Source organism: Bos mutus, chromosome 21 (genome assembly GCF_027580195.1).
Source record: "Bos mutus isolate GX-2022 chromosome 21, NWIPB_WYAK_1.1, whole genome shotgun sequence".
NCBI classification, from domain to species: Eukaryota; Metazoa; Chordata; class Mammalia; order Artiodactyla; family Bovidae; genus Bos; species Bos mutus.
The window spans coordinates 52629084-52701172 of NC_091637.1; positions in this window are offsets into that span (position 1 = coordinate 52629084).

The following is a 72089-nucleotide window of genomic DNA, read 5'->3' on the forward strand; positions in this document are numbered from 1 at the left end:
TAAATAGTTGTCATGAGGATAAAGAGATCTCTTTTGGATTTTCTTACACATATTAGTGGTTTATTGTTATTTTTAGTATTGAATTAAATATGACCATAAGATTGCATGATAAACTTTCCTATAGTTGAAAACTTTTGAAATGTTAAAACTTTTTCCTGTTTATTTATTTATGTATTTATCTCCAGGACTTTGTGCAGCTTAGAGAGTTATAGAATGTACTAATTTTTTACATGAACTGTGCCTAAAATGGTAAACGTACTACTAAAAATAGTAAGTGTTCTTTAATTTCGATTTCTTCCTGTATTATATAGTTTTAAGTTTCCTAAAGCACACAAGGGTTACTTTTTAAGAGAAAACAGTAAAATTCAATTTAAATTTCTGTGTCTTACGCTGCCCAGTTATCAACATTTCACAAATACTCAACTTTGGAATCTTTACATATGGATGTGACGAAGTGACAAAGGGCAAGAAGGTTTAAGACATTGGCAAAAGTCCTGTTAAATGGGGAACAACAGTGAATACTGTAGTTGCTTACTTAACTGCATTTTCCTCTCATTTTCTTACTAACAAAACCTCTCTTAGTTTGAAGCAGCAACAGAAGATGAATAAGATGGTGGTAGGGGAGAGGAATCTTCAGGAATCTTTTTTCTTTCTTACAATAGGAAAACCCTTTGTCTGTCCTTTTTCTTCCTTCTCAAATGAAATGTTAGTGAGACGACAGTGTTTGGGGTTGCAGGATTCATCTCGTCACCGTTAAAGAAATAATGGAAAAACTGCACAGACATGAACTTAGAACCCTGCTATTATTGTACTACTGGGAGGACTTCAGTCCACCTCCAGAAGTTTTGTTATATGAGGGGGGAAAATGTACTTTTATAACCCATTCAAAATCATGTTTATGTTTTATTTTAGTCAAAATTAATCCTGATTTTAGAATCAAAGCTAATTAAGTAGGGAAATTTCAAAGGAAATAGATATGGTGGACAGATTGGAAGCCAACAGACTAGGTAGGAGAGAATTAGGGAAAACTCTATTGAGAGCTGGGTTCACAAAATGCAGCCAACTGCTTCTAGAATTAATTTCTAAATGAATAAATGGCTGTCAACTTCAAATAGACCAGAAATATTTCCCAAAATCCCTGCTCCATTTTTCTGTTCAACTCAGTCTCACTTTTCCACAGTGAAATCTCCACCCTCCTCAGATTTCCACTTTCTGTTGCTTCTGACTCCTTGCTTTCACGAGAAGATTTTCCCTCTTTATAAAGAAAAGAGAAACTCCTCAATAAGATCTTTCTGAAGATCATCTGCGGGTCAGTCTCAGAAACGGTTTCATCTCCTTCTGTTTTACAATCCAGAGGCTCTGCTTCCTCTTATCTAAGCTACTGTTCCACCATTTCCTAAGGCCAATATTCCTTCTCCTCTAAGAATCAGTTTTCATTTATCCTTTCTATCTCCTTTGAAATTACCACTCAAGTGTCTTTTTAAAAAGCTGTAAACTTTTTCAAGATGTATTTGACCAAGTCAGTTTTCTTTTTTTCTGTTTCTCCACCTTTTGTTTATTATAGTTCTTTGCAAATTCTTAACACGTGTTAGATATTTTTGAGAAATGTTAGCTATCTCAGTAGTAAACATTTTTCTCACCCTGCCCTATGTATTTGTATGTTTTTTTTTAATTGAAATATAGTTGACTTACAATGTTGTGTTATTTTCGGTATATAGCAAAGTGATTCAGTGTTATAAATAAATATTCTTCCAGATTATTTCCCATTAGAGGACATAGTTCCCCGTGCTATACAATAATTCCTTGTTGCTTATCGATTTTATGCACAGTACTTTGTATGTGTTAATTCCATGCTCTTAATCTATCCCTCCCCCTTCCCTTTCCCCTTTGGTAACCATAAGTTTGCTTTCTGTGTCTGAGTCTGTTCCTATTTTGTGTATAAATTCATTTGTATCATTTTTTAGGTTCATATATAAGTGATATCATATAATATTTGTCTTTTTCTGACTTCACTTAACGTGATATTCACTAGGTCTATCCATATAGCTGCAAATGACAATATTTAATTATTCTGAATGACTGAGTAATATACCATTGCATATAACATATACCACATCTTATTAAGCCAATTGTCTGTTGATAGGCCCTTGAGTTGTTTCAATGTCTTGCCTATTATAAATGGTGCTGATATGAACATTGGGGTGAGGGGTATATAACTTCTAGAATCAGTATTGTCTTTTCTCAGGAATGGAATTGCTGGATCATATGATAGCTGTAGTTTTAGTTTTCTGAAGACCTCCATAGTGTTTTCTATAGTGGCTGCCAATTTACATTCCCACCAACACTGTAGAAGGGTTCCTTTTTCTCCACACCCTCTCTGTCTTTTGTTACTTGTAGACATTTTGATGATAGCCATTCTGAGTAGTGTGAAGTGATACCTTATTGTGGTTTTGATTTGCATTTCTCTAATAATGAATGATGTTGAACAGTTTTCTTTTTCTTTTTTTATGTGCCTGTTGGCCATCTGTATGTCATCTTTGGAGAAATGTCTATTTAGGTCTACTGCCCATATTTGATGGGATTGCCTTTTGATATTGAGTTGTATGAGATGTTTGTGTATTTTAGATATTAGCCTTTCATTTATATAATTTGTAATTTTTTGGATGGTTTCTTTTGCTATGCAAAAGTTTTAAAATTGTATTAGGTCCCATTTCTTTATTTTCACTTTTATTTCTTTAGTCTTAGGAGACTGATTAAGAAAATATAGCTATAATTTATACCTGAGAATGTTTTGAGTATGTTCTCTTAAAGGAATTTTATGGTTTTGTGTTTTATATTTATGTTTTTAAAGCACTTTGAGTTGATTTTTGTATATGACTGGAAGAAATGTTCTATTTTTTTTTTATTTACATATAACTTTCCAGCTTTCCTAACAGCACTTGTTGAAGATACTGTCTTTGCTCCACTGTATATTCCTGCCTCCTTTGTCATAAATTAATTGACAATAGATGTGTGGGTATATTTCTGGGTTCTCTATTCTGTTCCTTTTATTTATATATCTGGTTTTGTACTGATATCACACTGTTTTGATTACTGTAGCTTTTCAGTACTGTTTAAGTCTGGAAAATTTATGCCTCCAGCTTTTTTCTTTTTCCTTAGGATGGCTTTGACAATCCTGGGTCTTTTGTATTTCATATAAATTTTAGGATTATTTATTCTAGTTCTGTGAAAAATATCATGGGTATTTTAATAAAGATTGCATTAAAACTATAGATTGCTTTGGTAGCTTGGTCATTTTAACAATATTAATTATTCTAATCCAGATCTTGGAATATCTTTCCATTTCTTTAAATCATCTTCAGTTTCCTTTATCAGTGTTTTATAGTTTTCAGTGTAGAGGTCTTTTACCTCCTTGGTTAAGTTTATATTTAGGTACCTTTTTGACATTATTTTATATGGAAGTTTTTGTTTTCTTTTGCTTTTTTTACTTTCTCTTTCTGATATTCCATTGTTAGTGTAAATAAATGCAGCAGATTCCTAGTACATTAACCTTGTCTCCTGTGCTGTGCTAAGTCACCTCAGTTGTGTCCAACTCTATGACCCTAGGGACTATAGCCCACCAGGCTCCTCTGTCAATGGGATCCTCCAGGAAAGAGTACTGGAGTGGGTTGCCATACCCTCCTCCTCGAGATTTTTCTGACCCAGGGATTGAACCCATGTGTCTTACATCTTCTTCATTGGTAGGTGTGTTCTTTACCACTAATGCCACCTGGGAAGCCCCGCATATCTGTGTTAGTAAATCTAATTCCTATTTCACAATGACAACACAAATCCAAGGATAGCCTGTAAGGAAACTTTCTTCCCTCAAAAATCTAGATACATAATTCGGTAATCTGAATGTAATTGTTATACTGGGCACATTTCTTACCCATTAGTCTGCCAGACCAATAATAAAAATGACCACAATTTGTAACTGAGGACACTGAGTAACTGGAATTGTTCCAAGAGTGGGAAACTGACCATAATGACTGCAAAAGCAAATGCAGACTTCCTGACCCCAGCCTGACACTATTTCTGGGGTTATTAGTAAGCAGCTTCCTTAATACTTGCTGAATTCACTAATTACTTCGTGTGGATACTGCAGGGTTCTTTTTGTGGATTATCATGTCATCCTGCATATGGTGACAGTTTTACCTTTCCCTTTCCAATTTGGATACCTTTAATTTCTTTTTCATGTCTTATTGTTGTGACTGGTGCTTTCAATACAGTGTTGAGTAGAAGTGGTGAGAGTGGGCATACTTGTCTCGTTTCTGAATTTAGTGGGAAGTCTTCCAGTTTTTGTTTTTTTTTAAACTTTATATAATTTAGCATTAAGTTGGTTGTGGGTTTGTCATACATGCCTTTTATAATGTTGAGATATATTCCCTGTATACCCACTTTGGTGAGAGTTTTTATAATGAATGGAAGTTAATTTCATCCAATGTTTTTTATGTAACTATTGAGGAAAGTTTGTGTTTTTTGTCTTTCCTTTTGTTAATGTGGTGTATCACATTGATTGGTTTCTGTGTGTTGAACTATCCTTTTGACCCTGGAATCAATCCAACTTGATCACAGTGTACAAATTTTTATGTATTGTTGGATTTGGTTTGCTAATATTTTATTGAGGATTTTTGTATCTGTATCCATCAAAGATACTGGCCTTTAATATCCTTTCTTTTTTGTAGTATCTTTGCCTGGAGTTTTACTATCAGAATGATGATGGATTCATAGAATTAATTTAGGCATGTTCCCTCCTCTTCAATATTTTGGAATAGTTTGAGAAGGATAGGTGTAAGTATTTCTTGTTAAGTTTGGTAGAATTCCTCAGTGAAACTGTCCAGTTCTGGAATTTTGTTTACAGAGAAGTTTCTTTTTTTTAAAATTACAGATTGTATTTCACTTCTAGTGATTGTTATGTTCAAATCGTTTCTGTTCTTGACTCAATTTTGGCATGCTGATATTTCTAGACAATAGTTCATTTCTTCTGGGTTGTCTAGTTTGTTGGCATGTAGATATTATTTACATGTTAATGTTATTTCTTATGACTTTTTGTAGCTTTATGGTAGCAGCTGTTAATTTCTCCTTTCATTTCTTATTTTGTTTATTTATCTTCTATCTCTTATCTCTTATTTTCTTGTTGAACCTGACTAGAGTTTTGTTTTGTTTTTTGTTTGTTTGTTTTCCTGTATCAGTCAGTTCAGTTCAGTCACTCAGTTCTGTTCGACTCTTTGCAACACCAGGGACTTCAGCATGCCAGGCTTCCGTGTCCATCAACAACTGCCAGAGCTGGCTCAAACTCATTGTCCATCAAGTTGGTGATGCCATCCAACCAGCTTATCCTCTATTATCCCCTTATCCTCCTGCCTTCAATCTTTCCCATCATCAAGGTCTTTTCCAAGGAGTCAGTTCTTCCCATCAGGTGCCCAAAGTATTGGAGCTTCAGCATCAGTCCTTCCAATGAATATTCAGGACTGATTTCCTTTAGGATTGACTGGTTGGATCTCCTTGCAGTCTGAGGGACTGTCAAGAGTCTTCTCTAACACCACAGTTCAAAGGCATCTATTCTTCATTGCTCAGCTTTCTTTATGGTCCAGCTCTCAACATCCATACATGACTACTGGAAAAATCGTAGCTTTGACTAGATGGATCTTTGTTAGCAAAATAATGCCTCTGCTTTTCAATATACTATCTAGTTTTGTCAGAGCTTTCTTTCCAAGCAGCAAGCATCTTTTAATTTCATGGCCATGACATTATTCCTATATTTTTCCCCCCAAAAATCCTGTTCTTGATTGTACTGCTCTTTTCTACTCATTTTAGAGCTCTGTTCTAATGAAAAGCTCTCTGATCTTTATTATTTCCTTTCTTCTACTGACCTTTTTTTTCCTGTTTCTAATTCCTTTAGATAGTAGGTTATTTTGTTTATTTTTTATTTTTCTGATTTTTCAAGGATGTCTTATATAAATGAACTTACTTCTTAGAATGCTTTTGCTGCATCCAATAAATATTGTGAGGTTATATTTTCATTATTGTTTGGAGGTATTTTCTGATTTCTTTCTTGATTTCATTGTTGACCCACTGTTTTTTTTCTTTTAAGTAGTATGTTGTTTAATTTCTATGAGTTGATTATTTTCTTTTTTTTTTTTTTCCTGTAATTGATTTCTGGCTTCATAACATTGTTGTCAGAAAAGATGCTTGGAATTTCTATCTTCTTCAATTTGTTGAGGTTTGTTATGTGACTTAGTATGTTTTCTATCCTAGAGAATGTGCCATGTGCACTTCTAGAGAATGTGTATTCTGCTGTTTTTGGATGTAGTGTTCTATACATATCTCTCATGTCCAATTGATCCTTTGTGTCATTTAGGACCTCTGTTGCCTTACTGATGTTCTGTCTGTAAGATCTGTCCATTGAGGTCAGTGGGTTGTTCCAGTCTCCTACTATTCTTGTATTCCCATCAGTTTCTCCCTTTATGCTTATTAGTATTTGTTTTAAATTTCTAAGTGCTCCTATATTGGTGTATATATGTTAATGAGTATAATATCCCTTTCTTGTATTAATCTCTTTATATAACATCCTTCTTTGTCTCTCTTTATGGACTTTGTTTTTAATTGTATTTTGTCTGATACAAGTACTGCTCACCACCCCCACCCCAATATCCTAATAATATCTGTTTGCCTAAAATATCTTTTCTGTCCCATCATTTTCAGGATCTTTGTGTCTTTCACCCTAAATTGAGTTTCTTGAAGTGAAGTGAAGTGAAGTCGCTCAGTCATGTCCGACTCTTTGCGACCCCATGGCTCCTCCCTCCATGGGATTCTCCGGACAAGAGTGGGTTGCCATTTCCTTCTCCAGGGGATCTTCCCGACCCGGGATCGAACCCTGGTCTCGCGTGTTCCAGGCAGACACTTTAACCTCTGAGCCACCAGGGAAGCCCTAATTGAGTTTCTTGTAGGCAGCATATTGTAGGGTTTTGACTTTTTATCTTGTCACTCTTTTAATTTGAACACTTAATCCATTGACTTTTAAAGTGTTTCTTGATAGCTATGTCAATATTCCCATTTTAAAACTTTGTTTTCCAGTTGATATTGTAGTTCTTTATTCCTTTATTCATTCCCCCCCCCCTTTTGTTGTTTGAAGGTTTTCTTCTGGGTTATTTAGTCTGATATTCACTGCTTCTAGATTAGTTGATGTTGGGGGCCAGAGTGAGGTACTCCGCCCATGACAAAGGTCATGAGGAAGGAGGCTCGACATACGCAAAGGCGGGATCGAGCCTCAGGAGTCCCCCTGGAACTCCTTGAGCATCTACCCCCATAACCAGAGCCTGCCTACTTTACTACTTTGTGCTCTTACCTACACCTCTGACTTTACGGGGGGCTGTCCCCCACCACCTCTTTCGGAGAAGGAGTTAACCTAGAGCTCCAGTCAATAAAAACTCTTGGGTGTGACAAGAATGTTTTGACCCTCAAACTCCTCTGAAGGTTCTCTAGCCTGCCACAGGGGCCACATGTGATTGCTCACAGCCTCCCAACCATGAGAGGCACGAGATGCTTTAAACCTTTAAAAACAGGTTCTTAGAAAAGTTAGAAAACTATTAGTATAAGTATAGTGGGCTAATTAGAAATTGTGTTGGTGAAGGGTTTTTCATTTGTTGAGCCAATGTTTGTTGCTAAGTCTCCACATCCCTGCCCTTACACACATTAATGAATATATAGAAGAAATAAGTATTAACCTTAACGTTAGACCTTAGGCTAAGTAAATTCTTTCCTTAACTAAAACCCACTACACCCTCACCCTGTAGGAATGTAACTTTACTTGGGTGGCATCTGTTTTGAGAATAATCAGCCCTGGAGAAGTAAGTGTTGATTGACTGACCGCTGTCACAAGGAGAGAGGGTAGAATTGTCAGCAGGCCCCCTGGCCAGAAGATGATGTAACACCCCTAAGACCTCTGTATACATTTATGAAGCACCTGACTTTGATAAAAGTCCCACGTGACTTTTTAACATCTCAGTGTATAAAAGTAGACCATGGAAAATAAAGAATTGGGATCAGTTTCTGAAATACTGGTCTCCCCATGTCGCTCTCTCTCTCACTCTGGTTGAGTCTTAGCTTGGAACCCACCATGCTTTAATTTCATTTCTAAGATCCGACCGGGAGGCCTCAGTGTCTCCTCCTTTTGTTGTTTAAGTGGTGCAAACTTCTTGTCTTGAAGTTTTATTGGTCTGTAAACCAAGCTACTCAGCCTCTTTTTCTCCACTGAATTTTCCTACTGAGCTATCCTCATCCTATTACTCTTTATATCTTTGATAAAATATTTAAATAAATAGGTCGCCGACGCCGTCCCCGCTTCGAATACCCTGGATCAGCCGGGGCAGGTCCTCGGCAAGTTTTTATCTCAGCAATTGAGTTGTCTAATTTTGATGAGTTTACTTTTATTCTTTCTAGTTCCTTGTAATAGTGATCTGAATTTCTATTGATACTCTTTCTTAGTTCTTTTAATATTTTTATTATCTCCTTTTTTAATTCAGGGTTGAGTAGACTGGTGTGGTCTGTTTCATTATTTGTTCTTTCAGGGGATTTGTCTTGTTCTTTTAATTGGGAGTACTTCCTTTGCTTTTTCATTTTACTTAATTTTCTCTATCTTTATGAATTTAGGAGAAACAGTTGTCTTCCATGGTCTCATAGGGGCTATTTTATGTGGGAGTATATAGACAGTGTGAGTCCAATACTTTTGTGCAAGAGCTGTTTTCAGTATGGCTTTCCATGTCCTTCCTCAGAGCGTGCTGGCTATTATCCCTGTGATAGAGGGTCTGATTCATATTTTTATATCCAGAGCCTGTACTGGATGTTGGGTGGGACTTGCTCTGTTGCTATCTCAGCCCTATCAGGGTCAGGGTCTGCTTCCGAGTTTATTGGAATTTAAGCTCCGAGGGTCAGATTTGATCAGGCGTCTCACCTTTTGAGTGCATACCCTACACCAAAGGTGATGACTAGTGAGGCAAGTGATAATCTGTGTGATTATAGAAAGCATACATGCCACCTTTGCCAGCTTCCACAGTTCTGCCCAGAATCAGCCCAAAGTTACATCCTTTTTCCCCTTGTGTTCATCCCTAGACTGTGCTGTGGAGTTGGCTAGTGTACGGAGCTGAGGTACTGTATTTGCAGGATTCAGAGTGGTTGTGCTGCTGTCTGGGGCCTGGGCTGCCCTGTGGCAGATCTCTCCTGGAACACAGATGTGCTCCAAGCTGTTCCCTTGAAGAAGCAAACTGCTGTGTACTCCTCCCCAGGGTCTGTCTGCCTGAGACATGAGTTTCTGTGGTATCTCCCAGTGTGAACACGCACTAGTGAGCTGGGATGCCCCCGTCATGTGATCTTTGAGAATTAGCTCTGGCCAGCCTCTGTTATGAGAGTGCTAACAATGGGCTCCTTGGTTCCTTCCAGACCACACCCCAAGTCTTCTCCCAGGACTCATCTGCCTGAGATCCAGTGCTTAGTCACTGCCTCTATCTGTACCCCTACTCAATCTGTATTTTGCATTGGGAAGTGCAGGTAGGTGGCAGCTGCCAGCCCCAGCCTCTCTCTGCTCTAATTATTAGCAAGTCACCATGTGCTCACTACTTGTGAGTAGAGACTAGGCTTCTCCAGCCCCTCTATCTAACCCAGCAAATTTCCCATGATGAGGATCTGCCCCTATGGACTTTTTCTCCTTCACAGATTTCTCCCCGGTGCATTGGTCCCATCCTGATTCTTTTTTTTTTCCCCTTTTCTACCTGGTTACTGGTTACGTGGAGATATTTCTTGCAGCTTTGTTTATATAGGAGATCATCTGCAAGATCTGTGACAGTTATTATTATTTCTTTTGTGTGTGTGTGTGTGTGAGAACTGTTGGTTGATTTTCTGTGAGAACTGTTCCACATGTAAATGTACTTCTGATGTTTGTTCTTGGGGGGTAAATGGACTCCACATCCTCCAACTCTACATCTTGATTCTCCTCGCTGTATGCTTTTTGTATCTTTGGATAATGTGAACTTTTTAATTTAATGTAATCAAAATTATATTTTTTATGGTTACTTCTTTGTTTTATAAAATATTTTGTCCACTCCAGGTTCACAAAGCCATTTTTTCCCCAAATTTAGCCATCCACATTTAGAAATACAATTCATTGGTATGAATCATATTAGTATGTTTTAAAGGAAGAGTTAAAATTTATTTTTATGTGGATATCCATTTTATCTTATACTATTTAATGAAATAATTTCTTGACTGTATCTTGATGTCATCTTGCCATATATCAAGGTACAGTATGAGTATGTCTCGCTGTGAATTCTGTATTTTGTTTCATTTGTTTATTTATCTTTCTGCCAATAACTCACAGTTTGATTTATCCTTATAATAAGTCCAGACATCTGGTAGCTGAAATCCTTCAACTATTGTTCTTCAAAATTATCTTGAAAGTTTTCATTTCTTTACATCTCCAACACCAAATAAATGTTATAATCTATTTGTTAATTTCCATGAAGCAACACAATTTAAAAAAACAAAACTGTTATCATTCTTTTGATCATATGGATGAATTCAAAGAAAGTCGTCATATTTACTAAATTAATCTTATAATCTGTGAATATGGTATATTTTTCTATTTACTTAGAACTTCTAAAATTACACCTTTCATTGAAAGATATGTATCATCCTAGATTGATATAATCTTAGGCTTTTGAAATTTTAATGCTGTTGTAATTGAAAAAAAATTACTTTTGTTAGTAGTATATAGAAACAAATTTAGTTTTGTATGTCTAACTTCTAATTAGGACTGTTGTAAATATCCCTTGTACCTTTTCATAGCCTGTCTATAGATTTTTTGGATGTTCTGAGTACATATTACTGCCATCTGTGAATAATGACAGTGGTATTTCTTCTTTTTCATTTATATTCATTTTACGTATTCTTCTCATCTTATTGAACTGGTTAGGACCACAACAATGTTAAACATAGGGCATGCTTATCACATTTTCTCAACAGGAAAATCTACAGTATTTCATACTTAAATCATATGTAAGTCATTAAGTATGATGGGTGTTTTGTAAAAATTCATTTTCACATTGAAAAGGTCAATTCTATTTCTAACTTCTTAAGAATTATTTTATCATAAACTTTTGCTAGTTTTGTCAAATTTTTTCTCTTCATTTATCTAGGTGATCATAAAATGTTTTATTTTTCTATTAGTGTGAAATGGCTTACATTGATGAACCTGAAAATTCAAGATGTCTTTTACTTTCCTAGTATAATGCCTGTGCTATTTTCCTTTTATTGTACATGACTGCATTCCATCTGCTAATATTTTCTTTAAAATGTTTGTATGTCCATTTGTAATACAGTAATGTATTACACAATAATGAAAGAAATACTAAGGCACCCAAAATGAACTTAAGTGGTAATACAGTGAAACGTAGCAATTTTTCATACATCAGCACTATTATAATATGGTAGATTACTTTTAAAAATATTTTTTAAGTATAACAATCTAACATTTTTTAAACAAACCAGTATGTAACAGAAAAATGCTTTGGTTAAATTAAGAGTATAATCTGTAAAATATATCTAATAAATTATTTTAAGAGATTGTGGTAAATTATTGATCTAGTGACCAGTTTTTTTTTTTTAATGTATCAAATAGATTTTCATATTTGTAATCACATATCTATGTTTTTCATAGAAAATTCTAGCTTTTACTTCTATAACATCTTAAAGTATGGAAATATCTTATATTATTCTCTTAAAAAGTTATTTAATTTTGGCTGAATTCAACTTTTCAAAATTTTAACTGTTTAAAAACATTATTTTCTATAAATAATAATGATAATAATTTCACACATATTTTTGTCTGTGTGTAACCTAAGAGCCAGTATTGTAGGACTTTTTTGAGACTCTAAAAGAGATGGAAAATAACAGAAAGGAAAATATTATTCCATATATTTGCATGTCTTACATGTTCTTCATGAAATCAAACTATCATGAATTCATAGCAAAATTATTACATGTTTTTGTTTTTTTAATAAAAAAGGGGAAATTCTACTATTTCTCCATGCTTACAAAGATATGGTAGCATACAAGGGTTCGCACAAGAAGAAACAAATCATCTGTAAGTATGGAATACTGTCAGAAAAGTTTAGATATTACTGACTTGTAAGACTGGTTAGTTGTACTGATAGTTTCTCTAAAACATTTCCAACCTGAGTGAAAATGAATCAATATTTACTGATGAAAGATGATACAATTTGAAAGAGGCAGACAAACTCTGAAATAGGTTTCTTACTACTGGAAAGAAACTCCTGTTAGTGTACAGTCTGCAGGATGAAAAGCAAAATAGCGTTACCTTTGACTTGTAACTGATTTTAGTTGTTAGAAGATACTAAACTAATCAATAACAGTAATGATGGCAGAAACTAGGGTCTCACATTTGGAAGTTCACTAAAAAATAGTATCTGTATTCAAAGCAATGTGAAGGTAACAGGTACAAGCTCTCAGCCATAAAATACCTCTCCAAAGAGCTACAGTGATGTGCAAATCAACATATGTCTGAAGCAATGGATGATATGTGGAATCCTCCAATTGTGTACAGTTGTATAAAGTGGTAGTAAAATCGAAACTCTGAATTTCAGTGAGACCGCTTTTGGCTGTTAGTATAGCAAAGCCAACTATAATGGATAAAGTAAGCAAGTATATTTGCTCACACAACCAGAAGTCCAGAGGTGTGACTGATTCAATGTAGCTAAATCCATTGGAACTGATCTGTATCTCTGCAATTTCCCTTACAAAGAATTCATCTGTCTTCATTCCTAAGGTAGCCTCCGTCATGAGAACAGCATAACTATGGAATGTCAAATCTTCACAGTCGCATAACACAAAACCTACAGAATGAAAAGTTATTTCTTCTGGTGATTTATTTTAGGAAATAGAAAACTTCTCTATCTTTAGCTCCCAGCAAACCCCTATTTCACTTTTTTGTCTTGGAGTCAGTCATATGCCAATCCTGGAGCCAAAGGGATTTCTGTAGTTAATTGATTTAGGGATTACCATTGGATTTATCAGGCTCATCCCTGGACCTGTAGATGAAGGAAGCTTTCCATTTTGTATGAAAGAAATATGATAACCTGAAAAAAAAAAATCAGAGTACTCCCACAAGTAGAAATAAAATAGAGTTTCATATATTGGCAAATAAAAATATTATGAAGCTCTATTTTTCAGCTATACTGAAGCAACAAAAAATATATATTCAAAAGGAAAGTATAAATTTTATCTATAAAAATAATTGTCAAAAAAAGACAATATTTGGGTAAAATCTGCTGTTTATTCACACATTCCTTCTTTAATGAGTTCTTCTCCTCATTGAGATTATATTCTAATTAGAAAAAGTCAATAATTAGGTGAACAAAATAACTACATATTGCTAAAGATCTATGAAAGAAAGAAATGGGGAAATATGAAAGATAAATAGATGAAAAGTCAGACTACTTTTTGTAGAATGTTCAGAAAAAGATTACCTAAGAAGACATTTAAAGTTGAATATGAATGTTGAAAAACAGATAAAGAACAATGGAGTAGAGAAGATTGCTTGAGAGAGAGGAAATAGACCCGGTGAAAGCTCCGGGATATACACACACATTCTGGCCTGTAGAATCAGGATTCATTCTATTAAGGGTGGAAGTGGGATGCATGGTAAGTCGCTTCAGTCGTGTCTGACTCTGCAACCCTATGGACTATAGCTCACCAGGCTCCTCTGTGCACAGGATTCTCCAGGCAAGAATACTGGAGTGGGTTGCCATATCCGCCTCCAGGGCATCTTCCTGACCCAGGGATCGAACCCACATCTCTTACATCTTCAGCATTGATAGGCAGGTTCTTTACCACTAATGCTACCTGGGAAAGTGGGGTAGAACATATTTAAAACAATTAAATGAATGCAAAATAAGGATGTATAGTTGATCAGTGCTTTCAACTCAGGAAAGAGTTGAATAAGATGGAAATGATGGGAATAGGGAAAGGGTGGAAATTTTTAAAATTGTCAGGAAAGAGCTTCAAAGAAAAGGTGAAATTTGAACAAATACAAAAAGGAAATGAAAGAATAAATCATTCATAGTTCTGGGGGAAAGTGGGTTAGGTAAAGGGAAATGCAAATACAAAGATGCAAGATGAGAGCTTGGCTGATTATTTTTGATAAAATCAGAAGATGAAGTAACTGAAGCAAAATGAGCAAGTTGGGAGAGAAGAAGGAGCTGAAGATTTGTAGGAATTTGTAGGTCTTGGTAAGAACTTTGACTTTTAGTCTAATTAAAGTCATTGCAGGATGAGTTGAGTAACAGCAATTATGATCTACATGATCTGACAGATTTTAAAAGATCACTCAGGCTGCTGTGTTGTAAATTAGAATGCAAGAAGGCAAAGGCCAAACAGGGGTCCTTATTAGGATGCTGTTGAAAAATCTAAGTAGGAGATAACAGTAGATTGGGACAAAGAAACAGTAGAGGTGGTTAGGAATTTTTGAATTCTGGATATGTGTTAAAGCAAAATAGGAAAGGAAAGGATTTGATGATAGATTAAATGTGGGTTTGAGAAAGAATGCCTAATCTATTAGGAATAAGATGACAAGTTTTAAATTCTAGGGGAAATGGCTATTTCCAAGTATATATAAATATAAATAAGGTACAAGATAAGTTACTGCATGTATTTTAATTGTTCATGTCTTTTTCAATAAATTTTATTATTTTTAACAAAGAGATGCTCATAGTGGTGAGTCTAATTTTACTTCTAGAAATAAATTATTCTGTATTAAGTAAACAATGAGTAACTAGACCAACATTATATTTACAAGTATTTCCAACAGAGTAGCATGCTTCTTTGTGTAAGTTCTGTACAGATGTATAATTACTTAGAAAATGAAGAAACTACCAAGAAATGAGTGGAGAAAAATAAGAAAAAAATTAAATGATCTTAAAATATTCACAATTATATATCACAGAAATATATACTAAAAGTAGGTAAATCCAAAGGGGTTTTTTTTTGTCTTTTTAGTTTAACTTTTTATGGATGTATAATACATGCACAGGGAAAAATTCTTGTATCATAAGCAAACAATTAATGATTGCTCACTTGCTAATTCCAGCCTTGTAACTCATATTTACCATTTTGTTGCTCTTTCAAACCTTATAACTCCTGTAACATTTTTGTTGCTCTTTCCCTGTGCTCTTTTGTATCTGGTTCCTTTAGATCAGCATAACATTGGAGAGATTTATCTATATTGATGTGCAAAATTCTGGATTTCATCAGTGTATTTGTGGTAGAATGTGCTTCCAAAGATGGAGAGTGCAGTACATCACAGTCCACATAGTCTTCTGTAAAACGGCCTTTCCACTTTCAAAGGATGGAGTCTACTTCTCCTCCCCTTGAATTATGGTGACCTTATTCTCTTCCTTGTAATCAATACTATGGTACTTAAGGGACAGTCCATGATTTGTGGCTAAGACAGAAGAAATTTTTTAACCTTCACAAAGAAACTCTACCTATTTGAATACTCCCTCTAAGGATTCTACCTTCTTAGAATAAAGCAGAAATGCTCAGAGAAGTACAAGCCACATATATATGTTGTAATTGAGGATAGCCTTCTAGTAATTCCAGTTAGACATTAAACTTGTGAGTAAAGAAGGCTTCAGAACTTTCTGATTCCCAGACATTGAAATTATCCCTAGTCATGCAAAGTCTTTCAAGCTGAAGACATATATACTGTAGAGCAGAGAAACTTCATCCCCACTGTAACCAATTCCAATTCTTGATTCATAGTATCTATGATCATGTTTGTTATTTTAATCTACTAAGTTCGAAGTGCTTTTGTATGCAGCAATAGACAATTGGAACATGTAGTATCCATTCTTTGAATCCCACAGTTTATTGTCAACTATTGATGAGAATCTGGATTGTACCCAGTTTGTGGCTCATGTGAAAGTGCTTCTGTGAGTATTATAGTGTCTATTAGTTGAACCTATGTGTATATTTTGGAGAAGGCAATGGCACCCCACTCCAGTACTCTTGCCTGGAAAATCCCATGGATGGAGGAGCCTGGTGGGCTGCAGTCCATGAGGTCGCAAAGAGTCGGACACGACTGAGAGACTTCACTTTCACTTTTCACTTTCATGCACTGGAGAAGGAAATGGCAACCCACTCCAGTGTTCTTGCCTGGAGAATCCCAGGGACGGGGGAGCCTGGTGGGCTGCCATCCATTGGGTCTCACAGAGTCGGACACGACTGAAGCAACTTAGCAGCAGCAGTAGCATGTGTATATTAGGTTGTGTGTATAAACAGGTATAGAATTAATAGGGTATTTATATATTCAATTTAGGAGATGAATCCAAATAATTTTCCAAAATAGATGTAAAAATTTGCCTGCCTACAAGCAGTGTATGAATTTGGGTTATTCAAAATCCTTTCCACATTTGATTTTTTTGATGATTCTACTTTTATTATTTTGCTTACATAAAGCAAAGACAAACCTATGTCCTGGACTTAACATACCCCTAAACAGGACTTAACATACCCCTAAACAGGACTTAACATACCCCTAAACAGGACTTAACATACCCCTAAACACAGGACTTAACATACCCCTAAACACAGAGAAAGACTTAAGAGAATAGGCTGGGTTTTTTCTTAATTTTTAAATCAAAGTATAGTTGATTTACAAAGTTGTATTAGTTTCTGGTATAAAACAAAGTGATTTTATATATATATATATATATTCTTTTTCATATTTTTCCCATTATGATTTATTACAGGATATAATTATAGTTCCCTGTGCCGTATAGTGAGACTTTGTTGTTTGCCTATTTTATATGTAGTATTTTTGTGTCACAATCCAAACTTATAATTTACCCCTCCTCCACCACCATCCCCCTTTGGGAATCATAAAAATGCTTTCTATGTCTCTAAGTTTGTTTCTGTTTTGTAAATAAGTTGATTTGTGTGGTACTTAGGTTCCATAAATCAGTGATATCATATACTATTTGTTTTTTTCTGACTTACTTAGTACGATAATATCTAGGTCCATCCATCTTGCTGAAAATGGGACTATTTCATTCTTTTTATGGTTGAATAGTATTTCATTGTGTATATTTACCATATCTTCTTTATTCACTCATCTGTTGAACATTTACGTTGAATCCATGTCTTGGCTGTAGTAAATAGTGCTGCTATGAGCATTGAGGTTCGTGTATCTTTCTTAAATTAATTTTTATTGGAGTATTTTTGGAGTATTTTTTTATTGGAGTAATTTTTATTGGAGTTACTTTACACTTTTGTGTTAGTTTCTACTGTACAGTAAAATGAATCAGCTATATATATATATATATATATATATATATATATCCCCTGCTTTTGGATTTCCTCTCCATTCAGGTCACCATAGTGCACTAAGTAAAGTTCCCTGTGCTGTACAGTGTGTTCTTATGTTCTCATTTGTTATCTATTTTATACATAGATAACATCAATAGTGTATATATGTCAATCCCAATCTCCCAATTTATCCCAAACCTCCCCACCCCCACATTCCTCCTTGGTATTCATACATTTGTTCTGTATGTCTGTCTCCATTTCTACTTTGCAAATAGGATAATTCCACCATTTTTCTAGATTTCACATATAAATGTCAATATACACTGTTTTTCTCTCTCTGATTTAGGATAATCTATACCATTTTTCTAGATTTCACATATATATGTCAAAATACAATATTTGTTTTTCTCTTTTTGACTTACTTCACTCTGTATGACACTCTCTAGGTCCATCCACATCTCTACAAATGTTTCAGTTCCATTCCTTTTTATGGCTGAGTAATACTCCCCTTATGTATGTATGTATGTACTACATCTTCTTTATCCATCCATCTGGCAATGGGCATTTAGTTTGCTTCCCCTTCCTGAGTCCATGCTCCTAACCCTGCTTTCCATTAGCTAGCATCCCTTCAAAATAGGTGACCCATGACTCAGGCTAGAAAGTATGAAGTTATGATGTAGACCATAGGTGCAGTTCTTACTTTGTCCCACCTTCCACACCCTGTCTGCTTCATTCTCCTTTTATCCTCCATATGTCTGGTTTTGTCCCAGTTGATTTCCCCACCATGCAGGGTGTTTTTTAGGCATGTGGTACCTCCCTTCACCTTCAGCTTCCCACCAAGGTTGCTAGTCCTCTTTCTGTTCTTCTTTTCTTTTTTTCCTTCTTTCTTACATCCTTCCTGGTTGTGAGGAGATTTTTCTCATCTTTTTAAGTGTCTGAAGACTTCTGCAAATATTAAGCAGGTGCTCTATAAGAATGGTTCCATTTGTAGATGTATTCTTGATGTACTTGTGAGGAGGGATGAATTCTACATCCTTCTGTTCTACCATCTTGACTCCTCTCCTCACATTTAATTTTTTAAATCATTTTGAATTTTATCTATTCTGCTGGATGGGGCTTCCTTGGTGTCTCAGTGGTAAAGAATCCACCTGCCAATGCAGGAGATGAAGGTTCAATCACTGGATTGGGAAGATCCCCTGAAGAAGAAAATGGCAAAGCACTCCAGTATTCTTGCCTGGGAAATCCCATGGACAGAAGGAGCCTGGTGGGCTATGGTCTATGGGGTTGCAAAGAGTCAGACATGACTTAGTGATTAAATAACAACTACAACAACTAAAATTCTACTGGGTATAGAGTGGTATCTTGTTGTGGTTTTTATTTGCATTTTTCTGTTATCTTACCTTATGAGTAACTTTTCACATGTTAATTGGCCATTTGGATATCTACTTTTCAAAGTTAGCCTTTAACCCGTATTTCAACTGATTTTTTTCTTATTATTTTAAAGAAATATTTATATATCCTGGGTATATGTATTAAAAATAGCTTTTTCTACTCTTTGGGTCACCCTGTCACCCTCTTAATGATGTCTTGAAATAATAAGAGATACTACCATGGATATGGCCCATTTTATCATTGTTTTCATTTGAAGTCTTTTATATACAATTTTTAAAATTGATGATTAAGCCAAAGAATAAAATTATTCTCTAAGAAATCTTGTTCTACCTCTCAAATTTAGGATTTTCAATGCAAGTGAAATTTTTGTGTTTGATTTGAAATAGAAATTCTGTGCATGTAGGAGTCAGAAAATAAGAGGTCTACTTTGCTTATTGATAGCTATTTACTAAACATACCATCATTTCCCAAATACACTGCATTTCTACCCTTTGTCGTAAATTACTGTTATATTTCAAAACTTCATCATTGCTCACGGTCTATTAGCCTCCTAACCAGTCAGCCCCGACTCACTGCTCTCAAATTATTCCTAAAACTTAGAAATATGACAACATCAGTCTTCTACGTAGTAGTTCTCAATGTTTTTCAGTGCCTAAAATAGTATTTATTGCAGTGAAAAACCTTAAAAGTGCTAATTCTATGAGTCCTCTGTCTACCTAAGTAAAAAGATGGGAGAAGAATTGATGGTAGCAAGGTTCTTTAACTCTGCATTTTTTAAGGCAGTATGAGGAAGTTTTGTGCACTTAGAAATATTAAAAACGCTGGTTTAGCAAATTAAGACCAAATTCCAGAGTATAGCTAGAAATATGCAAGGACTTTTATGTTTAGTTCCTGTTCACTTCACCTATTTTATGTTCTGCTCACGTATATGTCTGTTTGCTCTTAATGTTCCAAAAGACGCCAACCATTTTAGTTCTTCATACAGAGGCTGTGCTACTTAATCTACCTGCACCTTTGCATGCATGGTGCCATATGTGTATAACATACTAATACCACCCAACAAAGGTCTAATCAACCCTTGCTACATTTCAAAATCCAATCAGTGATTATCCTTCCTGTTCTGCCTTCAGCTATACTGTTCTGTAACCTCTTAAATTCCCACACAACAATAATACATTGCTCTCACTTTTTCAGTACTCCTGCCCCTTGAAAATACTTTATGTATGTGTATCTAAGAACATATTAGAATATCATGGTCACATATAACACTCAGCCTATACTCCAAATAATGAATTTTATTTCTTACTATTAAAAACAAACAAAAAACACATTGCTTATGATTAACTTCTATTTTGCCAGACTTATTTATAAATGGAACTGTTTTGCGTCTGATAGTCTGCTCTCTAGAACTGAACAATGATTAACAAGAAGAGCAAAACTTGTTTAAGAATCTCAGTCCTGATGAGCAGTGGCCTTTATTAATCTTAATATTCTCATCCCTTTTGTTGTAAAGAATTTGTTCATCTGTACTTATTAAAAATCAGTAGAAATGTTCATTAAAACTAAGACTCTACACAATTCTTTTTGAGAAGAACATCTTAGAAAATATTTGTAAAAGTTGTATGTAGCTGACTGGTAAAATGGTAAAATTAGATTTTCTTTCAAACTTTGTACGCTCACGTGTTTAAATTTTGCAGGAATAGGAAATGAGGATTGTGCTTACTGTGCCTTCTTCTTATAGCAATGCTGAACACATAGCTGTCACATAATAAATTCTTACTTAATTGATGACTATTAGTTGCTGTGCCAACTGTGCACACTAAACTTACAAAGAACTGATGAAATTAAAAGGGACATGTGGCAAGGGACAGTATGGGTTAGGGCAGAGATTGCCAAATGATGCTCGTAGTTGTAGCTTATGTGAACAGGAAGCATGGGTTCAAGATTTCTAAAACTCTATTTGTACCGTGACATATACTCATACCATGTACATTTTTATTATATAGGTAACGTGTATAGAAAGTCTGCATTCAAGCAATAAATGAAAGTGGAAATGTTCTGTCCTCTTCACCTTGCGATTCCTCTGGGAGAAGCAGATTGTACATACAATGATGATTAGTTTGGCCTTGAAATTATGATATTCCTGCCTTGGGCTGTTTTCAAATATAATATAAAAACCATCTAGGACGCTTCTATTGCTCTCAGGCCATCTTGCTTTGGTTTGGCTCAGCCTCTAGTCAATTTTCTTGAGGCTCTTGTCTGCAGATTTGAACCTTGGTGCTTACCTGCTGTCCAACCAGCTGCCTTGATTACTGAAAGCCTCTGGAAGCCTCGATGTTGTTGCTCTAGCCCTTCTATTCCAAATGGATAAAATGAGACTGATTGAGAAAAAAGCAACTTAGTGCTAAGGCCCATGTCTAGCAGTGCTCACATCCACATAAAATTTAATTTTAACTCTAATAACACCCAGTCAAACAAATGAATATAGGCACTAGTTGCATATGTTTCAACATACATTATTCTATTTCATAGAATGTATGGTATAGTATACATGCTTTTATAGATATATAGGCTAAGGGTCAATGAAATTAAACAATATACTTATTAGTATTAGGAATAAAAAGTAGTGCGAACAGGACTAAATTACAGCTGACTTTAAATATTTCATCTGCCTCTCCTCACTACTTTGATCTCACTGATGATGTGATAGTGGTTCACAGTTAATTTAAATACTAAAACTGAACAGATCTGCCCTGTGGCTCAGCAATCCCCACTTTTAGGTTATATATGACATAGAAACGTGTACATACATTCACTGAACACATGTGCAACTAAATATTCATACAAGTATAACTTCCAGTATGAAAACAGCTAGAAATAACTTAGATTGTCCAACAATGGAATCAATAAATTGTCATATATGCACCCAACGGAATAAAATACAATGCAAAAATTTAAATTATTGGTACTTGAAACCACGTGGGACAACTGGACAAACCAAATAATGTTGGAAGAAGCCATTCAAAAATAAAAAGTACAGCATGATCCCATTCTTACAAATACCAAAGTAGGCTACACTAAACCACAGGGTAGTAGGTGGATTGCAGCAGGATGCTGGGTTCTGGACGCCACGTCTGTGCTATTGACTAACCCAGCTTATGGTTACATGGTGTGTTCACTTTGTGAAAATTCATGAACTTATAATGTGCACTTTCCTGTATATATGCAGAATCCTTATATAAAATTTACCTCCTATTCCCCCAAAATGGATAAATGCAATAAACAGATATAGGAAGCAGGATATTATATGAAAGAGAATATATTTCCTCTGACTTTATTATTTTCATATATGCTTAGAAAGGTAAAATGACAAAGTAAAATAGTATTAATATATAAGTAATTTATATGACATCTGGTTAAGAATTTGTAACATAAGGTTTAAATAATATATCACATAATATTTCAAGACTACTATTTTCTGTTTTCTAAACATAAGTGAACTTTTATGTGGGACTTCCTTGTTCTTTTAAATATCCCAAAGATGTTTAGTGCTTAGAGATGACATATCTTTTCTTTACATCTGTTCAGATGTCCTAGTTGCTTTGAATTAAGATAATAGATGTTTTCACTACTATATCCTGAGACAAATATAATATAGAAGACAGCTACATATCTTTGACTTTACCCCCAGGAAACAAAAGTTAAAATAAGTGTCCATGTATTTAGCACACTTTACTGAAGAATAGCAATATGGAAAAATGAGGTAAGGCATACATTTCCTTGTTTCTAAAAAAATATCTATACAAATATTCCTATACACTAGAATTTAATAGCAAATTCAGCAACACACTTTGGATTCTCTGACACTAATTTGTAATATTTGTATTTAGGAGAGGGAAGAGGCCATTTAACATAATTTTTCAAGTAGAAAGTAAATTCCCATATTATAAATATCAATAACTACATGATAGTAACTACATATGCACTTAATTTATAAAAATCTAATGAAAACCACTAGACCTTTCAGGTATAACCTAAATCAAATCCCTTACAATTATACAGTTTAAGTGACAAGTAGATTCAAGGGATTAGAGATGATAGAGTGCCTGCAGAACTATATACACAGATTCATGACATTGTACGGAAGGCAGTGACCAAGACCATCCCCAAGAAAAGAAATGCAAAAAGGCAAAAAGATTGTCTAAGGAAGGCTTACAAATAGCTGAAAAAAAAAAAAAAAAAACCAAGAAGCTAAAAGCAAAGAAGAAAAGGAAAGATATGCATCTGAATGCAGAGTTCCAAAGAACAGCAAGGAGAGATAAGAAAGCCTTCCTCAGTGATTAATGCAAAGAAATAGAGGAAAACAACAGAATGCAAAAGATTAGAGATCTCTTCAAGAAAATTGGAGATACCAAGGGAACATTTCATGCAAACATAGGCACAGTAAATGACAGAAATGGTATGAACCTAACAGAAGCAGAAGATATTAAGAAGAGGTGGCAAGAATACACAGAAGTATACAAAAAGATAACCAGGTAACCATGATGGTGTGATCACTAACCTAGAGCCAGATATCCTGGAGTGCAAAGTCAAGTGGGCCATAGCATCACTATGAACAAAGCTAGTGGAGATGATGGAATTCCAGTTGAGCTATTTCAAATCCTAAAAGATGATGCTGTGAAAGTGCTACCCTCGATATGCCAGCAAATTTGGAAAACTCAGCAATTACCACAGAACTGGAAACTGTCGCTTTTCATTCCAATCCCAAAGAAAGGAAATGCCAAAGAATGTTCAAACTACGGCACAATTGCACTCATCTCACATTCTAGCAAAGTAATGCTCAAAATTCTCCAGGCCAGGCTTCAACAGTATGTGGACTGAGAACTTCCAGATGTTCAAGCTGGATTTAGAAAAGGCAGAGGAACCAGAGATCAAATTGCCAGCATCCACTGGATCATTAAAAAAGCAAGAGTTTCAGAAAAACATTTACTTCTGCTTCATTGACTATGCCAAAGCCTTTGACTGTGTGGATCACAACAAACTGTAGAAAATTCTTCAAGAGACTGGAATACCAGACCACCTGACCTGCCTTCTGAGAAATCTGTATGCAGGTCAAGAAGCAAGAATTAAAACTGGACATGGAACAATGGACTGGTTCCAATTTGGGAAAGGAGTATGTAAAGGCTGTATATTGTCACCCTGCTTATTTAACTTATATGCAGAGTTCATCATGCAAAATGCTGGACTGGATGAAGCACAAACTGGAATCAAGATTGCAGGGATAAATATCAGTAACCTCAGATATGCAGATGACACCACATTTATGGAAGAAAACAAAGAGTAACTAAAAGGTCTCTTGATGAAAATGAAAGAGGAGAGTGAAAAAGCTAACTTAAGACTCAACATCAAAAAACAAAGATCATGGCTTCTGGTCCTTTCACTTCATGGCAAACAGATGTGGAAACAATGGAAGCAGTGAGAGACTTTCTTTTCTTGGGCTTCAGAATCACTGAAGATGGTGACTGCAGCCATGAAATTAAAAGACACTTGCTCCTTAGAAGAAAAGATATGACCAACCTAGATAACATATTAAAAAGAAAAGACACCACTTTGCCGACAAAGGTCCATCTAGTCAAAGCTCTGGTTTTTCCAATGGTCATGTATGTTGTAAGAGTTGGACTATAAAGAAAGCTCAGCACCGAATAATTGATGCTTTTGAACTGTGGTGTTGGAGAAGACTCTTGAGAGTCCCTTGGACTGCAAGGAGGTCCAGTCAGTCCATCCTAAAGGAGATCAGTCTTGAATATTCATTGGAAGGACTGATCTGAAATTGAAGCTCCAATATTTTGGCCACCTGATGCAAAGAAATGATTCATTGGAAAAGACCCTGATACTGGGTAAGATTGAAAGTAGGAGGAGAAGGGGACAACAGAGGGTGAGGTGGTTGGATGGCATCATGAGTTTGAGCAAGCTCTGGGAGTTTGTGATGGGCACAGAAGACTGGCATGCTGAAGTCCATGGGGTCACAAAGAGTCAGACATGACTGAGCTGAACTGAACTGAATGATTAATAATATTTTGAGCAAGTTATTCCTTAATAACACAAGGATCTTAAAGATGTTAACACCAGTACTATATTCTCAGTTGATTTTGAAATAGTATTATTTATTGTAATTCTGTCTTGTTTTTTAACTGAACATATAATAATCATTGTTTAATACAGTTGACATTTGTTAAGATTTATTCACAGATTTTGCAGTTCATTTCCCTCCATTTCTTCTTATATAATTTTTCTTCTGCCAGGAGGACAGCCTTTTGAATTTCCTTTAATAATGGCAAGCTCTGTGTAGGTTTGAAAACATCTTTGTGAGTATATATTTCTGTTTTGAAACTTTTTTTCTCAGTTTTTTGGCTTCTAATGTTTAAAACTGATCTAGGAGACTTAACTATCACTCCTTGAAGAATACTTTTTTCCCTTTGACTGTTTTAAGAATTTTATTTTTGAATGTTTATTGTCCAGTTTCATTTTGTCATCCTTAAATGCATATGTTTTTCTATTTAACTTCAGATTCTTTGCAGTTTTTGAATCTGTGACTTTTGTCCCTCAATTTTGGAAAATTCTCACCCATTGTTTCTTCAATATAGCATTTGACACACACCCGCTACTCTCCTTTTACTGTGGTTAGGCTTTCATAATTCTTCATCATGTTGCCTAACTTCTTTTAAATATTTCCAGTCTTTGCTAAGTTCTGGATAGTTGAGCAGCTCTCTTTTTCTGGTCCTTTGTTCTGTTATGAACTGCATTTGTATGCATGTGTGCATGCGTGTGTGTGCATGCTCAGTAATGTCCAACTCTTTGCAACCCCATATTCTTCAGCCTTCCAGGCTCCCCTGTCCAGGGAATTTTCCAGGCAATAACTTTGGAGTTAGTTGCCATTCCTTACTTCATTCTCCATGTGACTGGAAGTTTTCCAGTTTAGTTTATCAGGTTAGCACTTTGACAATGAAGTTATGAATTTTCAGAGAGCCAAAAATCTTTTTGCAGATGAACACTGTGGAAGTATAAAGTCAAAACATGACATGCAAATCAAAATGAACTATATTTAATCAGCTTGTAAACCCATTTATTCTGTTTTTCTTTTGGATTATTCCATATTTAATTTATTCAATCTGTGTCCCCATTTTCCCCCCAGATAATATAGATCAGTATATATAGTGTCTATTTTCTGCCGAGGTTTTGAAGACTAAAAATATTAAAGTAAGCAGAGCTGTCTATTTTCTGTGTCGGATAGGTACGATATTTAAGGCTTGTTAGGTCTAGGTTTGCTGTTGGTGTTGATTACCTAAGTCATGTCCAACTCTTCACTCCCCCATTGATCGCAGTGTGCCAGGCTTCCCTATCCTTCACTATCTCCTGGAGTTTGCTCAAATTCATGTCCATTGAGTCAGTGATGCTATCTAACCATGTCATCCTCTGTTGCCCTTGTCTCAGCATCAGGGTCTTTTCCAATGAATCAGCTCTTCATATCAGGTGGCCAAAGTGTTGGAGTTTCAGCATCAGTCCTTCCAATGAATACTCAGAGTTGATTTCCTTTAGGATTGTCTGGTTTGATCTTCTTGAAGTCCAAGGGACTCTCAAGAGTTTCCTCCAGCACCGCAATTTGAAGGCATCAATTCTTTGGCAGTTTAAAAACTAATTTTTATTCATGGTGTTTCTTATTCAGGTACTCTGTTATTTTTTTATTATAAGCTTCAAGTTTTCCTTGAAAAAATTTTATTGGACTAATTTCAGTCCTAGGATAAAGTTTTATTTCTCCAGAGACTTCCTACTTTTGCATTCCTGTTCCCTACAATGAGAAAGACATATTTTGATTTATGGACCTAACATTCCAGTTGCCTATGCAATATTGTTCTTTACAGCATCAGACTTTATTTTCACCACCAGACACATCCACAACTGGGTGGTGTTTCTGCTTTGGCTCAGCCTCTTCATTCTTTCTGAGCTCTTTCTCCACTCTTCCCCAGCAGCATATTGGACTCATTCTGACCTGAGGGGCCTCTTCTTTCAGTATCATATTTTTTTTTTTTGCTGTTTCATAATGGCACCCCACTCCAGTACTCATGCCTGGAAAATCCCATGGACGGAGGAGCCTGGTAGGCTGCAGTCCATGGGGTCACTAGGAGTCGGACACGACTGAGCGACTTCAGTTTCACTTTTCACTTTCATGCATTGGAGAAGGAAATGGCAACCCACTCCAGTGTTCTTGCCTGGAGAATCCCAGGGATGGGGGAGCCTGGTGGGCTGCCGTCTCTGGGGTCGCACAGAGTCAGACATGACTGAAGCGACTTAGCAGCAGCAGCAGTGTTAATGGGGGCTTCAAGGTGAGAATACTGAAGTTATGAAACACTGTTTAAATGCATGGGCTTCCTGGGTGGCTCAGTGGTAAAGAACCTGCCTGTCAATGCAGGAGACACAGGAGATGTAGGTTTGATCCCTGGGCAGGGACAATCCCCTGGAGAAGAATATAGACACTCACTCCAATATTCTTGCCTGGAAAATTCCATGGACAGAGGAATCCGATGGGCTTCAGTCCATGGGGTCACAAAGAGTCAAAAATGGCTAAGCGACTAAGCACACCCACATATAAATACATATATGTTCAGATGAGCAAATAATGGAATAAACACAGAAAGAAAATTGATTAGTTAACAACATATGTTAATTGAGCACTTTACTATAAAGTGAGAGAGAAGGCAATGGCACCCCACTCCAGTACTCTTGCCTGGAAAATCCCATGGACGGAGGAGCCTGGTAGGCTGCAGTCCATGGGGTCTCTAGGAGTCGGACATGACTGAGTGATTTCATTCTCACTTTATTGTAACTAGGCACAGAATTAAGTACTACAGTCAGAGGTTCTTGACAGAGTAGCATGATGTGTTTGTGATTCTCTAATAGGAAGAAGGGAAGAGGTGTGGTACAGCTCCTGTCTTTAGTTCCCCCACTGTTTCCTCAGATAGTTTAATCAGCCCAGAACAGTGTGTCTGTCCATCCAGGACAAAGTCCATGATACGTGCTAGCAGATGTTTGTATCCCAGAAATTGTATATTAAGAGGAATCATCAGAATGTCCACCTGTCTTCACACTCTGCTTGTTTATGACAGGGAAGTGAAACTCCAAAGAGGAACCTATTTTTTATACATCAGTGAATTTGTTTTTGAAAAGTTTTGCTGGAGAAAGTGCTCTCTTTAGGCACTAAAATAGGATTTTTTTTTTTTTTTTTTTTTACAGAATTTGTGAATCAGCATCTTATCTTTCAAGGGATTCTAATTTGCTAGAATATATCCCTGGTGGCTCAGATGGTAAAGCGTCTGTCTACAATGCGGGAGACCTGGGTTCGATCCCTGGGTTGGGAAGATCCCCTGGAGAAGGAAATGGCAATCTACTCCAGTACTATTGCCTGGAGAATCCCATGGACAGAGGAGCCTGGTAGGCTACAGTCCATGGGGTCGCAAAGAGTCAGACACGACTGACCGACTTCACTTTCAGAATATATTTTATAAACACCAGTTTCCCAGGTTCCTGGGTAGCTCAAGTGGTAAAGAGTCTGCCTACAATGCAGGAGACCTGGTTTTGATCCCTGGGCTGGGAAGGTCCCCCTGGAGAAGGGCACGGCAACCCATTCCAGTATTCTCCAGTATTCTCACCTGGAGAATTCCATGGACAGAGGAGCCTGGCAGGCTACAGTCCATGGAATCACAAAGAGTCAGACATGATTGAGCAACTAACTTTCACTTTCAGTCATCTTTTCCATTGAGACTTAAGGAAATACAGGCAAAGATTTTCCCCTGACTCATTATTCTCATAAATCATGTCTAATCTTTGGTCCTCAACTCTACTCAGTTTCCAATTTCTTCTATCAATTGTTTAACTCTTTTATTGAAAGATCTAAATTGTGAGCCTAAGCCAAAATCTTGATGATGTATTGCCATCAAACTTATTATATATTGAGTTATATAGATATAGATGTAAAAATCCAAGGTAATTTTATTTGAAAGAAATAATACAGCTTTTCCAAAATTTCTTATTTTATATGACTGTTCAGATGAGAATATTACCCAAATTGAGATCCATAATACATTGTCAGTTTTGCCTAAGCTTTTTTTTTAAGGAGAGCAGGAAGATATATTCAGTGGAGAAATATAACAGTATTAATACAGTGTTAATATTTATTGCTTTTTTTAAATGACATTTTCACCTCTGTTGCAAAATAAAATCAGTTGTTCTTCATTTTCAACCCCTTTCCCACTATCTAAATCTCCATTTTTTAATTTTTTAATTTAAAACTATCATTTTTTTTTAATTTTAAAGAATGGATAAATATTAACTGGTGTTACCTGTAATTCAGATAGATTCTTAAGTATATTTTAATAAAATTTCACTTAGTTTCAAAAGCATTATTGTAAAAATATGGATTTTTTTCCACTGATAATTTCTGTCACAAATGATATGAAAAAAAATGTTAGCTAGTAATCTGTCAGATAATTCTATAATTAATAAAAGTTTTAACCCAACCATTTTAGAAGAAAAAAAAACTTAAACAACTACCTACATGGAAGTTGTTCACTTTCATACTTGGAATATTATGCTATTGTGTATTATTATGAGCTGATGAGAAAACATACTTTTTTTTGCTATGTTGATTTTTTTTTTAAACCTCTGGTGAGATTTGAAGCACTTTCTTTCCCTTTGGAATTGAATATATATTTTTTGATTTAAAATGTTTTTTGTAATTTCTCTTATGACTCATTTCCCAGACGTTCATAGATCGTGCATGAAATACTCGAGATAGGGAAAGGCCTCGAAAAAAGTTTTGTTTTTTTTTTTTTAAAAAGATAAGCCTTTCTTGTTAAAATGGGAAAAAATGGCAGTCTATTGGTTGAAGAGGAAAGCAGTTTCTTAAAGTCCAAGCCAAAAGCAATTAGGTGGGAAGGAAGTTGTAATCAACAGTATTAATGTATGGAAAATAATGTTACTGTAACAAAGATGATCAACTGAGCTATCTAGAAAACAGAGCTCTGAAAGAGCAACAAGTTGCCACTACTTATTCAACATATCCCCTGTCCAGTTGTGAAGGATGCGAGTGTTGTGAATACTCTATAATCACCTGGAGGTGGTCTCTGCTATGTGATACAAAGAGTTCTCTATACCTATAATATGCTCACACATGTTCATGACATCAACTTTGACTTTTTTATTCTTTTTTTTAAGCTTTTGCAATTTTAGAAATGACAGGCCCTTCCTCAAAAGAGAGCAGAAAAATTTCAGTAGTTTTTAAAGGAATAATCTTGTGAAATGTTGATAATTGACCATACAGTTTATTCATCATTCTTTAATATTTTAAAGAATTTAGTTAAATACAACCAATCCTCCCATTGGCATTCAAGTGAAATTAAGAAGCTTGATTGGGTTTTTGCATATATATGGTAAAAAAGAACTGAGACACATGGATAATTACGTCTACCCTAATAGACTTTGCCCTGGAGGTCAGCTAATTCTTCATTCACTTCTATTATGTATCTAAAGCATACATATGCTATGGTATCTAGAATATCTTTTTATTTATTGGACCCTGTAGGTCCAAAAATAAAATATTTGGGGATTCTGGAAGGTGTGATTTAGGACTAGAACAGCTCCTATCTGTCATTGCAAACCTATCAAAATGCATTCTGTATAACTGAGAAGAGTGGGGAGTGCAAATAAATCTCATGATATTTATAATTGGGTGGTGAGGCAGGGAGGTGAATTTCAGAAGCTCTTATACCAATGTAAATAAAATGAATCAACGATTCTAAAAAATAATGCAAAGCAATAGATGGTCAAATACCAATTAATGTTATGGGAAATATATGGTGAGGCTTCAGAGAAGAAGGAAATTATGGTGATGATCAAAAGCAGGTTCAGATAAGTAGGGTTTAGAGAGGCACAGTAGGGAATTTAAAGGAAAAGGTACTAGTTGATACTCTACCAGGACATAGAAGATAGATTCTGATGTTTCTAAACAGAGCAAATCATAATCTGTGCTGATGGACTCACTCCCAGGTGGGATATGCTAATGCTAATGCTAAGTCACTTCAGTCGTGTCCGACTCTGTGTGACCCCATAGATGGCAGCCCACCAGGCTCCCCCGTCCCTGGGATTCTCCAGGCAAGAACACTGGAGTGGGTTGCCATTTCCTTCTCCAGTGCATGAAAGTGAAAAGTGAAAGTGAAGCCACTCAGTCGTGTCCGACTCCTAGCGACCCCATGGACTGCAGCCTACCAGGCTCCTCCATCCATGGGATTTTCCAGGCAAGAGTACTGGAGTGAGGTGCCGTTGCCTTCTCCAAGTGGAATATAGTGCCCAATAAATAGTCCATCTTCCTTTCTGACATGAGAGATCTTAGCAGAAGTCCACTTCTATGAAGTCCAGTTTTCCAAATTATTTCAAATTCCTATTTGGAAAGGATAAATCATACATCAACTGCAAGAGGCAATTCCAGGGTATCCCATGTCACCCCAGCTCCCAATAAAAATAGGCTTTATTATCTAAATATACTAAACTGCCCTAATGTTTTCCATATTCTCAGCTGATTCTAAGTTTTGTTTGCTTTAATAGGAAAGTGTATACTCTTTACCTTTTAAACATGAAGATAGATGACGGTCTGGGGGGAGTTTTTAATTTGCAGTAAGAACATTTAGTGTGAGACGTACCCTCTTAAATTTTTAAGTGCACAATAGAGTACTGTTATCTATTGGCTCAGTGTTGTACAGCAGATCTCTAGAACTTACTCATCTTGCCTAATAGAAACTATATCCACTGAAGAGCAGCTTTCATTTCCCTCCCCTCCCCCTGGCCTCTGGTAACCATTCTGCTCCCTGTTTCTATAAACTTAGTTATTTTAGATATGTCAGCTAAGTGGAATCGTGCACTGTTCTTCTGTGCTCTTCTGTGACTGACTTTAGCCATAGTCAGGAAACTACTATAATAGTTGATGAACTGGGCCTCTGACTAGGTGAGCCATAACTGATTGAAGGGCATCTTTCCCCTCAGTACAGAAATACACCTCAAGACTCAATAAATAAGCCTGAAATTTTAACCAGCATTTTTAATTCTTTCTGTCCCCACCACTATCTTTTACTATTCCCAGAACTGTCACTGAACTGATCAAGCTTGCTTTTTCTTTCTTTTTTTTTTTAAACTGGAAACATGCTGTCTATGATTTGGCAACAACAGCAAGTAGTTAAGCACAACCATGTTTTCTGTTTTCTTGTTTTTCCCTTTCTGTGTATTTTGAGTAGAAAGAGGCAAGAATTTCTGTGCTATTCTTGCCCCCCAAATAGCCAGTGGCTTACTTTTATATCTCTGTCTACAGTGTTGTGTGAGAGATATTCCAGGGCTCTTTGTTTCCCTCAGCTGTTTGCTGCTGTTAATTATTTATGTTAGGAGATGACTCTGCCAAAAATATTTCTTAAAATAGCTTGTTTGTTACATGAGCACCAAAATATACCTATAAACATATGAAAGCAAACTTTGAAGTCCTGAGATGCCACATATTTCTGTGAAATATTCTTTTCTAACATTTAAACTTAATTTTCCAAGTTGATTTCTTTATGTATCCATAGATTGCTTATAGTAAATTATATTTTTAAATTAACAAATAGCCAATCTTAATTAATAGGCTTCCCTGGTGGCTCAGATGGTAAAGAATCTTCCTGCAATACAGGAGACCCAGATTCGATCCCTGGGCAGGGAAGATCCCCTGGAGAAGGGAATGGCAACCCACTCCATTATGCTTACCTGGAGAATTCCACGGACAGAGTTGCCTGGCAGGCTACAGTCCATGGGGTTGCAAAGAGTCAAACACCACTGAGCAACTCAGTTTAGTTCAGTTCAGTCGTGTCTGATGACTCTCAGTCATATCCAACTGAGCGACTAACAGACAAAAATTTAACAAAAAAGAGCATTCCTCTATGACCTAATTTGTACAGCAAGGGTATTTAGAATCCTTTGCTTAGATGTAGTGTTGCCCTTTTGCCAATGGCAAGAGCTATGAAATAGAATATTTCAGCACCTTGAGTGACATTGTGATATCCTTCTGTCTGCTTTGGCTATATGTTAAGAGACTAAAATTTTTGAGAAGAAAGAAAAAGTTTAAAAGTTGGCAGCCCCTGGCAATATTCATTAAAGAGCATGGCACAGAAGTTGAAAGGCTCATCTTGGAACTGTAGTCAGCATTAACACAACGGGGCTCCAGCACTTTCCCAGAAAATGTGACACCTCCAGGCATTCTTTGAATTCCGATTGCCAGCCAAAGCCAAGCACCAAAGGCCAGAAAGAGTGAGAAAAATTGATCTTCTGTCAGCAACCTAAATGACCGCATAATCTTTCTGTACTTGAAAATTGTTAGTAAGCTGTGAAAAGGCTTGGGAAAAGGAAATTTGGTAGAAACATCTTTCCTGAGATCCCTCCAAGATACTCACTATTCAACAGATACCTTAAGAGAAACGTGTACCCATGCACACAATAAGCAGCACAGTACTTTGTGTTAGCAATATCAGAGGTACTATGCCAAGCACCTTAAGTGCATAATTCTATTTAATTCTTAAAACAGCACTATGAGGTGGAAGCATTAGTTGCTCAGCTGTGTCCAACTGTTTTGCAACTCCATGAACTATGGTTCACCAGGTTCCTTTGTCCATGGAATTCTCCAAGCAAAAATACTCGAGTGGTAGCCATTCCCTTCTTCAAGGGATCTTCCCAACCAAGGGATCGGACTCGGGTCTTCTGCATTGCAGGCAGATTCTTTACCATCTGAGTCACCAGGGAAGCCATTTTACAAGTGATGAAACTACGGTGAGACAAAATTAAGTAACTTCCTTAAGCCTGCCTTGCTAATAGATGATAAAGTGGGGCTCGAACCAGATAGTCTAATGCCAAATCTTGCTTACCCAACTACTAGAATACATTGCCTCAAAATAACATCAAAATAGAATATTCCAAGCTCTTATCTCTCCTGTGCCAAAGAGGCTATTTCTTCCTTTAAATATGCCCCAGAATGACTATTTATGGAAAACCTAAGTAAGTGTTGAGAAGGGTCAATCATTATACAACAAAGAAACTGACTAATTATATGATATTCCCTTTGCTCAAGAATATCATTTAACCTTTGGTACTCTCTAAAAACATGTAAGTTCTTTCCCACCAGCATTTTTCTAACTGTCCCTTTTTGTTGTTCCTTACCAACAGGAAGAGGCTTTTATTATTATTATTGCATTTTTCCTCAAAAAGAGAAATCCTTGGAAATAGTTACGCTCCTTCAATATTTTAGAAAGAATAGGTTCATTAAGCAGATCTTGTACATTTTCTAAGTAGGACACTTGATACCATGCCATTGATGAGGAAAGTAAGGAATCCATTTGCTCTCCCAGAAGCTTCATTAATTCTTGTAAAATGTGGCAGCAGTTCAATAATACAGGGAGACACTCTGAAGTTCTACCAGGAGATAAATATAAATACTGAATTGAATATTTATGCTCAACCAAATGAGTTTAGAACTGAAAAAAAAAAAATTTATGACACCATACTTTGGGCTAGGAATTTTAAAGATACATATAGATATAAAATATATCTATGGAATATTATTGTGTCATTCATTTTCATGCTTTATTTTAGATATCTTTTTAATGATAGTCAATAGAATTAACTCATTGTTTGAATTGAATTTTATATATTTATTTTATCAGAATCACTTATGATGTAAATTGTTTTCTTTTAAAAAAGTGTCAGTGATTTAGCCTGACTCCCTTTACAAGCCTATTTTAAATTTATCAAAGACTTGTAATTCCAAAGAGCAAGTATTTAGGTCATTGCTAGGCACATTAACAGCAGCATTATCTTGCCACCAAGTGGTAGTTTTTGAATTGCATTGTAAGAGCTTGTAATTTCACTAGTATGTTTTGATATTTATATTATCCTTAATTTTTTGCTAAGAAACCATCAAACCCATCATGAAAGTGAAATTAACAATAGCTAATAATATGTGCTTTTCCAAAAATATGTATATTTAAAGTGTTTACGATAAAAGGACTTAGTATTTGTGCCTCTCAGTTTTTTTGGATTGATTCGAATTCCACCAAGTTTTAAAGTTCCAAGATAAACAGAAGGTGGGTAGGTGTAAGTACTCGAAGAGCTTCATTAAGCACTTTGAATTTGAAGGCATGGTATCATTCTTTAATCTCTGTTAAGGATTGAATACTATCCTTCCAAAAGATGTTATGACGTCTTTCCCTCCCAGTTCAGTTCAGTTCAGTCTCTCAGTCATGTCCGACTCTTTGCGACCCCATGGACTGCTGCGCTCCGGGCTTCCCTATCCATCGTCAATTCACAGAGCTTGCTCAAACCCTTGTCCATCCAGTCGGTGATGCCATCCAACCATCTCATCCTCTATCATCCTCTTCTCCTCCTGCCTTCAGTCTTTCCCAGCATCAGGATCTTTCCCAATGAATCAGTTCTTCACATCAGGTGGCCAAAGTATTGGAGTTTCAGCTTTAGCATCAGTCCTTCCAATGAATATTCAAGACTGATTTCTTTTAGGGTTGACTGGTTTGATCTCCTTGCTGTCTAAGGGACTCTCAAAAGTCTTCTCCAACACCACAGTTCAAAAGCACCAATTATTCAGCACTCAGCTTTCTTTACCTCAGAATATGACTTTATGTGGCAACAGAGTCATTGCAGATCAAATTAGGTAAGATAAGCTCACACTGGAATAGAGATATGCCCTAATCCAGTATCACTGTTGTCCTTCTGAGAAGAGGGGAATTCAGATTGGATTGATACATCTGTAAACCATGAAACGGAGGATTATTGGTTTCAGAGAGCACTAATGACATTGTGATTTTGGACTCATAACCTCCAGGCTTCCCTGTCCTTCATTATCTCCTGGAGTTTGCTCAAACTCAATGGAGTTTGTCCATTGAGTTGGTGACGCCTTCCAACCATCTTATCTTCTATCACCCTCTTCTCCTCCTGCCCTCAATCTTTCTCAGCATCATGATCTTTTCCAATGAGTTGGCCACCTTCACATCAGGTGGCCAAAGTATTGTAGCTTCAGCTTTAGGGCCTAGATCATGGTAATAGCTTCTTACCAATACTTTTCTCTATCTACTTTCTCATCACAGTAATTATTTTAGAATTTAGACTTGTTTCTTGTTATTTGGCTGCTTGAAGACTGTCACTAATACATCATTGTCCAAATTTACAAAATCCAAGCTTTGAGGAACTTCATTAGCATCGGAATATTTATATTCATTCCTTGCAAGAAAAATGCCATCAACTGTATAAGATTAAGCAACCAGATGCAGACTGACTTGATAGGATTGCATTGCAGTTAATCCGTGCTGGTAACTAACTTCATGAAATTGAGGGAGTTTTACAATATCAAGTGACAGGACCATGTAATTAGAGAACGGGACTTCCTGCTCTCCAAGCCCACAATTTATTTTGGTGAAAGGGATTGGCAGCACAAATACTCCCTTCTTTGATCTTTTGCATTTTGGTTAAATATGTCTACTGAAGATACAGGAAGGCACAGCACCAGGGAGACTATATTAATATAATATTAATATATACAGTATATTATATATACAATATATATAATATTAACTATATTAACATTATATATATTAATTATATACAATTATAATTAATATCCAAAATCACTACAGATGGTGACTGCAGCCATGAAATTAAAAGACACTTACTCCTTGGAAGGAAAGTTATGACCAACCTAGATAGCATATTCAAAAGCAGAGACATTACTTTGCCAACAAAGGTTCGTCTAGTCAAGGCTATGGTTTTTCCTGTGGTCATGTATGGATGTGAGAGTTGGACTGTGAAGAGGGCTGAGCACCAAAGAATTGATGCTTTGGAACTGTGGTGTTGGAGAAGACTCGTGAGAGTCCCTTGGACTGCAAGGAGATCCAACCAGTCCATTCTGAAGGAGATCAGCCCTGGAATTTCTTTGGAAGGAATGACGCTAAAGCTGAAACTCCAGTACTTTGGCCACCTCATGAGAAGAGTTGACTCATTGGAAAAGACTCTGATGCTGGGAGGGATTGGGGGCAGGAGGAGAAGGGGATGACAGAGGATGAGATGGCTGGATGGCATCACTGACTCAATGAACGAGAGTCTGAGTGAACTCCGGGAGTTGGTGATGGACAGGGAGGCCTGGCGTGCTTCGATTCATGGGGTCGCAAAGAGTCGGACACGACTGAGCGACTGATCTGATCTGATAATTAATATGTACAATAATTTCAGGGACTTTACTTTTTTTCTTAAAAGACTTGAAAAAAAAAAAACTGTCAAGGCTATTCCATCAGGCACTTTTCTTGGGTTCTAATTACCTAGACCATTAAAGGTGTTATCTTTATTGTTGCCTAGGGAATTTGTGTGAGAATTTTTGATAAGAGGAAGAGAGAATAAAGTTCATAACCCTCACTTGCCAAGACACCTACTCTGGAAGGAGATCTCTTGGATAAATTTAGTTTAAACTTGTTAATATCAATTTATAATAGTATTTTTCTAGAAGTTATTTTGAAATATGATGGCACAACGAGTTTTTGACCCTAAGAAGATGGCATAAAGAGAGGAAAAATCACTGAAAGCTAACTTTGGAGTCATTACAGAACAAAAAGTCAGAATTATACATTTCTTAGAAGCTCAGTTTTCTATTCCAAGTAAAGTAAAATGGGATATTTATTTCAGAATATATAAACATCACATATGTTTCCCAAGTTGTGATTGTATCAGAACACTGTCAATGTATTTTAAATCATTACCATTAGAAATTGTTTAAGGAAGTACATGCAGTGGCTTAACAACCAGAAAAATATCTGTTCCAGCCTTTGCATAATTATAGTTTTAATAATATCTCCAGGGGCTGTTAGTACCTCTGATATTAAAGCAATTTTGAATCAAATATTAAAGTTTTCACTGTGATTTTAGAATAGCCAGGATATTTTGTTTGTCTGTTTGCTTCGTTTTTTTCCTTTCTTGGGAAAATTTTATTTCCTTAATGTAGCCACTTCAAATTAGTAACGTCTATAGATGGCATATTCCACAAAATATATGGTTCCTTATATATGTATTATAAAGACATAATATAGTAGTAAATACTTTAGGGTGGTGTGTAAATATAATTACAATAACTGTATTCTAATTTATCTTTGATAATGTGTCCCCTAATAATAAATAATACAAATAAAATATTTTACATGCAGAAAGAATATTATGCAAAATATTCCATTTTCCTCTATGATAGGTTTTATTCTATTAGTAAGATAGAAGAGAAAATGATATTGTCCAATTAAGACTTGACAAAATTACATAGAAAAGTAGGGTCATTATCTTTTCTCCTATTTTTCTGTGATTATTTGATATAAAACATCAGTTTCCTAAATCAATTTAAGATAATAAAAATACAATCTAAAGGTAATATATAAGCAAGACCTATGTAAATTAGTATGTGAATTACATGTTATAAAATCTTATTAATTGCTGCAAGTGGACTGCACATTCAGCTTTGAATACTTGAGCACCAACACAAACATGTGAACATGATCAATTTCAAATAGTCCATTTCTCATCACAAACAACACTATTCCTACAACAGAAACCAGAAGGAAATTTTACCTTTAAGAAATCTGAGTGATCTAATGAAAGATGCAATTAACAATACTCTTCAAGTAATTAAATAATGAATTTTACATGGCTGTTTTGGACAGTTACAGTAGTAACAAGAACTTAAATAACATGTTTATGTATCAAGCACTGTCTCAAGCTCTTTATATATTTTTATTCATTAATTCCATGATAGTTCTGTGGAATAAGTACTATTAATATTTTCTTTTTTAAATTTATTTATTAATTTTTTTTTTTACTTTACAATATTGTATTGGTTTTGCCATACATCAACATGCATCTGCCACAGGTGTACACATGTTCCCCATCCTGAACCCTCCTCCCACCTCCCTCCCCGTACCATCCCTCTGGGTCATCCCAGTGCACCAGCCCCAAGCTTCGTGTATCCTGCATCGAACCTGGACTGGCGATTCGTTTCTTATATGATATTATACATGTTTTAATGCCATTCTCCCAAATCATCCACCCTCCCTCTCCCACAGAGTCCAAAAGACTGTTCTATACATCTGTGTCTCTTTTGCTGTCTTGCATACAGGGTTGTCGTTACCATCTTTCTAAATTCCATATATATGCGTTATCATACTGTATTGGTGTTTTTCTTTCTGGCTTACTACACTCTGTATAATAGGCTCCAGTTTCATCCACCTCATTAGAACTGATTCAAATGTATTCTTTTTAATATTTTCATTTAGCAGATGAGGGAACTAAAAATCAGAGAAGTTCCATACCTTTCCCAAGGGCACACAGTTGGTAAATTTGTTGTCTCATAGCTATATCAATCATTTCCTAAGATGATATAAAACTAAAGCACTATTACTGAATGGAAGAAACCTGATTTATCAGGAGGTAACAATAATTAAGTAATTCAATTAAACTTTTTTTTTTTTTTAAGTACTTATCTTTGTAAGGCACTGAATTGATCCTAGAGACTATTAGGAACAGCTAGCCCAGGGGTACATACCAGGCCTCTGCAAGGATTTTTAAAAGAACCTGATAATTAATTGCAAAACTGTACCCCATCTAGTGAGAAGCTAACAGAGCAAATGGCCTAGTAAAGAGTGGAACATCAGATCAGATCAGATCAGTCACTCAGTCGTGTCCGACTCTTTGCGACCTCATGAATTGCGGCACGCCAGGCCTCCATGTCCATCACCAACTCCTGGAGTTCACTCAGACTCACGTCCATTGAGTCAGTGATGCCATCCAGCCATCTCATCCTCTGTCGTCCCCTTCTCCTCCTGCCCCCAATCCCTCCCAGCATCAGAGTCTTTTCCAACGAGTCAACTCTTCTCATGAAGTGGCCAAAGTACTGGAGTTTCAGCTTTCGCATCATTCCTTCCAAAGAAATCCCAGGGCTGATCTCCTTCAGAATGGACTGGTTGGATCTCCTTGCAGTCCAAGGGACTCTCAAGAGTCTTCTCCAACACCACAGTTCAAAAGCATCAACTCTTCAGTGCTCAGCCTTCTTCACAGTCCAACTCTCACATCCATACATGACCACAGGAAAAACCATAGCCTTGACTAGATGAACCTTTGTTGGCAAAGTAATGTCTCTGCTTTTGAATATGCTATCTAGGTTGGTCATAACTTTCCTTCCAAGGAGTAAGCGTTTTTTAATTTCACGGCTGCAGTCACCATCTGTAGTGATTTTCGAGCCCAGAAAAATAAAACCCTAAAGAAATACTCACTCTTTGATGGGCAACTTTGTTCACTATATGAGCTGCAAAATCCTGTCGAATGGCCCTGAAATGGACATAAGCATTACTCTCCCCAAACTCTGGCCTAATGAGAAATACAGATGATTAGAAGAGCAAAAACAGGAAGTGTGGTAATAATTACAATTGAGAAAAGACCTGTACTATGTGAGTTATGGCATAAGAACACATAAGAACACGTCTTGGGCTGAGATGTGAAAACAAATTAAATTAAAAAAAGATAGGAATATCAGCATTTGCAAGGCTGACAGCAAAAAGAAAGCATCAATGGTAGAGATTTCAGAAAAAGAAAAAGGACGATAGCCTAAATGTAGTGAGGAGGAGGATGAGAAAGATAATTGATTTTTCTTTATTTTAAAGAAAATGGAAAATTATTAATGATGTTTAAACCTAAATTTGATTTCTCTTTAGAGTGCCACTATAAAATATTGGTTTCTTTTTTTTTTTTAATGCTACATGTCACTTTGCTTTTTTAAAATTTTAATTGATTTATTTATTTGACTGAGCGGGTCTTTGTTGCTGCATAGGGGTTTCCTATAGTTGCAGCAAATGGGGGCTACTCTCCAGTTACAATGTGCAGGCTTCTCAGTGTGGTGGCTTCTCTTGTTAAGGAGCATGGGCTCCAAGTGTGCAGTCTTGAGTATTAATAGTTGTGGCACGTGGACTCAACAGTTGCTCTATTGAGGCTCTAGAGTACAGGCTCAGGAGTTGTGGTGCAGGCTTAGTTGATCTGTAGCATGTGGAATCTTCCTGGACCAGTGATTGAACCCGTGTCCCCTGCATTGGGAGGCAGATTCTTCACCATCAGACCAAACTATTAGCTTCTTATAAAGTATTAAAATACCCCTGGACATGTTAGTGAGGTCATATGCAAAACACAAAACAAGACCAAAGCATAACCATAAAGAGGCTATCTGAGGTGAATATCATAATCTCACCATACTAATAGCCCAGATAAGCACACTAAAAAGTGGTAATTTTAAAAATGTTTTTTTTTATTTTATTTTATTTTTAAACTTTACAATATTGTATTGGTTTTTACTAAATATCGAAATGAATCCGCTACAGGTATACATGTGTTCCCCATCCTGAACCCTCTGGAAACAACTGAAATAAAGTGCTTAATGAAGTTCAATGTAGACTGTAGATTTGTTAGATGCTTTTTCTGTATGTATTGAGATGATTACAAATTTTATTCTTCTTTTGTTTACCATAGTATATCACATTAAATGATTTGTAGATGTTAACTCATCTTTGGATTCAAGGAATAAATCTCACTTGGCCATATATACGACTACTTTCAATATGTTGTTGAATTCAGTTGCTAATAGTGTGTTGAAGAATTTTGCATTTTTGTTCCTCAAAGATATTGGCCTGTAAATTCCCTTCTGGTTTTGGTGCTGGGGTAATGCTGGCCTTTTAAAATGAGTTTCAAAGTGTTCCATCTTCCTTGATCATTTGGAAGAGTTTGAGAAAGATTAGTTTTTCATAAAATGTTGGGTGGAATTCAGCAGTGAAGTCATCTGGTCCTGAACTTTTGTTTATGGGTGGTTTTTTATTACTGACTCAATCTCTTTACTAGTAATGGGTCTATTTATATTTTCTATTTTGTCATGATTGATTCTTGATAGATTGTATATTTCTAGGAATTTATTCAATTTTTTCTAGATTGTCCAGTTTCTTGGCATATTCATGGTATTCTCTTATAGTTGTATTTCTGTGATATCAGTTATAATAACTCTCTACCTTCATTTCTTATTTTATTGGGCAATTTGTTTTTTTTTTTTTTTTTTTTTGATGAGTCTGGCTAATAGATTATCAACTTTATCTTTTCAAAGAAACATTCTCTTAGTGTCAGTTCAGTTGTTCAGTTGTGTCTGACTCTGTTACCCCATAGACAGCAGCACACCAGGCCTCCCCATCCATCATCAACTCCCGGAGCTTGCTCAAACTCATGTCCATCAAGTCGGTGATGCCATCCAACCATCTCATCCTCTGTTATCCCCTTCTCCTCCTGCCTTCAGCCTTTCACAGCATCAGGGTCTTTTCCAATGAGTCAGTTCTTTGCTTCAGGTGGCCAAATATTGGAGCTTCAGCATCAGTCCTTTAAATGAATATTCAGGACTGACTTCCTTTAAGATTGACTGGTTTAATCTCCTTGAAGTCCAAGGGGCTCTCAAGAGTCTTCTCCCAACTGCAGTTTAAAAGCATAAATTCTTGGGTGTTCAGCCTTATTTATGGTCCAACTTTCACATCGATACATGACTACCGGAAAAACCAAAGCTTTGAATAGATGGACCTTTATCTGCAAAGTAATATCTCTGCTTTTGAATATGCTGTCTAGGTTGGTCATAGCTTTTCTTCTAAGGAGTGAATGTCTTTTAATTTCATGGCTGCAGTCACCATCTGTGGTGATTTTGGAGCCCAAGAAAAGTGAAGTCCTTCACCATTTCCATTGTTTGCCCATCTATTAACCATGAAGTGATGCGACTGGATGCCGTGATCTTAGTTTTTGAATGTTGAGTTTTTAACCAGCTTTTTTCACTCTCCTCTATCACTTATATCAAGAGGCTCTTCAATTCCTCTTTGCTTTCTACCATAAGGATGGTGTCATCTGCATATATGAGGTTATTGATATTACTCCAGGCAAACTTGATTCCAGCTTGTACTTCCTCCAGCCCGGCACTTCACATGAGGTACTCTGCATATAAGGTAAATAAGCAGGGTGACAATATACAGACTTGATGTACTTTCCCAGTTGGGAACAGTCTGTTATTCCATGTCCAGTTCTAATTGTTGCTTCTTGACCTGCATACAGATTTCTCAGGAGACCGGTAAGGTAGTCTGGTAATCCCATATCCTTAAGAATGTTCCACAGTTTGTTGTGATCTACAGGGTCAAAGGATTTAGAATAGTTAATGAAGAAGAAGTAGATGTTCTTCTAGAAATCTTGCTTTTTCTGTGTTTCAACGGGTATGGACAATTGATCTCTGGTTCCTCTGCCTTTTCTAACTCTAGCTTGAACATCTGGAAGTTCTCAGTTCATGTACTGCTGAAACCTCTTGGAAAAATTTGAGCATTACTTTGCTAGCGTGGGAGATGAGTACAATTGTGTGGTAGTCTGAACATTCTTTAGCATTGCCTTTTTTGGGATTGGAATGGAAAGTGACTTTTACAGTCCTGTGGCCACTGCTGAGTTTTCCACGTTTGCTGGTATATTGAGTGCAGCCCCTTCACAACATCATCTTTTATGATTTGAAATAGCTCAGCTGAAATTCCATCACCTTCACTAGCTTTGTTTGTAATGATGCTTCCTAAGGCCCACCTGTCTTTGCATTTCAGGATGTCTGGCTCTAGGTGAGTGATCACACCATCATGGTTATCTGGGTCAGTATGATCTTTTTTGTATAGTTCTTCTGTGTATTCTTACCAACTCTTCTTAATTTCTTCTGCTTCTGTTAGGTCCATAACATTTCTGTCCTTTATCGTGCCCATCTTTGCACAAAATGCTCCCTTGGTATCTCTAATTTTCTTAAAGAGATCTCTAGTCTTTCCCATTCTATTGTTTTCCTCTATTTCTTTGCACTGATCACTGAGGAAGTCTTTCTCATCTCTCCTTGCTATTCTTTGGAACTCTGCATTCAGATGGATATGTCTTTCCTTTTCTGCTTTGCCTTTAGCTTCTCTTCTTTTCTCAGCTATTTTTAAGGCCTCCTCAGACAATCGTTTTGCCTATTTTCATTTCTTGGAGATAGTTTTGATCACCACTTCCTGTACAGTGTTATGAACCTCCATCCATATTTCTTCAGGCACTCTGTCTATCAGCTCTGATCCTTTGAATCTACTTGTCACTTCCATTGTGTAATCGTAAGGGATTTGATTTAGGTCTAATGCTTTTCCCTACTTTCTTCAATTTAAGTCTGATTTTGCAATAAGGAGTTCATGATCTGAGCCACAGTCATGTCCCGGTCTTGTTTTTGCTGACTGTATAGAGCTTCTGCCATCGTGCTGATGTGAAAGTTCAAGTACGTTTTTATTAACTAGGCTTTCCAGGGCAAAACAAACCAAATCGTTTACATTTTTAAATATACATGTTTTCTATACAAATATTTCAAAATGAGTGGTGGTATTAGCAGCTTTGGTAAGAAAACATTCTTCTGAAAAGCCTAGTATATTTCAAGTATTCAAAGTTTGGCTTCTTCTTTCTGTATATTCAAATTGAATTCTTATGAGCCTCTCAGGTTTATAGATGCATTTATTCTTTATTAGCTGATCAGAATAAGGACTTCTTTAATGTTAAGAAACTTTATAATTGAATGTGTTATATCTTAGGAAAAGATTTCATGTTAATATAACATTAGCACAAGAAATAAAGGCTCTTTTATTTTACAGATAAAATACTTAAGTTCATAAAGAACTTCGCAACTTCTCTTTTACAACTTTTTCCATAGATGAAAAAAAATCCAGACACAAAAAATACATGAAAACAATTCCTGTGTGGCAAAATGGATGAAAAAAAATCCCAAAACCTTTCCATTAGGCAGACCTTTAAGAAATTGTAATTTCTTATCCTAATAAAAATATGTACATATTTTACTCTTTCTTCATTTATAAGACATACAGGCCCCTGTGGGCTGCTACTTCCTTTCCCACTTAACTTTGTGATTCTAACTTTGTGACCTCCCTCACTTCTCCCCCAGCCATGAAATTCCTTAAACAAAAGAAGCACTAGCAGGCATCTGAAAGTTCATTGTTCTATTTCACCATTTGAAGCTTTCACAGGTTTTTCACACTGAAACAATGGCATCCCAGATAGTACCCCAGTTGCAAAAAGGCAGGGGTCCAACTAGAACCAGATATACAAGGCTTTGACTCTGGAGGGAAAACATTCTGCCATGAACTCCAAGACCAAATCAGACTAAATATTTCAGATTCCAATTTGAAAGATAATAAACAGAGTAATGAGGATTTGACCATCTTTTTAATCAGTTTTCAGTCATTGCTTATGTTTGTTTGTGTTTTTAAATTTTCTATCTTCTGAAAGATAAAGACAACTTAAGTCATTAGATATTAACGTATAGGAGTTCTGAAAACAAAGCCATTCTGCCACAAGTCAGCAAGAATTCACTGATCAGGAAAGGGCAGAGGTTTCAAAGCTGCACTCGTTAATTTTCTTCATCCATGAGCTGTTTCCCAATCGAGTGAGTGTAACATCTCAGTGGGATTTTCATAAGAGTCAGTTACAGTTCTCAAAATGTTAAAAATATAATGCTCAAGGGAAAAAATTCATATATTTAATGAGGGAACCAGCAGGATGCAAGCCTAGTCCAAAAATGATTTGAGAATGGACATTTTGTATAGTTCATGAATAAAATGGAAAAGTTTCGAAAACTGATTTTTTGTTTCAGTAAGTTTCTAAAAACTGATTTTTGATAAACATTTGAGGTTACCGTCTCTTTATTGAGCACAAAAAATTATGCTTTATCAGATTTATATGATTATAAATTATACAAGCCGCAAATTATTGTTCAAAGTTTAATTCCTCTGAAGAGTGAGACAGCCTCACTCACTCAGGCAGCCTTGTTAGAAAATGATCTCATATATGTAGTCTTTAAAGATTAGTCATTTTTAAACCTTATATTTAAATTTGGATAATTTTAATAACATATACAAATAGATAAATGTCCTTTTACTATGAAAAATAATCATGCACCCCTAATTCATGCATGATAAAAGTATAGTAAGAACCCATTAATTCACAGCCCTAGTTAGGTATTGTTGTTTAGTCACTATGTCATGTCTGACTCTTTTGTGATCCCATTGACCATAACCCGCCAGGCTCATCTGTCCATGGGATTTTCCAGGCAAGAATACTGGAGTGGGTAGCCATTTCATCCTCCAAAGTCTCTTCCTAACCCAGGAATCAAACCCATGTCTCCTGCATTGGCAGGAGGATTATTTACCTCTGAGTCACTAGGGAAGCCCAAGTTAAGTATTAAGAAATTATAAAATAATTATATTTTTAATCCTTTGTTCATACAAATCACTGATCCAAACTCTCTTCTTACCCAGAGGAAACTAATCACCAAAATGTTGTGTTTAAAATTTTTTGGTTATATTTTTTGTACAAATGTATACATGCCCAGCCATATACTGTTTGGTTTTATATAATTTGCTCTTTTTATTTAGTGTTGTTATATTATTTTCTTTTCTGACTGAATAAGAAATGTATTCATTTTGATGCATGCAACTACATTTCATTAATGTTCACTGTATGAACAGGCTGTAGTTTATTTGTCCATTTCCCTGTGGATGGAAATAAAATGTTTTCAGTTTTTGTCCTATTATAAACAGAATTGTTTGGGCATATTGGAGATATTCATTGGCTGGTACACAAGCCTATTAATCAAGGAGTATAATTCACAGGTTGCTTACCTTCTCAATTTTATAAGATAGTATCAAAATGGTAGTCCAAATGATCAGATTTTTTATTTCACAAAGTGAGCATTTGAGCATTTTTTTTTTATTCCACATCTTCACATGATAATCTTGTTACACATGTAAAAGAAAATATATGAAAATGTCAATACTCTTTAACTAATGATCACCAGGAAAGTACATACAGTAAAAGGCCTTGAGTTTATTACTCGTTGCAGTGGGCTGGAACGCAGCATCGGGAGCTGCGGAGTGCGTTAGGAAGAGGATGTTAGAAGAATCTTATGAGGGTTTAGGCTCTGGTTGGGAAATTTGGGGAAGGTGCTAAAGAAGCAGGGGCACATTCTGTCAGAAAGTGGAACGATCGCATGATTGGGCATCTCAATAATTCTTTTCTCTAAGAAGGCAGACCAAAATGAGGACAGAGCTGTGATTGGTGAAGACACTTACAATGCGGGACCCTTAGTGTTTTGTGAATTTTCTAGTGACCTTGTTTTTGTTTCATTGTATCGTAATCTCAAAGTAATCTCACCTGATACAGGGATTTTGTCACATTCAATAGTAGAACAAAGTGATTAAGCTGTAAGCATTAAATCATTATATAATAACATCAAGGCTTAGCTATGAGCATTAGATTACATTCTGGATAGCAGAGGCTGCTTTTTCTTTTTCTTTTTTTCAACAAAACTGTCACCTAGCCTAGAAAGAGAGATATGGAATTATGCCGCTATGAGGTTCTTATATTAAACATCAGGTGGTGTAATATCACTTAAAGGTTAAAATGTGATAATTTAAAGCTGTATATAAATCCTAAAGCAGCCATTAAGAGAACAAAACTAATAAGCCAACAAAGGAGATAAAATGGATGGAGAAAGAGGACTAAACTTGTTTAACATAAGACAGAAAAAGAAGACAAATGGAACAAGAACAGATGCTACACAGAGAAAACAAACAGGAAAATGGTAGGTAAAAACCCAGCAATATCCATAATCAAAATCAAGTGAAGGCGCTAAATACTCAGATTAAGAGAGAATTTATTCTAATGTGTATATATATTAAAAAGGCCCAACTACATGCTGCCTACAAGAAAACCACATTAAACATACAACCAGAAAAGGTAAAAAGTAGACTAATGGAAAAATTCACCATATTTCAAAAGAAAAAAAGTGGTTTTACTAACATAGATTTCAGAACAAAGTATAAAGAAGGTAATTGCATGATAGCAAGAGGATCAATTTTCAAAAAAACAAATAACCTCGGACCATCTTAGGTGTTTCTGCACCGAATGATAAAGATTCGCAATACTTAAGCACACACTGATTAAATTAAAAGAAGAAAATCCACAGTAGTACTCGCAGATTTCAAAACTCCTCTCTCAAGAATATAGAACAAATAGATAAACCAGTAAGGATTGAAAACACTGAACAGCGCTATTAAACAAGAAAATCAAATTGACATTTATAGAACATTTCACCCAATAATAGCAAAGTGCACATTCTTCTCCAGTGCACATAGAACATTGATTAAGAACATTCACTACATTCTTTGCCATAAAACAGAACTCAGTAAATTCCAAAGTATTCAAGTCTACCAAGTAAGTTCTGTGACCATGAAGGAACTAAATTAAAGATTATTAGTTGAAAGATATATTTAAAATTCCCAAATATTTGGAATTAAGCAACATAACTCTAAATAACATACAGGTCAAAGGAGATATCAAAAGAGAGTAAGAAATATTTTTAAATTTGTGAAAATGAGACTACAACATACTTAATCTGTTGGATGCAGCTAAAAAGGGAATCTATTGCATTAAACATCTAACTCAGAATAAAATAAAGCTTTCAAATCAATGTGTGTAGATATTAATTACCTTGAGAAACTAGAGAAATAAGAGCAGATGAACCACAAAGTAAGCAAATAAAAGGAAATAAAAAAAGATCATAGTAGAAATCAGCAATAAAGAAAAACAACAACAAAAAGACTCAATGAAAACTGAAGTAGTTTTTTTTCCCCAGAAAATTAGTATAACCAGCTAACCTTTGTCCAGGAGAGAGAGAAGACATAAAAATATCAGAAATCAGTGATGCCACTTACTGCACCAAAAATACAAACTGCTTAGAGGCATTTTAGGCAAAAAAAAAAACTCCGGGGACTGTTCAGTGAAAACTATAAAACTTTGCTTAAAGACAAGACAGGAAACCTAAATAGTGAGTTACAATGTTTATGTATCAGGAAACTGAAATATATTTGTTATTTCAGTTCTTCCTAAAATCAACTATAGATTCAACATAATCCCAGTCAAAATTCCAGTAGATTTTTGTAGAACTCCATCAACTGAAATTCATATTGAAATGCAAAGGACTAGAGTAACTGTCACAGTTAAGTTTGTATGTCACTTTGAACAGCCCACAGAGTGTTAGCTGTTTTGTCAAAAATTATTCAGGATGTTTTTGTGAAGGCTTTTTTAAAATTTAAATTTATTTATTTTAATTGGAGGCTATGAGACTGAGATTTATATTGTTAGACTGAAAACAAGAGATGACTCTCCTTAATGTGGGTAAGCCTCATCCAATCAGTTGAAGATCTGAAGAGAGACCTTTCTCCAGGTAAGAGAAAATTGTTCAGACTGCCTTAGTAATGGGACACTACTTTTATTCCTGCCTTAGAACTCAACCTGAAACATTGGTTCTTTGCGGATATCAAGCCTGCCAGCCTTGGAGTTGATGGCTTATTGACACGATATGCAGATCTTGGGACTCGTCAGGAGACAAATACACACAGACACACACTCCCTGTTCAGTCTGTCTCTCTGAAGAACACTAATACAGTAGCCAAAAGAGCTTTCATAGAATGGCAAGGTTGGAAGTGTGTTATTTAAAGTTACAGTAATCAATAGTATGCGGTACTGCTATAAAGACAGAAAACTAAATCAATATAGACTTCAAAACTAGACCTCATAGTTCAGAATATAGAGTTCACAACTAAATCCATACATATATGGTCCGTTTACATTCGTCAAAAGCACAAATGCACTTTGGTAGACAAAGAAGAGTCTTTTCAACAAACCGTGCACAACCCATGACTATGTAACTTCTAGAACAAAATATAATAGGAAATTTTGTGATCTTTTTAAGGCAAAACATTTCCTTCTTGTGACATAAAACCCATAATCACTAAAAGAAAATGGATACATTTTTCTTCAAAAATATTAAGAGCTTTTGCTCCTCAAAATATACTGTTAAGAAAATGAAAAGCAAACTACAGAATTGGAGAGAATATTTGCAAGTATTAAGTCTGATAAAATATTGGGTTGGCCAAAAAGTTTGTTTAGATTTTTTCTGTACAATGTTGCAGAAAAAACCAAATAAGCTTTATGGCCAGCTCAATACATATATTCATGATATATGAAGATTTCTGAAAATTCAACTATAAGAAAGCAAAAGGCAATATTTTAAATGAGCAGATAATTTGTCAGGTACTTTGCTAAAGATGATATACAGATGACAAATGAACACCAGAATATTTAAAAATCAGTCATTAGGAAATGTCAATTATGCCCCAATGAGGTTTCATTTTATGCTCTTAATGAAAAAATTTAGTAACAGCCTCTCAGAAAGTTCCAAGAACTGTTCTGCCCATTAGAGCCAAAAGCACAGTTATATAAAGTTTTGAGAAAAGGGGCTATACATTAAGTGACACATTATTGACAGCTTACACAATCCAGGTCTTCACGTACAAAGCGAGTAGTAGGTCGTGGGTCATTGTGGCCCCTTACAAGATTAAGCAGGAAGATTATCTCCTAAGGAGTCACCTTGTCAATACTGGAGAATGTTGTTCTTTATGGGTGAACAAGTATTTCTGCTGAGATGAAGGTTTGGTCAGTGAATGATGCAGATACACAAGGCACAGGAGAAGGGAGAGAGGAGGCCAAAGAACAGAAGAAGAAAAAAAAACCCTTTTATATTTAAATTTTCTTTGATTTGTCTTTCATCAGTATCTGTTAAAATGGTTTAAGTTCTAATTAACAACAACAACAACAAAATACCACATGTGTGAGGATATTGTACAAGCGGAATGCTCACACACCTAAAATAGTATGATCGATTTGGGGTAAGGGATACGGTAACAGTTCGGAGCGTCATAAAAGATAAACCTGTGATTACCACATGACTCTGGCTTTGTATTACAAGGTGCTTACTCAAGAGGCATGAAAGAATGTTTCCAGAAGAAGATTGATATGCAAAATTTCACAGAATTTATTTGTAATAGTTTAGAATTATAAGCAACATAGGTTTCCTTCAGCTGATGAATGGACAAAAATATGCTTTATAAATATGATGAAATAAGACCTAATCATAAAGTGTCAAAAAAACATTGGTATGTGTAACAGTTGAATCAATTTCAAGATAGTTGAGCTGAGTGAAAGGAGCCAGACCCATTCTCCCAAAATAAAGAGAGCATCAGATCAGATCAGTCACTCAGTCATGTCCGACTCTTGGCGACTCCATGAATCGCAGCACGCCAGGCCTCCCTGTACATCACCAACTCCCGGAGTTCACCCAGACTCACGTCCATCGAGTCAGTGATGCCATCCAGCCATCTCATCCTCTGTCGTCCCTTCTCCTGCCCCCAATCCCTCCCAGCATCAGAGTCTTTTCCAATGAGTCAACTCTTTGCATGAGGTGGCCAAAGTACTGGAGTTTCAGCTTTAGTATCGTTCCCTCCAAAGAAATCCCAGGGCTGATCTCCTTCAGAATGGACAGGTTGGATCTCCTTGCAGTCCAAGGGACTCTCAAGAGTCTTCTCCAACACCACAGTTCAAAAGCATCAATTCTTCAGCGCTCAGCCTTCTTCACAGTCCGACTCTCACATCCATATATGACCACAGGAAAAACCATAGCCTTGACTAGACGAACCTTTGTTGGCAAAGTAATGTCTCTGCTTTTGAATATGCTATCTAGGTTGGTCATACCTTTCCTTCCAAGGAGTAAGCATCTTTTAATTTCATGGCTGCAGTCACCATCTGCAGTAATTTTGGAGCCCAGAAAAATAAAGTCTGACACTGTTACCACTGTTTGCCCATCTATTTCCCATGAAGTGGTGGGACCGGATGCCATGATCTTCGTTTTCTGAATGTTGAGCTTTAAGCCAACTTTTTCACTCTCCACTCTCACTTTCATCAAGAGGCTTTTTAGTTCCTCTTCACTTTCTGCCATAAGGGTGGTGTCATCTGCATATCTGAGGTTATTGATATTTCTCCAGGCAATCTTGATTCCAGCTTGTGTTTCTTCCAGTCCAGCGTTTCTCATGATGTACTCTGCATAGAAGTTAAATAAACAGGCTGACAATATACAGCCTTGACGAACTCCCTTTCCTATTTGGAACCAGTCTGTTGTTCCATGTCCAGTTCTAACTGTTGCTTCCTGACCTGCATCAAATTTCTCAAGAGGCAGATCAGGTGGTCTGGTATTCCCATCTCTTTCAGAATTTTCCACAGTTTATTGTGATCCACACAGTCAAAGGCTTTGGCATAGTTAATAAAGCAGAAATAGATGTTTTTCTGGAACTCTCTTGCTTTTTCTATGATCCAGCGGATGTTGGCAATTTGATCTCTGGTTCCTCTGCCTTTTCTAAAACCAGCTTGAACATCAGGAAGTCCACGGTTCACATATTGCTGAAGCCTGGCTTGGAGAATTTTGAGCAGTACTTTACTAGCATGTGAGATGAGTGCAGTTGTGTGGTAGTTTGAGCATTCTTTGGCATTGCCTTTCTTTGGGATTGGAATGAAAACTGACCTTTTCCAGTCCTGTGGCCACTGCTGAATTTTCCAAATTTGCTGGCATATTGAGTGCAGCACTTTCACAGCATCATCTTTCAGGATTTGAAATAGCTGAACTGGAATTCCATCACCTCCACTAGCTTTGTTCGTAGTGGTGCTTTCTAAGGCCCACTTGACTTCACAATCCAGGATGTCTGGCTCTAGGCCAGTGATCACACCATTGTGATTATCTGGGTCGTGAAGATCTTTTTTGTATAGTTCTTCTGTGTATTCTTGCCATCTCTTCTTAATATCTTCTGCTTCTGTTAGGTCCATACCATTTCTGTCCTTTATCGAGCTCATCTTTGCATAATATGTTCCTTTGGTATCTCTGATTTTCTTGAAGAGATCCCTAGTCTTTCCCATTCTGTTGTTTTCCTCTTTTTCTTTGCATTGATCGCTGAAGAAGGCTTTCTTATCTCTTCTTGCTATTCTTTGGAACTCTGCATTCAGATGTTTATATCTTTCCTTTTCTCCTTTGCTTTTCACTTCTCTTCTTTTCACAGCTATTTGTAAGGCCTCCCCAGACAGCCATTTTGCTTTTTTGCATTTCTTTTCTATGGGAATGATCTTGATCCCTGTCTCCTGTACAATGTCATGAACCTCATTCCATAGTTCATCAGGCACTCTATCTATTAGATCTAGGCCCTTAAATCTATTTCTCACTTCCACTGTATAATCACAAGGGATTTGATTTAGGTCATACCTGAATGGGCTAGTGGAATAATATTATTTGTGTAACATTCTTGGAAATGTAAGCCAATACCTTAATATAATCAGATAAAGTAGGGCTGTGGGTAACTGAGGACTGGTGTGGAGAGTTTGATGCAGGTGGATACAGAGATGAAGAGTGTCTGGGTGAACAGAGGAATTACAAAGGGCACAAGGAAATTACAAGGGCATAAGGAAACTTTTGGAGGTGATGGATAGCTTCATTATCTTAATGGTGGTAATGATGTCGTATGTTTACTAATACATCAGACTTACCAAATTGTGCACATTAAATATGTGCATGTCAACTCTATTTCAGTAAAGCTTTTAAAATAATTTATGCTTCTTATATGACAAATGAAGTAGAGTATCCTAAATGGCTAATGAAATAAAGCATCCCTTATATAAGTATCAGCTTTAGGTTTTTTTCAATTCTCTGAGACACCAGCTCTCTCTTTTGACTTTGCCTGGCTGTAGGATCAATGTACAGTTCCCCCTTAGAACTACAATGGCCCCAATTGTTTTTCCCATGCTTTATTGAGGTATAATTGACAAGTGAAATTGCAAATGTTATCACATACAAGGGATGATCTGATAGACACATATATTATGAAATGATTGCCACAACATCAACTAACACATCCACTAACTCACACTGTTACCTTTTGTGTCTGTGTGGTGACAATGCTCCAAACTCTGTTTTGCTGTGCTAGGTTTTGGCCCTGAGGGAGCAACACTCTCTTCTGCATTTAATTCAGTCTTTTAACTTACCTTTTACTTTCTAGAATTGGATACATTGGGTTTTTGTAGGGCTTTAGTGTGCCTGGAAAATCCCACGGACGGAGGAGCCTGGTAGGCTGCAGTCCATGGGGTCGTGAAGAGTCGGACACGACTGAGCGACTTCCTTTTCACTTTTCACTTTCATGCATTGGAGAAGGAAATGGCAACCTACCCCATTGTTCTTGCCTGGAGAGTTCCAGGGACGGGGGAGCCTGGTGGGCTGCCGTCTATGGGGTCGCACAGAGTCAGACACGACTGAAGTGACTTAGCAGTGTGTTTGTTTATTTCTCTTGGATGTTTTGCTTATAAGTTCTTAAAAGCTTGGCAATACATTTATATTTGTTATAGTTTATCCAACTCCTGGGCTTCCCTAGTGGCTGAGCAGTAAAAATCTGCCTGTCAATGCAGGAGACATCGGTTTGATCTCTGGATTGGCAAGATCCAACCCAACCGGAGAAGCAAATGGCAATTCACTCCAGTATTCTTGCCTGAGAAATCCCATAGTCCATGGGGTCTAAAGGGTCAGATACAACTTAGAGCCTGAACAACATCCAACTCCTAAATGTTTTGCTTTTTGTAATATCCAGAATGCTATGTTATCATAAATACATGTCCTAGAAAGAGTTGAGTGTGTGTATGTATAAAATGCTGAAGACAGGTTCGTGTGGTTCTCCTGGAACCCTGGAAGAACAAGAGAGGATTGACATAGTCGATAAATTCATACAAATTTCAAATGTATAATGGCAAATATTTTCATATGAGATTATTTACAAATTGATCATAGAGATTACACTAAGAAACACTTTTATTTTTTCTTTTTAGCTGAAAGATGGGAATTCACAGAGGTTGGCATGGAAGAAAAGATTAAACTAAGAACAGAATTATTCTAGATCATAAAGTGGGGTGAGAGATAGAGGGAGCCAGGGAGGGAGATAGAGATTGAAAGGGATTAAGAGGTTTAAAAACTAGGAAATCTGTGAAAAAACAGATACTCAGAAAAAGCAGAATCTAAATCATGGTATTATGATATGTTTTGAATCTCAGGTTCAAGATTTAACACAGTAAATGTGAATTGGTAAAATTACATGTCAAATATGAAAAGCAATTTTCCTTCTATAAATTGGCACTGTTAATTGGGCCTAATATATACTTTTGTTGTGGTGACTTAAGTGAGCTAAGCCAGGGACTATCAAATGGTCTGTCTGTGCCCTACAGCATGTAGTACATTCTGTCAGGAATGGAAATACATGCCACGTGTGCACACACATACACACAGACTTAACACACAATTGAAGCAAAAGTTACACGAAGAATAATGCTTAATCTTTCTGAAAGTGATAAACTCAGAAATTATATGTATTTTCATACTGTTCTCTTAGAAGCTCCCTGGCAGTTCAGCTGGTAAAGAATCTGCCAGCAATGTGGGAGACCTGGGTTCTATCCCTGGGTTGGGAAGATCCCTGGAGAAGGGAAAGGTTCTTTCTGGACTGGAGAATTCCATGGACGGTCCAGACTGTGGGGTCACAAAGTGTTGTTCACAGTTGAGCGACTTTCACTTTTATTCTGTTAGAAAGTGTTGTTTGAGACACTAAGATGAATCCATGATTCACTAGAGGTTATAAACCTTAGTTTTAAAGGCGTAAAGTACTGATCACAGTACCTGATTTAGTCCAAGAAATTTTCCACAAAGTTTTATGTCTTAGTTGTACCATATTTTTCATTCTTTTTACTTTTTTTAAAAAGTTGAAGTATAGTTTATTTATAATATTATGTTAATTTCAGATGTACAATATGGTAACAATATTTTTATAGATCATATTCCATTTAAAGATATTATAAGATAATGGCTATAATTCCCTTCATTGTGCAATATATTATTTTTATTTTTAAACATTTATTAAAATTCAGTTTCTATTTTCTACTGCAATATCAGTTTAGTTCAGTCGCTCAGTCGTGTCCAACTCTTTGCAACCCCACTGCAGTATGCCAGGCTACCCTGTCCATCAACAGCTCCTGGAGTTTACTCAAACTCACATCCATAGTTGCTATACAATGTTGACTTTTCAGTTCTACAACCACACTATTCACTTATACATATACCTGTACCTGTTGTTTTTCAGATTCCTTTGCCATGAAGGTTATGACAGAATGTTGAGTAGAGTCTCCTGGACTATCTCAAGGTCCTCACTGATTATCTCTTTTATATGTGTGTTTCTCATAGTCATAGCCTCTTACTTTATCCCTCCCAACTTCCCCTTTTGGTAACTATGTTCCTTTTCTAAGTCTGTGAGCCTGTTTTTGTTTGGTACATTTGTTCATTTGTATCAGGTTTTAGAGTCCTCTAGAAGGGAATGGCACCCCACTCCAGTACTCTTGCCTGGAAAATCCCATGGGTGGAGGAGCCTGGTGGGCTGCAGTCCATGGGGTCACGAAGAGTCGGACACGACTGAGCAACTTCACTTTCATTTTTCACTTTCATGCATTGGAGAAGGAAATGGCAACCCACTCCAGTGTTCTTGCCTAGAGAATCCCAGGGACGGGGGAGCCTGGTGGGCTGCCGTCTGTAGGGTCGCACAGAGTCAGACATGACTTAAGTGATTTGGCTGCGGCACCAGCAGCATAAATGGTATCCGTGATGCTTGTTTTCTCTGTCTGGTTTACCTGATTCATGTGATAATCTCCTGGTCCATCCATGATGCTGCAAATGGCACAAATTTCATTCTGCTTTCTGGCTGAGTAATAGTATAGTGAGTATATGGAACATCTTTCTGGATTCATCTGGTGATGGACAGTTCGATTATTTCTATGTCTTGCAATGACTTTTGAGGGATATGTGTCTTTTTGAAGGATGGATTTATCTGGGTATATGCTCCATAGTGAGATTCCTAATTTCAGTTCAGTTCAGTTCAGTTGTCGCTCAGTCGTGTCCATCTTTTGCAACCCCATGAATCGCAGCACATCAGGCCTCCCTGTCCATCACCAACTCCAGGAGTTCACCCAACCTCATGTGCATCGAGTCGATGATGCCATCCAGCCATCTCATTCTGTTGTCCCCTTCTCCTCCGGCCCGCAATCCCTCCCATCATCAGGGTCTTTTCCAATGAGTCAACTCTTCTCATGAGGTGGCCAAAGTATTGGCGTTTCAGCCTCAGCATCAGTCTTTCCAATGAACACCCAGGACTGATCTCCTATAGAATGGACTGGTTGGACCTCCTTGCAGTCCAAGGGACTCTCAAGAGTCTTATCCAACACCACAGTTTAAAAGCATCAATTCTTCACTGCTCAGCTTTCTTCACAGTCCAACTCTCACATCCATACACGACCATTGGAAAAACCATAGCCTTGACTAGATGGACCTTTGTTGGCAAAGTAACATCTCTGCTTTTTAATATGCTATCTAGGTTGGTCTTAACTTTCCTTCCAAGGAGTAAGCGTCTTTTGATTTCATGGCTGCAGTCACCATCTGCAGTGATTTTGGAGCCCCCCAAAATAAAGTCAGACACTGTTTCCACTGTTTCCCATCTATTTCATGAAGTGATGGAAACAGATACCAGGATCTTCATTTTCTGAATATTGAGCTTTAAGCCAACTTTTTAAACTCTCCTCTTTCACTTTCATCAAGAGGCTTTTTAGTTCCTCTTCACTTTCTGCCATAAGGGTGGTGTCATCTGCATATCTGAGGTTATTGATATTTCTCCCGGCAATCTTGATTCCAGCTTGTGCTTCCTCCAGACCAGTGTTTCTCATGATGTACTCTGCATATAAGTTAAATAAGCAGGGTGACAATATACAGCCTTGACGTCCTTCTTTTCCTATTTGGAACCAGTCTGTTGTTCCATGTCCGATTCTAACTGTTGCTTCCTGACCTGCATATAGGTTTCTCAAGAGGCAGGTCAGGTGGTCTGGTATTCCCATCTCTTTCAGAATTTTCCACAGGTTATTGTGATGCACACAGTCAAAGACTTTGTCATAGTCAATAAAGCAGAAATAGATGTTTTTCTGGAACTCTCTTGCTTTTTCCATGATCCAGCGGATGTTGGCAATTTGATCTCTGGTTCCTCTGCCTTTTCTAAAACCAGCTTGAACATCTGCAAGTTCCCGGTTCACGTATAGCTGAAGCCTGGCTTGGAGAATTTTGAGCATTACTTTAACTAGCGTGTGAGATGAGTGCAATTGTGCGGTAGTTTGAGCATTCTTTGGCATTGCCTTTCTTTGGGATTGGAATGAAAACTGACTTTTTCCAGTCCTGTGGCCACTGCTGAATTTTCCAAATTTGCTGGCATATTGAGTGCAACACTTTCACAGCATCATCTTTCAGGATTTGAAATAGCTGAACTGGAATTCCATCACCTCCACTAGCTTTGTTCATAGTAATTAATGCTTTCTACGGCCCACTTGACTTCACATTCCAGGATATCTGGCTCTAGGTCAGTGATCACACCATCGTGATTATCTGGGTCATGAAGCTCTTTTTTGTACAGTTCTTCTGTGTATTCTTGCCACCTCTTCTTTATATCTTCTGCTTCTGTTAGGTCCATACCATTTCTGTCCTTTATCGAGCCCATCTTTGCATAAAATGTCCCCTTGGTATCTCTAATTTTCTTGACAAGATGTCTAGTCTTTCCCATTCTGTTGTTTTCCTCTATTTCTTTGCATTGATTGCTGAAGAAGGCTTTCTCTTCTCTCCTTGCTATTCTTTGGAACTCTTCATTCAGATGCTTATATATTTCCTTTTCTCCTTTGCTTTTCACTTCTCTTCTTTTCACAGCTATTTGTAAGGCCTCTCCAGACAGCCATTTTGCTTTTTTGCATTTCTTTTCTATGGGGATGGTCTTGATCCCTGTCTCATGTACAATGTCACAAATCTCAGTCCATAGTTCATCAGACACTCTGTTTATCAGATCTAGTCCCTTAAATCTATTTCTCAGTTCCACTGAATAGTCATAAGGGATTTGATTTAGGTCATACCTGAATGGTCTAGTGGTTTTCCCTACTTTCTTCAATCTCAGGGTACCTCTATTTTTCATTTTTATAAGGAACTTTGCTACTTTTCTCCATAGTGGCTGTTGCAAATCTACATTCCCACCTTCAGTGTATGGTGGCTCCCTTTTATCCCTGCCCTCTGTAGCATTCTTCCTGTTTGGATCTGACTGGTGTCAGGGGATATAGCCTCATTATGATTGGCAGTTTTTCTAACCACTAGGGAGGCTGAGCATCTTTTCAGGTGAATTTTCTTTGAGACAGTAAAGTTTAGCTCTTGAGATTGGTTTCTAGAGAGTCAGTACTGTTTTGATTTTGTTTCCCATTACCTGCCTTGGGACATTTCTTGAGGGAAGGGGTTCAAGGGCAGCCCAGAGAACTTGTGACCCTTAAGTGCCCGGCAGTGCGGGTTTTAAAGTTGTAGTTCTCAGGTGTGGCCACAAGGCAGTAGCACATCTTCATGCCCCACTGGTACCTCAGGAAACCAGAGCCTTAAGTCATTGTACAGTGTATTTTTGTGGCTTATCTACTTTATACATATTTCTTAATCTCATACCCCTAATTCGCCCCTGCCCTTTCCCTCTCCTCACTGGTAACAAGTTTATTCTGTTTATCTGTGAGTCTGTTTCTGTATTGCTCAATGTACTGGGATATTTTAAAAATTCCACACGTAAATGATAACGTAGAGGATTATGGCCCTAAGCATGATAACCTCTAATTCATTCGTGTCACTGAAAATGGCAGAACTTCATTCTTCTTAATGTCTGTGCAACATTTCATTGTATATATATATATATATATATATATATATAAAACACTTCTTTATCATTCATCTGTTAATGGAAACTTAGATGGCTTCCATATCATGACTGTTGTAAATAATACTATGAATATTGGGGCATGTATATCTTTGGTCTTTTTTATGATAACCAGTATGACAGGTGTCAGCTGATAATTCATCGTGGTTTTGGTTTGCATTTTTCTGATGGTTAACGATGTTGATCATCTTTTTATGTGCTTGTTGACATCTTTTTATGTCTTCTTTGATCATTTTTGTTTGTATGAAATATCTTTTTCCATCCACACACTTTCAACCTGCGTCTGTTTTTAGCTCTGAGTCTTTTGTAGGCAGCATATGAATAGGTCTTGTTTATTATGCAGTCAGACACCTTATGTCTTTGACCATTTAGTGCATTGGTGTTTTAAGTGATTATTGATATGTATGTACTTGCCATTGTATTACTTAATACAATGTGTTAATAGTTTTAATAGTTCTTCTCTGTTCTTTTTGTAGGTTTTTCCTTGTGGTTTGATGACTTTCTTTAGCAGTATGTTTTTGTTGCTTCCTTTCTAGTTTTTGTATATCTATTGTAGGTTTTTGATTTGTGATTTCCATGGGTTTCATATATGTTGACCTATATCTACATGTTTTAAACTGGTAGTCATTCTACATTTTTTCTTACTTCTGTCCTCCACATTTTGCATTTCTGGTGTCATATTTTACATTTTTATGCTTATTTAACCCTTTATTTTGGTTGTTGGTTTTCCAATTTTTTTCTTTTAAAGCTTGTACTAGCATTTATGTGGTTAATCCACACCCTTTACTCTACATTTGCCTTCACTAGCAGTTTTTGTTTTCCTTTCCTATAAATTCTTAATTCTTGTTGTAACCCTTTTTTCCCACTTAGAGAAGACCCTTTAACATTTTTTTTTTTTAGGGTCAGTTTAGTATTGATGAATTCTTTAAGTTTTTGCTTGCTTGAGAAGTTGTTTTGTTTTTTGGGGTTTTTTTAATGTGTACTTTAACTCTGAATAATAATCTTGCTGGTTAAAACTACCCTAGGTTGTAGGGGTTTTCCTTTCAGGACTTTAAACTGTATCATGCTGTCATGCCATTCACTTCTGACCTGTAAAGTTTCTGCTGAAAAATCAGCTGATAGTTTCATGGGGATTCTTTTTGTATGACTCTTATTTTTCCTTGCTGTCTTTAGAATTCTCTCTTTACCCTTACCTTTTGACATTTTAGTTATGATATAATTTGGTGTGGGTCTCTTTAGGTTCATCTTGTCTGGGACTCTGTGTGTCCTGTGAAAGTGAAAGTCACTCAGTCATGTCCGACTCTGTGCGACCCCATGAACTATACAGTCCATGGAATTCTCCAGGCCAGAATACTGGAGTGGGTATTCTTCTCAGGGGATCTTCCCAATGCAGGGATCGAACCCAGGCCTCCCACATTGCAGGTGGATTCTTTACCAGCTGAGCCACCAGGGATATTTGTTTTTTTCTACAGGTTCCAGAAGTTTCAAGCCATAATTGTACAAACACATTTTTTACCCCTTTCTCTCTCTTCTCTTTCTGGGATATCTATAATGTTAATATTGATAGATTAGTTTTGGTTCCAGAAATCTCTTCAGCTCTCTCTCACTCTCTCTCTGTTTTGTCTTTCTTATTGCTATGCTATTAAATGATTTCCATTATTCTGTCTTCTAGATCAGCATGCATTCTTCTGTATCATGTGGTCTGTTTCCAATTCCTTCTAGTGTGTCTTTCATTTCAGTTATTGTGTTCTTCAATTCTGACTGGATCATTTTTATATTTTCTAGTTTCTGTGAAAATCCTCATTGCGTTCATTTATTCTTTTTCATAGTTCTAGAGAAGGCAATGGCACCCCACTCCAGTACTCTTGCTTGGAAAATCCCATGGATGGAGGAGCCTGTTAGGCTGCAATCCATGGGGTCGCTAAGATACGACTGAGCGACTTCACTTTCACTTTCATGCATTGGAGAAGGAAATGGCAACCTACTCCAGTGTTCTTGCCTGGAGAATCCCAGGGACGGGGGAGCCTGGTGGGCTGCTGTCTATGGGGTCGCACAGAGTCGGACACAACTGAAGTGACTTAGCAATTACTGTTCTCATTACTGATGTTCAAACACTTTATCTGGTGAATTGTCTCTTTCATTAGCTGTATTTTCAAGGGTTTTTCAGGGTCTTTCATTTGAAACAAATTTCTCTGCCTCCTGGTTTTGCTTAATTTTCTCTGTCTCCATGACATCAGATGAAACATTTACCTACTGCAGACTTGAAGAGGTATCCTTGTGTGGGTGGTCCTATGCAGTCTTTGTAGACCTGGCGTGGGTGGCCCTGTGCAGTCTTTGTAGACCTGGTGTGGGTGGCCCTGTGCAGTCTTTGTGTGCCCAGGGGCTTTGCTGGGAGAGTGGGATCTGAAGTGAGAGGCAGTTGTGTCTTCCCTCACAGTGTATTGGCAGTTATCATCTCGGTGGATGGTGGACATGACTTTTTAAATTGTCTACAGAATATTAAAAAGACAAAGTGCTTCATATTATAAAAATTATTTTGAGCATCTGAATAAGTTTTAATAAGATTACATGATGTTGCAATATCATACACTTCCTAATATTTACAAGTACTTATTACTGAGGCAAGTGGGTCAGAACTTTTTTGTATTTCAGTTTTACTCTCTATGTTAAATTATTCACCAGATGTGTTTTGCCTTCAATGCTATCTGTGGAGTCAAACCTGAATTTGAGGTTATTTTTAGCAACCTGATACCATTCAAGTGTGTTTTATTTCTGTTTTTCCAGTGCCTGAAACACAAGACATACTACAGAGCTCAACAACCTTAAGTGGCTGGGCGTTTTAAATAAGTCCTCAAGATAAATGTGGTTTACAATTTTAATGTTACTATTTAGAAAGAAATAGTGCAATTAATGTCCTAGGATAAGATCAATAAATAATCCATGCACAGTGGTACTAAATTTGAAGTTTCACTATGTTGCTTAATGTATTTTTCTTTAGAAATAATTGATCCCATTGGACAAAGAACTCTTCTGGAAGTGGGACAGTGTCTTTTTCATCTTTATATCTCTCTAGCACTCAGCAGAGTTCCCAGAATGCATAAGACACTGAATAGAAGTATTTTAAAAAACAGAATCAATAGATTTCAAAATATATTAAATAAATGGAAAAATAACAGTTTAGAAACAACTGCATATTAGCAATCGATGATCATCAGTTCTTACCAACCATTTTGCTTAGAAAGTCCACCTCTAAACATGAGTGTTATGCAATATAGCAGATAGTTTGTTGAGTTTCAGTGGTTTTTTTTTAATTTTGAAAATATCTGTCAACTTCTTGAAATATATGAAATCATATGAAATACTTCAGGAATATAAATAAAAGAAAAAATATCTAGGCTTAATAATAGAAAAAAAATTTTTAAGGGAGACAATAGTCATTTGTTTCATTTTTTAAAAAATTAAAATACACATGTATACCTGTGGCGGATTCATGTTGATATATCATAAAACCAATACAATATTGTAAAGTTAAAAATAAAATTAAAAAAATATATATATATAAATTAAAATATAACCATAAAACAGAGTTCCTGATTTATTGGTATATATTTGTTCCTTTTCTTTAAATGCATAGGCCTTTTTAGTTTATAAAATTTCTGTTGGTTGTATCCATATTCTGCATACAATTGAGTCCTTATTCACAAAATATAACAAGTGTTCTGTCATATTTTCACATGTACTTGGCAACTGTTTTAATAACAACAAAATAGTCTAATAAAATGACTTTCTACTAATTTAACTACTTAAGAAATTTTGGCATTTTTAATATAAAAATCATTATTAAATGCATCAAATCTGTTTCCTCATCTATACAATGAAAAAATTAGTTATATATGAATTGTAAGATTTTTTTTAATGTAAGGAAAACTAGATGATTCATTTAAAACACTGAGCAGAGTGCTCAGCACACAATTTGTAATGAATAAATGTGTTGACTATAATCAGTATTATTCTAATAGTGTTTTTTATTAGGTAAGTCCTTAACTGCAATAAGTAAGGTAATTAAATGCTTTTTTTTTTTTAACCCTTATGGAACAGACCAGATGGAGGTTGGTTTTCTAGATTTAGTGGGGAAATTAAACATTATGAGATCATTCAAGGACCATGATTTTTTTTTCTTTTCATTATTATTATTATTAAATTTATTTTTTGCTTTACCACTCATTATGATATTGTTATCAACTGTTTGACTGAAACAGATGAGGCTCACCAAGAGATAGTTGTTCTCTTCTGTTTGTAAAGGAATATAGTCTCTGGGTGGGTAGGTGGTTAAATGGGGGTTCCTTGGTGGCTCAGACAGTAAAGAATCTGCCTGCAATGCAGGAGACCCAGGTTCGATCCCTGGGTGGGGAAGTTCCCTTAGAGTAGGAAATGGCAACTCACCCCAGTGTTCTTGTCTGAAGAATCTCATGGACAGAGGAGCCTGGTGGCTACTGTCCACGGCGTCACAAAGAGCCTGACACAACTGAGTAACTACCACTCTCACTTTCACTTCAGGTGGTTAAATGCCCAGAAGAAGGGAAGAAAAGGATAAGTGAGATTAAGGAACAAATTCATCCCTCTGAACACCAGCGAACCCAAGGATATACATTTTACAACACTTGTACCTCCTCCAAAAGGAGACAAGGTTAAAATGACATCCATAGGTTCCATATCCAGCTGCAAACCCATGATTTCTGAGGATTAGTCAGATGTTCAGGGCTCCTCCTCCAGGTGCAAACAGAAATCTTCATTTTCCAGTGACCTACAAACTAAAATGTAAGATTCCTCTACTACACACCTACAACCGACATACACTACTTGTGTAAGATGGCTTCAGTAAAATCTCCCGTTCCAAAAATACCCACTTTGAAAAAAGAAGAAAGGAGTGGGCATGTTGGGGACACAGTCACTTTTCCATCGCAATTATTAAAACCCGAAGGGCAGGAATTATGAAGAGTCTCTAACTGGGTATATGGACTTCTCCTTTATTATTAGGTTTTTTATTTATTTATTTGTTTGAGAGAAGCAAAAAACAAACCTGTCCATTGTCCTTTCTGGATTCTGGATTTGTTGTCCATTATCCTTCATGGTCACATCAGATCACAGTGGGGTGCATTTGTATTCTCATCTGCAGTGATACCGCTTCTGTAGCCTGCTTTCCTGCATGTAAGCTGAAGGCCCAGAGGTTGCAAATCATTTTAGGAGTAGAAGAGTCAAAGGTATTGGAGATTTTTGTTTGTTTCTTAGGCAATATAATTACTGAGAAACCTAACTTTCGGACTACTTGCTGTCATGAAAGTCTAATTTACTAAAGCCAAGATTTTCTTCTAAATATAGTTTAAAAGCAAAATATCTCACTTATTCACTGCTTTCTCTTCTCAGCTCATGCCCCCTTTCTCAAGTTAATGAAAACGTGCGGCCATCTAAGCAGTATGTTTGAAGGAAGGATGAGTCTGGGGCATGGAGGATATTGTCTCATGGAGGGCACTTGTAGAGAGGTCCTTGAGAAATGCTCTGAGTTTATCTCCTCATATTAGTCATTGGAAAAAATTATTTTTTCCCTAAAGTTTGCAAGGCTTAAATTCTTGTTTCTGATAAATTTAGACTGTAGGCAGCAGATAGAATGGCTTGTGTACACTTTTGTGACCCCTTGGACTGCAGCCTTCCAGGCTCCTCTGTCCATGGGGCTTCCCAGGCAAGAATACTGGAGTTGATTGCCATTTCCTTCTCCAGGGGATCTTCTAGACCCAGGGATTGAACTTTTAGTGAGGTTTGTTCACAGAAGGTGAACGTGCTTGAGGGTTTCATGACTTTGTTGCTTTTGCAATTCTACTTAATTGTAGGTTGTCATTCAGGTTGGTTTTGTCTGAGGTTTCCTCATGATTGATTTTAGATGCCTTTCACATAGCTGTTGCAGTGGTTGGCTAGGGCTGCCATAACAAAGAATCACAGACCAGGTGGCTTAAACAACAGAAGTAGTTTCCTCATAATTCTGGAGGTTAGGGCTCTGCGATTAAGGTGTCACCAGGACTGATTTCTTTTGAGGCCAACCTTGGATTGTTGTGGTGGTTGTTCAGTCACTAAGTTGTGCCCGACACTTTGTGTCCCTGTGAACTGCAGCACGGCAGCCTTCCCTGTCCTTCACTATCTCCCGGAGCTTACTCAAACTCATGTCCATTGAGTCGGTGATGCCATCCAACCATCTCATCCTCTGTCGTCCTCTTCTCCTCGGGCCTTCAATCTTTCCCAGCATCAGGGTCTTTTCTAAAGAGTCCACTCATTGCATCAAATGGCCAAAGCATTGGAGCTTCAGCTTCAGGATCAGTTCTTCTGATGGACGTTCAGGTTGATTTCCTTTAGAATTGACCTCCCTGCAGTCCAAGGGACTCTCAAGAGTCTTCTCCAACACCACAATCTGAAAGTGTCAGTTCTTGGGCAGATAAGAGGAGGATAGGAGGAGTGCTTATGCTTATCCAGAGGCTCTTTAGTTTTTCACTTTTTGTGATTAGGGTAGTATCACCTGCATATCTGAGGTTGTTGACATTTCTCTCAGCGATCTTGAGTCCAGCTGTGAGTCATCCAGCCCAGCATTTTGCTTGATGTACTCTGCATATAAGTTAAATAAGCAAGGGGACAATACACAGTCTTGATGGACATCTTTCTCAATTTTGAACCAGTCGTTATTTCATGTCCAGTTCTAACTGTTCCTTGTTGTCCTGCATACAAGTTCCTCAGGAGGCAGGTACAGTGGTATGGTTTTCCCATATTTTTCAGAATTTTCCACAGTTTGTTGTGATCCGCACAGTCAAAGGCTTTAGCACAGTCCGTGAAGCAGAATTAGAATTTTTTGGAATTCCCTTGCTTTTTCTATGGTCTAACTGATGTTGGCAATTTGATCTCTGGTTCCTCTGCCTCTTTGAAACCCAGCTAGTACATTTGGTAGTTCTTGGTTCACCTGCTATTGAATCCTATCTTGAAGGATTTTGAGCATTACCTTGCTAGCATGTGAAATGAGCACAATTTTACAAAAGTTTGAACATTGTCTGGCATTGCCTTTCTTTGGGATTGGAATGAAAACTGACCTCTTCCAGTCCTGTGGCCACTGCTGAGTTTTCCAGATTTGTTGGCATATTGAGTGCAGCACTTTCACAGCATCATCTTTCAGGATTTGGAATAGCTCAACTGGAATTCCATCACCTCCACTAGCTTTGTTTGTAGTGATGCTTCCTAATGCCCACTTGACTTTGCATTCCAGGATGTCTGGTCCTAGGTGAGTGACCACACCATCATGGTTATCTGGGTCACTGAGACCTTTTTGGTACAGTTCTCTGTATTCTTGCCACCACTTCTTAATTTATCTTCTTCTGTTAGGTGCTTACCATTTCTGTCCTTTATTGAGTCCATCTTTGCATGAAATGTTCCCTTGGTATCTCCAATTTTCTGGAAGAGATCTCTAGTTTTCCCATTCTATTGTTTTCCTCTATTTCTTTGCATTGATCAGCTAAGAATGCTTTCTAACCTCTCCTTGCTCTTTTCTAGAACTCTGCATTCAGATGGGTATATCCGCCCCTTTCTCCTTTGCCTTTTGCTTCTCTTTTCTTTAGGCTATTTGTAAGGCCTCCTCAGACAACTACTTTGCCTTTTTGTGTTTCTTTTTCTTGTGGATGGTTTTGGTCATCACCTCCTGTACAATGTTGTGAACCTCTGTCCACAGTTCTTCAGGCTCTCTGTCTATCAGATCTAATCCCTTGAATCTATTCATCAACCCCACTGTATAAAAATAAGGGATTTAATTCAGGTGGTACTTGAATTGTCTACCGTATCTCAGATGGTAAAGAATCTGCCTGCAATGCAGGAGATCTGGGTTTGATCCCTGGGCCAGAAAGATCCCCTGGTGACGGGAATGGCAACCTACTCCAGTATTCTTGCCTGGAGAATTCCGTAGAGAGAAGAGCCTGGCAGGCTGCAGTCCATGGGGTTGACATGACTGAGCAACTAACACTTTCAAAGGGCCTAGTGGTTTTCCCTACTTTCTTCCAGGTAAGCCTGGATTTTGCAATAAGGAATTCAGGGTCAGAGCCACAGCTAGCTCTTGGTCTTGTTTTTGCCTACTGTATACAGCTTCTCCATCTTTAGCTGCAAAGAATACAGTCAGTCTGCTTTCTGTATTGATCATCTGGTCATGTCCATGTGTAGGAAGAGGGTGTTTGCTGTGACCAGTGTATTCTCTTGGCAAAACTCTGTTAGCCTTTGCCCTGCTTCACTTTGTACTCAGGGCCTTGTACTCCATGTTGTACTCTGGGCTTGTAGATGGCTCTTTGCTCTCTGTCTTTATGTTGTCTTCCCTCTATAATTAATAAGTATTTAGGGATAGTTATTTTTATATAATGTATATATTTGTAACTCTTCCCATCCACATGAGAAACCTAGTCCCCACAATGCTTAATATATTGGATGGTTCTGAGGCAAGTGGGACCTGGGTCCCTTTACTGGAGGGTGCTTACACCTGGACAAATGTATCCTCCAGCAATAGAATACAAAGAAGCTATAAGGAACTAAAAGTAACTGCATCCATAGGAAGTTGGGACAAAGTATGAACAGTAACGTACAACAAGGCCAAAACTTAACTATCATTTCTGAGGTCCTGGGAGCAAAAGCAGGTCACCACACATCCTTACATCATCTCCTGTTCGATACCTATCTGCCCCCACATTCACCCCATTTAAGAAAGCAGCTTGCTTCCACTCAGGAAGCAAGCCAGGAAACCTGTTAACTGTTTTCAGTCCTTCATGCTGCAGCATGAGTCCCAGTAAGGCCTTGCCTGAATTCCTCATCTAGTCTCTTAGCAGTTTCTGTTGATTAAAATGTCCAAGAAGCCTGGTTGGCATGAGGTTGTTCTGTCTCCATGGGTTCAGGACCTAAGGTGGGTGAGGATGGAATCCTATAGAGGCATGGCCAGGAAAGAGGAGCCCAAATATGGTTTTAAAAAATAAATAAAACGTAGCATTCTAATGAAGGGAAACAATCCCAGTGGGTCTAGAAGGCTTCCATGAGTAGGGGCATTTTGGTGTCCATTGTCAGAACTAAAATCGGGTGAGGAGAACATCAACATGTGATGGTAATGGAGAATAGGGACCCACAGCCCAAAAAAGAGGCCATCCTCACAGAGGACCAGCATGGTATGGTGTGACCGAACCCAAGTGCAGAGAGGAGGGTGTCCGGACAGGGAGCTGGTGAGGAATCCTACTGTATATTCCACAAGCAGAAGCTGCATGAGGGGAACACCCATGCTGGGGATGACCCTAATGAGGTACTGGAATCCTCCCAGGGTGAAGAGGGGAGAAGGCAAGGGCAAGCCACTCCAGTACTCTTGCCTGGAAAACCCCATGGACGGAGGATCCTGGTGGGCTGCAGTCCATGGGATCTCTAAGAGTCGGACCTGACTGAGAGACTTCACTTTCATGCATTGGAGAAGGAAATGGCAACCCACTCCAGTGTTCTTGTCTGGAGAATCCCAGGGACAGGGGAGCCTGGTGGGCTGCCATCTATGGGGTCGCACAGAGTCAGACACAACTGAAGCGACTTAGCAATAGCAGCAGGGTGAAGAGGGCAGTTCTTCCTGAGATGTCAGAGCCCAAAAATGTGAGGGGAGTAGTTACAACAGAGATCACTTGACCTGCAAAGCTTAAAATATTTACTTTCTTGCCCCTTATAGAGAAAAATGTGATTAACTCCAGTATCTTGACTCCATTATATCACTTTCTTTAATAAACTATACTCTTAAAACTTTTTACTAGTCTTTAAACAGAGTACTTATAGTTTTCCAAAAGCTATTTCTTATGATTCTTTCCTATATAATCCATGTGATAAACTCTTACTACTTTTTGAGATTCAGCTTAATTATCACTTACTCTGTGAAGCATTTTTTGATCACTTCCAGCCCCTAACCAAGAAATGCCCTACTTTACTTTTGGTACTATTCTTTACTTATTCCTCTACAACTCTCTCTCACATACCACAGTTTGGAGTAAAGTACACATACATGTGTATATATACATAGATATACACATATCACATTCCTATATATGCATGTATACTTTACCTTAAACTGGGATTTATGTGAGAGAGCTTTAAATATCTAAAAGATTTTTATCTACTGTATACAATGAATAATTGCTAAATACATGAGTTAATATAACATCTAAATTTACTGCTCTCTTTGAAGGAAAAAAGGTGATATGCATAACTTTATGTTTCATCTGTCTGATTCCTGCCTATTTAAGCACCAATATCTTTTCAAATTTTACACATTTTTTGGTCATCTTTTCCCCTAAAAATCTATTTTATCTTTTTAATGCTTCATAAACTGACTTGATAATAATGCAGACTTTACTTGATGACTCAGCAGTCTCATAACAATCTTTTATCCTTCTACTCTATGGTAACGTCATTCCTGGAGAACTCATTTTTCCTTCATTCAATCTAAGGACTGTTAGCCAGCTCACCCTTTACCTGTCCCTAGGAGTCTTACTCTACTGTTCTATTTCATTCTGCTATAGCCTGATACTAAGAAACTGTTTTATGAATTAATGAAACTCCAAATAAAAACTAATAAATACATTGGATGTATTCTGTGAATAAACCTCATGACAAAATTTTATATACTTAAAGGCATTCTGTTGTTTTCTGCTAGATATATGACTTGGTACTAAATCCTGAAATGTTATTCCTAAACATTTAACCTTGAAACAGTGCTTATGTGTATATTTTGAGTTACATTAAAAAAAAAAAAAACCTAAGGTTTTTTGTTATACTTATTTCTCTGTGCTTTAAAATTAATTTAGCAAAGATATTTCAAATGGTCTAAGTAATTTTCACAGGTGTTGAATTTTAATTCACAAAGTTAACACTATATAGTTACCTTTCCTAGTATTTTATTTATACTATGCATTAGTGACTCAGAAAGCAATACTGCTATTTTAAACTGTTCAGTTTGTGCCAAATATTCTTGCTTTTCCATCCTGGCTTCAAAATACCATGTCTTCCAGCTGTTCAACTTCCAGCTGCCAAACATCAATGGATTTGCATCTGCTAGTTCCATTTTGTTGCTCTGAATCAAAATCCATTGCCAACTGGAAACGTAAGCAACAATAAATTCTCTATATGATATTGCTTGTGGTGATAATAGTAACAAATATGCTTACAAAGTACATGAAGCATCTGCTCTTTTTGTCATTTTTGTTGTTGTTCATTCACTAAGTCATGTCCAACTGTTTGCAACCCATGAACTGCAGCATGACAGGCTTACCTGTCCTTCACCGTCTCTCTGAGACAGTGATAAGCATTCAAACATGATTTGTTCAAACTCATGTCCATTGAGTCAGTGATGCCATCCAACCATCTCATCCTCTTTCACCCTCTTCTCTTGCCCTCAATCCTTCCCAGCGTCAGTTTCTTTTCCAATGAGTCATTTCTTTGCATCAGGTGGCCAAAGTATTGGAGCTTCAGTTTCAGCACCAGTAATTCCAATGAATATTCAGGGTTAATTCCCTTTAGGATGGACTGGTGTGATCTCCTTGCTGTCCAAGGGACCCTCAAGAGACTTCTCCAGCACCACAATTTGAAGGCATCAGTTGTTCAGCTCTCAGCCTTCTTTATGGTCCAACTCACAACATCTGTACAGGACTACTGGAAAAAACAAAGCTTTGACTATACAGACCTTTGTCGGCAAAGTGACGTCTCTGCTTTTTAACATGCTGTCTAGGTTTGTCATAGTGTTCCTTCCAAGGAGCAGCACCTTTTAATTTTGTGGCTGCAGTCACCATCTGCAATGATTTTGGAGCCCAAGTAAATGAAATCTGACACTGTTTCCATATTGTCCCCATCTATTTGCCATGAAGTGATAGGATCAGATGCCATGATCTTCATTTTTTGAATGTTCAGTCAAGCCAGCTTTTCACTCTCCTCTTTCACCTTCATCAAGATGCTTTCTAGTTTCTCTTCACTTTCTGCCATTGAATTGTTATCATCTGTATATCTGAGGTTGTTGATATTTCCCCCAGCAGACTTGATTCCAGCTTGTGATTCCTCCAGGCTGGCATTTGGCATGATGAACTCTGCATAGAAGTTAAATAAACAGGGTGACAATATACAGCCTTGATGTACTCCTTTCCCAACATTGAAATGGTCTATTCCATGTCCAGTTCTAACTGTTGCTTCTTGTCCTGCATACCAGTTTCTCAGGAG